A 70069-nucleotide genomic window follows, 5' to 3' on the forward strand; every position below is an offset into this window, starting at 1 on the left:
CCTCTTATCTGGAAGACAACATGGTAGGCCACTGTATTAATCTCACTTGTAAAATGCTCATATTCTGTTAACTCATACCCAATTAATGTTGTTGACTCGTCCTGTACTTTTGTATTTTTAATGACCGGTATACGCTCACACCATTCTGTTGTTGGGGTACGCCCACAACTTTTTATACTGAACAAAAATATAAACGCAACATGTAGAGTGTTGGTCCCATGTTTCATGAGCTGAAATAAAAGATCCCAGAAATGTTCCATACTCACAAAACGCTTATTTCTCTTCTTTTTTTTAACAAATTTGTTTACATCCCTTTTAGTGAGCATTTCTCCTTTGCCAAGATAATCCATCCACCTGACAGGTGTGCCATCTCAAGAAGCTGATTAAAAGGCATGATCATTACACAGGTGCACCTTGTGCTGGGGACAATAAAAGGCCACTCACGTGCAGTTTTGTCACACAACACAATGCCACAGATGTCTCAAGTTGAGGGAGCATGCAATTAGCATGCTGACTGCAGGAATGTCCACCAGAGCTGTTGCCAGATAATTTAATGTTCATTTCTCTACCATAAGCCGCCTCCAACGTCGTTTTAGAGAATTTGGCAGTACGTCCAACCGGTCTCACAACCGCAGACCACGTGTAACCACGCCAGCCCAGGACCTCCACATCCGGCTTCTTCATCTGCCGGATCGTCTAAGACCAGCCACCCGGACAGCTGATGAAACTGAGGAGTATTTCTGCCTGTAATGAAGCCCTTTTGTGGGGAAAAACTCATTCTGATTGTCTGGGCCTTGCTCCCCAGTGGGTGGGCCAGTCTCCCAAGAGGGTGGGCCTATGCCCTCCCAGGCCCACCCATGGTTGTGCCCCTGCCCAGTCATGTGAAATCCATAGATTAGGGCCTAATGAATTTATTTCAACTGACTGATTTCCTTATATGAACTCTAACTCAGTAAAATCTTTGAAATTGTTGCATGTTGCGTTTATATTTTTGTTCAGTATAACATACTTGATTACCATTTATTGGAAGGAAAACTGTTTCACTCATATTGTCATTAATTATAGGTCATATTTCATAGAAAATCAGGAAACAATGGACAGTGTAGACCCACTGGACAGTACTAATAAACAGCAGACACATTTACATTTGAGTCATTTAGCAGACGATCTTATCTAGAGTGACTTACAGTCAGTGCATTCAGCACAGTATATTTGTAGTACTAGTATTACAGTGCCGGGATTTTCTCTATTTTTGCATATATTTGACTCTAAATGTTATCAGATCTTCAACCAAAACCTAATATTAGATAAAGGGAACCTGAGTTTATAAATAACAAAAACTATTGCTACTTACACTACATGGCTAAAAGTATAAGAACTACCCTTTAAATTAGTGGATTCGGCTGTTTCAGCTACACCCGTTGCTGACAGGTGTATAAAATCGAGCACACAGCCATGCAATCTCCATAAACAAACATTGGCAGTAGAATAGCCCGTACTGAAGAGCTCAGTGACTTTCAACGTGGCACCATCTTAGGATGCCACCTTTCCCACAAGTCAGTTCGTCAAATTTTTGCCCTGCTAGAGCTGCCCCGGTCAACTGTAAGGGCTGTTATTGTGAAGTGGAAATGTCTAGGAGCAACAACGGCTCAGCCGCGAAGTGGTAGGTCACACAAGCTCACAAAACGGGACTGCCGAGTGCTGAAGCACGTAGCGTGTAAAAATCGTCTGTCTTCGGTTGCAACACTCACTACAGAGTTCCAAACTGCCTCCGGAAGCAATGTCAGCACAATAACTATTAGTCGGGAGCTTCATGAAAAGGGTTTCAATGGCCGAGCAGCTGCACACAAGCCTAAGATCACAATGCGCAATGCCAAGCGTTGGCTGGAGTGGTGTAAAGCTCGCCACCATTGGACTCTGGAGCAGTGGAAACGCATTCTCTGGAGTGATGAATCTTGCTTCAAATCAAATTTTATTGGTCACATGCGCCGAATACAACAGGTGCAGACATTACAGTGAAATGCTTACTTACAGCCCTTAACCAACAGTGCATTTATTTTTTACAAAAAAAGTAAAAATAAAACAACAACAAAAAAAGTGTTGAGAAAAAAAGAGCAGAAGTAAAATAAAATAACAGTAGGGAGGCTATATATACACAGGGGGGTACCGGTGCAGAGTCAATGTGCGGGGGCACCGGCTAGTTGAGATAGTTGAAGTAATATGTACATGTGGGTAGAGTTAAAGTGACTATGCATAAATAATTAACAGAGTAGCAGCAGTGTAAAAGGATGGGGTGGGGGGGCAGTGCAAATAGTCCGGGTAGCCATGATTAGCTGTTCAGGAGTCTTATTGCTTGGGGGTAGAAGCTGTTGAGAAGTCTTTTGGACCTAGACTTGGCACTCCGGTACCGCTTGCCGTGCGGTAGCAGAGAGAACAGTCTATGACTAGGGTGGCTGGAGTCTTTGACAATTTTGAGGGCCTTCCTCTGACACCGCCTGGAATAGAGGTCCTGGATGGCAGGAAGCTTGGCCCCAGTGATGTACTGGGCCGTACGCACTACCCTCTGTAGTGCCTTGCGGTCGGCGGCCAAGCAGTTGCCATACCAGGCAGTGATGCAACCAGTCAGGATGCTCTCGATGGTGCAGCTGTAGAAATTTTTGAGGATCTGAGGACCCATGCCAAATCTTTTCAGTCTCCTGAGGGGGAATAGGCTTTGTCGTGCCCTCTTCACAACTGTCTTGGTGTGTTTGGACCATGATAGTTCGTTGGTGATGTGGACACCAAGGAACTTGAAGCTCTCAACCTGTTCCACTACAGCCCCGTCGATGAGAATGGGGGCGTGCTCAGTCCTATTTTTTTTCCCTGTAGTCCACAATCATCTCCTTTGTCTTGGTCACGTTGAGGGAGAGGTGGTTGTCCTGGCACCACACGGCCAGGTCTCTGACCTCCTCCCTATAGGCTGTCTCATCGTTGTCGGTGATCAGGCCTACCACTGTTGTGTCGTCGGCAAACTTAATGATGGTGTTGGAGTCGTGCCTGGCCATGCAGTTATGGGTGAACAGAGAGTACAGGAGGGGACTGAGCACGCACCCCTGAGGGGCCCCCGTGTTGAGGATCAGTGTGGCAGATGTGTTGTTACCTACCCTTACCACCTGGGGGCGGCCCGTCAGGAAGTCCAGGATCCAGTTGCAGAGGGAGGTGTTTAGTCCCATGATCCTTAGCTTAGTGATGAGCTTAGAGGGCACTATGGTGTTGAATGCTGAGCTGTAGTCAATGAATAGCATTCTCACGTAGGTGTTCCTCTTGTCCAGGTGGGAAAGGGCAATGTGGAGTGCAATAGAGATTGCATCATCTGTGGATCTGTTGGGGCGGTATGCAAATTGGAGTGGGTCTAGGGTTTCTGGGATAATGGTGTTGATGTGAGCCATGACCAGCCTTTCAAAGCACTTCATGGCTACAGACGTCAGTGCTACGGGTCGATAGTCATTTAGGCAGGTTATCTTAGAGTCCTTGGGCACGGGGACTATGATGGTCTGCTTGAAACATGTTGGTATTACAGACTCAGTCAGGGACATGTTGAAAATGTCAGTGAAGACACTTGCCAGTTGGTCAGCACATGCTCGGAGTACACGTCCTGGTAATCCGTCTGGCCCTGCGGCCTTGTGAATGTTGACCTGCTTAAAAGTCTTACTCACGTCGGCTACGGAAAGCGTGATCACATAGTCATCCGGAACAGCTGGTGCTCTCATGCATGCTTCAGTGTTGCTTGCCTCGAAGCGAGCATAGAAGTGGTTTAGCTCGTCTGGTAGGCTTGTGTCACTGGGCAGCTCGCGGCTGTGCTTCCCTTTGTAGTCTGTAATAGTTTTCAAGCCCTGCCACATCCGACGAGCGTCAGAGCCAGTGTAGTACGATTCAATCTTAGTCCTGTATTGACTCTTTGCCTGTTTGATGGTTCGTCGGAGGGCATAGCGGGATTTCTTATAAGCGTCCGGGTTAGAGTCCCGTTCCTTGAAAGCGGCAGCTCTACCCTTTAGCTCAGTGCGGATGTTTCCTGTAATCCATGGCTTCTGGTTGGGGTATGTACGTACGGTCACTGTGGGGATGACATCATCGATGCACTTATTGATGAAGCCAGTGACTGATGTGGTGTACTCCTCAATGCTGTCTGAAGAATCCCGGAACATGTTCCAGTCTGTGCTAGCAAAACAGTCCTGTAGCTTAGCATCTGCGTCATCTGACCACTTTTTTATTAACCGAGTCACTTGTGCTTCCTGCGTTTGTTTTTGCTTATAAGCAGGAATCAAAAGGATAGAGTTATGGTCAGATTTGCCAAATGGAGGGCGAGGGAGAGCTTTGTATGCGTCTCTGTGTGTGGAGTAAAGGTGGTCTAGAGTTTTTTTTCCTCTGGTTGCACATTTAACATGCTGGTAGAAATTAGGTAGAATGGATTTAAGTTTCCCTGCATTAAAGTCCCCGGCCACTAGGAGCGCTGCATCTGGATGAGCGTTTTCCTGTTGATTTATGGCCTTGTACAACTCATTCAGTGCAATCTTAATGCCAGCATTGGTTTGTGGTGGTAAATAGACAGCTATGAAAAATATAGATGAAAACTCTCTTGGTAAATAGTGTGGTCTACAGCTTATCATAAGATACTCTACCTCAGGCGAGCAAAACCTCGAGACTTCCTTAGTATTTGATTTTGTGCACCAGCTGTTGTTTACAAATATACACAGACCGCCACCCCTTGTCTTACCGGAGTCAGCCGTTCTATCCTGCCGATGTAGCGTATAGCCCGCTAGCTGTATGTTATCCATGTCGTCGTTCAGCCACGACTCGGTGAAACATAAGATTTAACAGTTTTTAATGTCCCGTTGGTAGGATAACCGTAATCTTAGGTCATCCAATTTGTTATCCAATGATTGAAGATTGGCTAATAGGATTGATGGAAGAGGCAGTTTACTCGCTCGCCATCGGATCCTTACAAGGCACCCCGATCTACGTCCACGATATCTCCGTCTCTTCCTCACGCGAATGACGGGGATTTGGGCCTTGTCGGGTGTCTGTATGATATCCTTCGCGGCCTCCTCGTTGAAGAAAAAATCTTCGTCCAATACGAGGTGAGTAATCGCTGTCCTGATATCCAGAAGCTCTTTTTGGTTATAAGAGACGATGGCAGAAACATTATGTACAAAATAAATTACAAATAACGCGGAAAAACACACATAATAGTACAAATGGTTAGAGGGCTATAAAACGGCAGCCATCTTCTCCGGCGCTGTTCTTCTTGATCTTCACCATCTGACAGTCCGATGGACAAATCAGGGTTTGGCAGATGCCAGGAGAACGCTACCTGCCCGAATGCATAGTGCCAACTGTAAAGTTTGGTAAAGGAGGAATAATGGTCCGGGCTGTTTTTCATGGTTCAAGCTATGCCCCTTATTTCCAGTGAAGTGAAATCATAACACTACAGCATACAATGACCTTCTAGACGATTCTGCACTTCCAACTTTGTGGTAACAGTTTGGGGAAGGCCCTTTCCTGTTTCAGCATGACAATGCCCCCGTGCACAAAGCGAGGTCCATACAGAAATGATTTGTCGAGATTGGTGTGGAAGAACTTGACTGGCCTGCACAGAGCACTGACCTCAACCCCATCGAACATCTTTGGGATGAATTGGAACACCGACTGTGAGCTAGGCCTAATCGCCCAACATCAGTGCCCGACCTCACTAATGCTTGTGGCTGAATGGACGCAAGTCCCCGCAGCAATGGTCCAACATCTAGTGGAAAGCCTTCCCAGAAGAGTGGAGGCTGTTTAAGCAGAAAAGGGGGGACATTTACATTTTAGTCATTTAGCAGACGCTCTTATACAGAGCGACTTACAGTTAGTGAGTGCATACATTTTCATACTGGCCCCCCGTGGGAAACGAACCCACAACCCTGGCGTTGCAAGCGCCATGCTCTACCAACTGAGCTACAGGGGACCAACTCCATATTAATGGCCATGATTTTGGAATGAGATGTTTGACGAGCAGATGTCCACATACTTTTGTCCATGTAGTGTATTTTTAAATTTTAATTAACAAATGTTATGCAACACCCAATTCCCCTGCGTAAAAAAGTAATTGCCCCCTTTCAATCTATAACTGGTTATGCTACTTTTAGCTGCAATGACTGCAACCAAACGCTTCCTGTAGTTGTTGATCAGTCTCACATCGCTGTGGAGGAATTTTGGCCCACTCTTGCATGCAGAACACCTTTAACCTCTATGGGATCGGTGTCCTGTATACAGGACGGTTGAGCTAACGTGCGCTAATATAATTAGCATGACTGTTGTAAGTAACAGCAAACTTTCCAGGACATAGACATGTCTTATATGGGCAGAAAGCTTAAATTCTTGTTAATCTAACTGCACTGTCCAATTTACAGTAGCTATTACAGTGAAAAAATACCATGCTATTGTTTGAGGAGAGTGCACAACAACAAAAAACGTATCATGGCAACTGGTTTGATACATTCACCTCTGAAGGTAAATAATGTACTTACATTCAGTAATCTTGCTCTGATTTGTCATCCTAAGGGTCCCAGAGCTAAAATGTAGCATAGTTTTGTTTGATAAAATCAATTTTTATATTCAAATGTAGGAACTGGGTTCTACAGTTTGAACCCCTGCTGTCTCTGGCTCCACACCCATCCCGCCCGGCTATCTAGATGTGTGAAAGTTAGTGTATAAGCTAATGATCCATCATATATGACATTCCTGGGAGTGTGTAAACTTACATTTTGTATTACCATATAATTTTTGTATGTTCTCATTTTGACATTTGTAAAAAAAAAAAAAATTGTCATTTAGCAGACGCTCTTATCCAGAGCGACTTACAGTTAGAGTGCATCATTTTTTTCATACTGGTCCCCCGTGGGAAACGAACCCACAACCCTGGTGTTGCAAGCGCCATGCTCTACCAACTGAGCTACACGGGACTACTCTATAGTTATGTACTTAAATGTATGAATTGACCAATTCGGCACATTTGGGCAGACTTGATACAAAATAGTCCAGCATTGTAATGCTTCACTGGATCAATCTGAACCTTTGCACACCCACTACTGCCATCTAGTGGGCAACATCTAAATTGTGCCTACACTGCAATATTATATTGTGGCCTTTCTTTTGCATTTCAAAGATTTCCACAAACTTCAAAGTGTTTCCTTTCAAATGGTATCAAGAATATGCATATCCTTGCTTCAGGTCCTGAGCTACAGGCAGTTACATTTGGGTATGTCATTTTAGGCAAAAATTTGAAAAAAAAAGGGTCAGATCCTTAAGAGGTTAACTCAGCGACATTTGTGCGTTTCCAAGCACGAACTGATCATTTCAAGTCCTGCCACAACATCTCAATTGGGATTAGGTCTGGACTTCGACTAGACCATTCCAAAACTTATAATTTCTTGCTTTTTAGCCATTTTCATGTATCCTTGATTGTGTGTTTTGGATCATTGTCTTGCTGCACGACCCAGCTGCGCTTCAGCTCACAGACGGATGGCCTGACAGCCTAAAATTCTCCTGTAGAATTCTCTGATACAGAGCAGAATTCATGGTTAATTATATTAAGGCAAGTCATCCAGGTCCTGAGGCAGCAAAGCATCACCAAACCATGACACTATCACCACCATGCTTGACCGTCGGTATGAGGTTCTTACTGTGGAATGCAGTTTTTGGTTTTCACCAGGCATAATGGGACCCATGTCGTCCAAAAAGTTGACTCAAGTTTGCCAAAAATCACCTGAATGGTCATCAATACTCTTGGAAGAATGTTTTATGGACAGATGATTCAAAAGTATAACTTTTTGGACGACATGGGTCCCAATATGCCTGGCGAACCTTACACCAACGGTCAAGCATGGTGGTGGTAGTGTGACGGTTTGGGGATGCTTTGCTGCCTCAGGACCTGGACGACTTGCCTTAATAGAAGGAACCAATTCTACACGAAAATGTCAGGCCATCTGTCTGCGAGCTGAAGCTGAAGCGCAGCTGGGTCATGCAGCAAGACAATGATGCAAAACACACAATCAAGTCTACATGAAAATGGCTAAAAAGCAACACATCTTAAGTTTTGGAATGACCAAGTCAAAGTCCAGACCTAATCCCAATTGAGATGTTGTGGCAGCACTTGAAACAAGCAGTTCATGCTTGAAAACCCACAAATGTCGCTGAGTTACAGCAGTTCTGCATGGAAGAGTGGGCCAAAATTCCTCCACAGTGACGTGAGAGACTGATCAACAACTACAGGAAGCGTTTGGTTGGAGTCATTTCAGGTAAAGTTGGCACAACCAGTTATTGAGCGTAAGGGGGCAATTACTTTTTCACACATGGGCATTGGGTGTTGCATAACTTTGTTTATGAAATAAATATGTAATTGTTGTGTTATTTGTTCACTCAGGTTCCCTTTATCTAATATTAGGTTTTGGTTGAAGTTATGATTACATTCAGTATACAAAATATGCAAAAGTAGAGAAATTTAGAAAGGGGGCAAATACTTTTTCACGGCACTGTATACACTACTGGAGATGGATTGACCGTATATGTATTACATTCTGATATCTGTTGATTGTGTGAGAGAGGCTGATGTTGAATGTCCTACGAGTATCAATTGCAACTAGATAATCCAGTCCTGTGACATTCTGTGTTGTGAGCTGAATCGTAAAAAAGTCTAGTAAGTCTAGTAGGCCCCTATATTGTCAGTGGCCTATTATAAAAACTATACACAAGTTCTGAAATACCTCCATTCTCCAACATCCACTGGTGCAATGACTGAACGTTTTGCCATGCTGAAGCCATTTGACACTGTTGGAACAGAAAGTTAGTAATTGATTAAAGCTAGAATCCTTAATTAAAACAATTACGAAACTACCCACCTCCGTTTCGCTAAAAAGCTAAGGGATGGGGCTGGAGACATTTAACTACTCAAATTCCTAGACAGAGCTATGGATGCAAAGACTGACCATCCATGACATCAAATGCATTGTTTACATTTACGTTGTTTACAAACATTGGAGTAAAACAAGCTTATATTTTGAGTTCTGAACTAATTTCATGAGACATTTATAATTTATATTCTTCAAGAAGTTCAAAAATGGATGTAGCAACATTCACAACAACTGGGAACTTGGAGAAAAAAAAAAATCTCAGACTGGGAAAAATGGGTTTGTACGGTCATCCAACTCAGAAACTCGGGCATCATCCTAGAGCTCCGACTTCTCTGAGCAAAGATCACTGGGGTGTATTCATTATGCCAATTCTGTTGCAAAACGTTTTGCAACAGAAACAGTTTACTCCAAACAAAAACATTTTGCACGAAAATAAGAGTTTATATTGGACAAATTCAGGTAGGTCCCTACCCGTTTCATTCCTTTGTTCTTAAATGGTAAACGGTTTCCGTTGCAATAAGCTATTGAGAAAGGCTGCCATAGCAGGACCTGGCTCTCAAGAGAAGACAGGCTATGTGCACACTGCCCACAAAATGAGGTGGAAACTGAGCTGTACTTCCTGACCTCCTGCCAAATGTATGACCACATTAGATACACATATTTCCCTCAGATTACACAGACCCACAAAGAATTAGAAAACAAATCCAATTTTGATAAACTCCCTTATCTACTGGGTGAAAAACCAGTGTGCCATCACAGCAGCAATATGTGTGACCTGTTGCCACAAGAAAAGGGCAACCAGTGAAGAACAAACACTATTGTAAATAAAACCTATATTTATTTTCCCTTTTGTACTTTCACTATTTTCACATCGTTACACTGTATATAGCCATAATATGACTTCTGAAATGTCTCTATTCCTTTGGAACTTTTGTGAGTGTAATGTTTATTGTTCGTTTTTTATTGTTTATTTAACTTTTGTTTATTATCTATTTCACTTGCTTTGGCAATGTAAACATGTATGTTTCCCATGCCAATAAAGCCCTTTGAATTGAACTGAATTAGTAATGAATACACCCGATGTCACGATTTGTCCCATTCTGAGCTCGTTTTTACCGAGTTCCCAGTTGTCTTGAACGCGCCATAAGGATTCTCACTTTAAATCGCAATTGACGTCAGTCTTCCCATAACCAAGTTGGGAGATATAACACACAACAAGCAAAGCGTAGAATTCACAGTTTGTCATTTTGCATTCAAAAAATATACATCCTGGTCAGTCTGACACAATTCATTGAATCACCAAATAATGTGTGCATGTCTTGCACATTAGAGAGGCGCGGTAAAATCTCAAAGCATCTGACACACATTCAGTGGCCTTTGTTTCGGTCCATGTAAGGACATTACCATAAATATTACACCGTAAATTCATATACAATTACAAGCAAAGTTCAAATAAACTTCCAATATTTGTGCTAATATTTATCTAACGCTTTTCCGCCTGAATAAATACAATACATACAGAGCTGTGTTTAAATGAATGAACTGGACTCACCCGACAAAGCGTGGGACTTCCTTCTGAAAACTGGTGAAAATAGGCCTGCGCGACTTGCTCCACACAGCGTTTTGATTGGACACATTGGGGCAACAGCTACCCAGGCAGGTATTTCAAGTTCTTCAAGTTCGAGCATGTGTTCAGCAAGAGATAACCTAACGTAGCAGGTGCAGGAAGAGTAGCAAGATAAAAAAAAAACACACTGCCATCATATTTATGTAGGCCTACGTTTATTAAAAACCAAATCATAATGCTTCATATCCACAAACTGTTTTATAAATAAAATAATAGTATTTGCTCTCAAGTTAGAGGGATGATGGAAGGCTAAACATTAATTAAATATTAAATATAAAACAATATAAATTCTTCCAGCTTTACAGTAAGTATGCTCAATGCATGTTTATTGTGTATCTGAGGTAAAACGCACCAAAGCATATTTCATGCAACATATAGGAAAACAAACATTTTGTGGGTAGTGCTCAACATTCAACTCAAATAATGACAAACTTTTTGCATCCTAAAAAGTATTTCACTGATGGAATAAATGCCCAGACCAATTTGGAACTTGTGGTAGTTATCCAGAGAGCAACACACAGTAATAGTCATTGTACGGTACTTTATCAGCTTTGTCATTTTTTTTGTTTTTAAACGACCTTGTTACACACTGTGAGTAAGTATACGTTTGTCAAGATTCTTGTTTTGGGCTCTTGAAGTAGAAAGTGAGTGACAGCTGTCTGGGTCCCGCAGTTTGATGAATTGTCTTTGAGCTTTTTAGACTTGTGCTGTCCGTCACTCTTCACGTTAACAGCTTTCTTCCATTTCCCATCCTGACAGAGACAAGGACAGAGTTACCACTGCATCAGTGTCAACACAGAACGGGCCATCTAGTCTATGAGTCAATAGAGAAGGATTCTCAGATATACATTCTGAATGTAGTATATAGCAGACAGTATAATAATAATCACTCTGGTTAAGGGTGTCCTGCTAATGAATGTGATGTAGTGAAATAACACTCACTTTAGTAGTTTGTCCCTCTCGACCCTCCATAGTGTCATACAGTTTCGTAATCTGCAAGGGACAGATGACCTATTGTTGTTCACTGTCACAGTTCTTGTCACAAACAGTCCACGTACGCGCACGCACGCTGGATGCATCCCAGTAGCATTAGACTTCTTCCTAGATAGGTGTAATCCAGAGTACAGAGGAAACTATCTTGTCCTGAGTTTCTATATCCATTCCTGTGCCCATTTTTCTTCCACCTAAGGAAATGTAACTTTTTCCTGTCCAGTTCTTTTACCTGTCAAGTTATTTTACCTGTCCAGTTCTTTCACCTACCCAGATCTTTAACCTGTCCAGTTCTTTCACCTGTCCAATTATTTTACCTGTTCAGTTCTATTACCTGTCCAGTTCTTTTACCTGTTCAGTTATTTTACCTGTCCCGTTATTTTACCTGTCCAGTTATATTACCTGTCCAGTTCTTTTACCTGTTCAGTTATATTACCTGTCCAGTTCTTTTACCTGTTCAGTTCTTACACCTGTCCAGTTGTTTTACCTGTCCAGTTCTTTCACCTTTTCAGTTCTTTTACCTGTCCAGTTATTTTACCTGTTCAGTTCTTTCAACTGTCCAGTTATTTTACCTGTCCAGTTCTTTAACCTGTCCAGTTCTTTTACCTGTTCAGTTATATTACCTGTTCAGTTGTATTACCTGTCCAGTTATATTACCTGTCCAGTTCTTTTACCTGTTCAGTTATATTACCTGTCCAGTTCTTTTACCTGTCCCGTTATATTACCTGTCCAGTTATATTACCTGTCCAGTTCTTTTACCTGTTCAGTTCTTTTACCTGTTCAGTTCTTTTACCTGTCCAGTTCTTTTACCTGTCCCGTTCTTTCAGATCAGTGCAGGTGAAAGAAAGTAGAGAAACATGTCACACGTAGGAAGCGGTTTTGGACTTAGCTGATTTTATTTATTTTTTTTGTCAAAATGACAAAGCTTTATTGGACATATCAGAAAATGTGATAAAATAGTAATTGTCTCTGTTCTGTATTAATCTGTCATAATCAAAATAATACTTTTGATTTGGAAACCAATCTTTACAAATCCCAAGGATACTGAATCACATATCAACTTTCAGAAACTAAAGTTAGCTTAAATCACCAGAGTAGGCCTACATAAAACATGATACTGAATGTTGAGGATTAATTCATAGCGGGCCGAAGTTGTTAGTTAATGGAGGAGTAATGCACACTTGTTAAAAGATGACTGCTGATTGTACAAGTATAATATTGGACAGTAGCCAACTATAGACAAATCAAATACAAGTTTAATGAAAGTAAAACGCAACACAAACTGTTGATTAGTAGTCGTAGCTGTACAAGCATTTACACAAATGTAATCTTTCACCACAAGTTTCTTCTCTTATTAATCCTAATTATCTGTCCTTTAGGATAGATTTCACAGCTTGTGAGTGTGACTTTGCAGTCTGCAGCATATTGTTGTGGCAGAATTGGGGCGAGCTGTTGTAACTTCTCAAGGAATATGTTCTGTGTTGAACTGTGATGTTATGCCTTTCATAGACTCCTGGTATATCTGCACCCTAACACAAGGCCATTGTGTTCTGGAACTGATGCTTGTATAAAGAACTGTTGTGTAACAATATGATTGTATTATCACCTCCCACTCTTCGAGCTCCTTCCCTGACTGCTCGTATGTATTAAAGATTCATGATTATAATTATAAATTATTCTCTTAACATTAACATTGATCAATGGGAGCACAGTGGTGTCTCAAATAGTGGGAATCGGTTTGCCCATATGTAGGGATCGGTTACCTACAATCACGGGCAGCAGGAATAAGATAGCCTACATCTGGGAAAAGTTCTTTATAGCAGGAATCGGGTAGCCTGCAAGCCGGAATCAGATAGCCTGCCAGTAGGAATCGAATAGCCTACATCGGGGAAAAGTACTTATAGCAGGAATTGGGTAGCCTGCAAGTAGGAATCGGATAGCCTGCAAGTAGGAATCGGATAGCCTACATTGGGGAAAAGTACTTCTAGCGGGAATTGGGTAGCCTGCAAGTAAGAATCGGATAGCCTCTCTGCTGCCAATGACTGGAACAAATTGCAAAAATCTCTGAAGCTGGAGACACTTATCTCCCTCACTAACTTTAAGCATCAGTTGTCAGAGCACCTTACCGATCACTGCACCTGTACACAGCCCATCTGAAATTAGCCCGCCCAACTACCTCATCCCTATATTGTTATTTATTTTGCTCATTTGTACCCCAGTATCTCTATTTGCACATCATCTCTTGCACATCTATCATTCCAGTGTTAATACTAATTGTAATTATTTTGCACTATAGCCTATTTTATTGCCTTACCTCCATAACTTGCTAAATTTGCACACACTGTATATATATGTATTTCTGTTTTTTTTTTTTTTTTTACTTTGTTTTGTTTTACCCCATATGTAACTCTGTGTTGTTGTTTTTATCGCACTGCTTTGCTTTATCTTGGCCAGGTCGCAGTTGTAAATGAGAACTTGTTCTCAACTGGTTTACCTGGTTAAATAAAGGTGAAATAAACAAAATAAAAAAAATAAAAAAAGAATCGGATAGCCTACTAGATAATAGTTATAATATACTGTATATATATATACAATCGGTTTGCACAAATGAGAGGGCTAATGAAGTTGGTAAAAGTAAGGGAGAAGTTGAAGGGAATTACAGAAAGACTGTAATAGTTTGGTTGGTAATAGGACGGGTTGAGTATAGCTAGAGAGGAAGGGACAGACCAGTGGTCAGGTAGAACTGTTTCAGTTGAGAGATGTAGTTGGATAAAGAGAGATGAAATTGTATGTGTGTATAATGGGTTACTAAAGATTTGATAAATCAACAATAAAAAACTGAGAAAACTATTTTCAAAAATATATATACAACTTCCGCACCCACACGTAGATGCACGTCAGTGGTGTGGAAAGTACTCAGAGAAATGTTCAGTGGTCACCTTAAGGATCATTTGATAATAACCAGCCACAGTAGGGGCGCCCCTCAGGGGGAACAGCATCTTTAATACAGCAATACCCACAGGTACAAGTAGACCAATCATTATGGTAAAAATACAGGGAAAATAACTTCCTGTGTTGGTAGATACGGGTGCTACTAGATCCACTTTTGGTAAAGGAACTGGATTTGACCTACCCCTAACCAATAAAACTATAAACACTTATGGGATTTCCTCAAACCCTGGTAATCCATTTTGAAACAAACCCATGCCCTGTTCAATAGGACCAATGAATGTTGAACATGATTTTCTGTATTCACCCACTCAACCGTTTAACTTGCTAGGTAGAGACTTGTTAACTAAACGTAATGCTACAATTGATTGTACCCCTGATGGAGTTCTTGTTGACATCCCAAATGATGAGGTATTGAACCAATGTGTAAGTAGGAAAGGTGGGGGTCTGACACTGCCTCCCAGTCTATTCTGTCTCAGGTGCCAGAAACCTTATGGACAGAGCATTCCAATGACAGGGGACTGATATGCAGTGCCAGCCCAGTGGTAAATAATGTTGATCCCAAGAAGAAACTCCACAGGTTACCTCAATATCCTATTAAGACAAAGGCAACAGAAGGGATTATACAGATTATTCAATCACTGTAGGCACAGGGTAAACTGTTTGTAACAAATAACGTTTGCAACACACCCAATTTTCCTGTTACGAAACCTGGGAGAGATGAGCGGCGCCTGGTTCAGGACCTGAGAGCTGTAAATTATGTGGTAGTCCCAGTTTATCCTGTGGTACCCAACCCAGTTGCCATCCGGTCATCAGTTCACCCAGAGGCAGAATGGTTTACTGTAATAGATCTCTGTTGTGCGTTTTTCTCTGTTCCAGTGCACAAGGAGAGTCAGTACCTGTTTGCATTATATGGGGGACATCTTGGTGGCATCTAGGAGCAGAGAAACACACATTAAGGATATTAACACGGTATTACAAACATTAGCACACAAAGGCCACCAAAGGCATCCAAAAATAAATTACAGCTGTGTCAATCTCGGGTTTTGTATTTGAGTCATCACCTGTCCTGTGGTCAGCGCTCCCTCACCGATGCTGGAGTTAAGTCTATTTTAGACTGCCCCGCACCAACTACAACCCGCCAGATGAGAGCATGTTTTGGAATGGCAGGTTATTGTCGTGACTATTCCATCCTTTCCCCTGGTCTCGAGAGCTACCTTAAAAAGGAAGCTTGCTCCAAAGTTTCTCTCCACTGGCTGATGTATTTTATAATTTCGGCGCATTACATATTCATCTCAAAATAGACATTTAATGAGTGTGTAGCAGAAAGTGAATATCCAATGGAAATTGGTTATAAATACACTGCTCAAAAAAATAAAGGGAACACTTAAACAACACAACGTAACTCCAAGTCAATCACACTTCTGTGAAATCAAACTGTCCACTTAGGAAGCAACACTGATTGACAATACATTTCACATGCTGTTGTGCAAATGGAATAGACAACAGGTGGAAATTATAGGCAATTAGCAAGACACCCCCAATAAAGAAGTGATTCTGCAGGTGGTGACCACAGACCAGTTCCTATGCTTCCTGGCTGATGTTTTGGTCACTTTTGAATGCTGGCGGTGCTTTCACTCTAGTGGTAGCATGAGACGGAGTCTACAACCCACACAAGTGGCTCAGGTAGTGCAGCTCATCCAGGATGGCACATCAATGCGAGCTGTGGCAAGAAGGTTTGCTGTGTCTGTCAGCGTAGTGTCCAGAGCATGGAGGCACTCCCAGGAGACAGGCCAGTACATCAGGAGACGTGGAGGAGGCCGTAGGAGGGCAACAACCCAGCAGCAGGACCGCTACCGCCGCCTTTGTGCAAGGAGGAGCAGGAGGAGCACTGCCAGAGCCCTGCAAAATGACCTCCAGCAGGCCACAAATGTGCATGTGTCTGCTCAAACGGTCAGAAACCTACTCCATGAGGGTGGTATGAGGGCCCGACGTCCACAGGTGGGGGTTGTGCTTACAGCCCAACACCGTGCAGGACGTTTGGCATTTGCCAGAGAACACCAAGATTGGCAAATTCGCCACTGGCGCCCTGTGCTCTTCACAGATGAAAGCAGGTTCACACTGAGCACATGTGACAGACGTGACAGAGTCTGGAGACGCTGTGGAGAATGTTCTGCTGCCTGCAACATCCTCCAACATGACCGGTTTGGCGATGGGTCAGTCATGGTGTGGGGTGGCATTTCTTTGGGGGGCCGCACAGCCCTCCATGTGCTCGCCAGAGGTAGCCTGACTGCCATTAGGTACCGAGATGAGATCCTCAGACCCCTTGTGAGACCATATTCTGGTGCGGTTGGCCCTGGGTTCCTCCTAATGCAAGACAATGCTAGACCTCATGTGGCTGGAGTGTGTCAGCAGTTCCTGCAAGAGGAAGGCATTGATGATATGGACTGGCCCCCCCGTTCCCTAGACCTGAATCCAATTGAGCACATCTGGGACATCATGTCTCGCTCCATCCACCAACGCCACGTTGCACCACAGACTGTCCAGGAGTTGGCGGATGCTTTAGTCCAGGTCTGGGAGGAGATCCCTCAGGAGACCATCCGCCACCTCATCAGGAGCATGCCCAGGCGTTGTAGGGATGTCATATAGGTACGTGGAGGCCACACACACTACTGAGCCTCATTTTGACTTGTTTTAAGGACATTACATCAAAGTTGGATCAGCCTGTAGTGTGGTTTTCCACTTTAATTTTGAGGGTGACTCCAAATCCAGACCTCCATGGGTTGATACATTTGATTTCCATTGATAATTTTTGTGTGATTTTGTTGTCTGCACATTCAACTATGTAAAGAAAAAAGTATTTAATAAGATTATTTCATTCATTCAGATCTAGGATGTGTTGTTTAAGTGTTCCCTTTATTTTTTTGAGCAGTGTATATACAGTGCATTCGGAAAGTATTCAGACCCCTTGACTTTTTCCACATTTTGTTACGTTACAGCCTTATTCTAAAATTGATTAAATAAAAAAATTTCACCATCAATCTACACACAATACGCCATAATGACACAAACATCATGTTGAAAACCAACATGAATGGTGCCAAATGAAACGCTTGGAAGGTGTGTTTTAGTGGTAGGTGTGTTTTAGTGCTAGGTGTGTTTTAGTGCTAGGTGTGTTTTAGTGCTAGGTGTGTTTTAGTGCTAGGTGTGTTTTAGTGCTAGGTGTGTTTTAGTGCTAGGTGTGTTTTAGTGCTAGGTGTGTTTTAGTGCTGGACTAGGGGCCTGTCTCTAATGGCATCCTATTCCCTATGGAGTGCCATTAGGGACAGCCTAGATATCAGAGAGCTTACCTTTGCTTGGCCTCTGGGTAGGCAGCTACTCTCTGTCTTGTCCCTCCCCCGGCCGGGCCACCACACACGTGAGTGTGTGCTCCACGCGAGGAGCCTTGGGGAAGTTCAGAACGCCCAGCTATCTGTCTCAGGGGTCCGTGGGGCACAGGTTGCATGTTCTTGAGGTCACTGAGGGGTCAGGAGGACAGAGTCATGGAAGGAGCACATACACATGCACACACCTAGAGTATCTATCTGTTATGAAGACTTGTAGACAAAATAGATGATTCTATCAAATGTGCTTACCAGGTATATGATATGCTATCAGATATCAATATGCTTACCAGGTATATGATACGCTATCAGATATCAATATGCTTACCAGGTATATGATACGCTATCAGATATCAATATGCTTACCAGGTATATGATACGCTATCAGATATCAATATGCTTACCAGGTATATGATACGCTATCAGATATCAATATGCTTACCAGGTATATGATACGCTATCAGATATCAATATGCTTACCAGGTATACAATATGCTATCAGATATCAATATGCTTACCAGGTATATGATACGCTATCAGATATCAATATGCTTACCAGGTATATGATACGCTATCAGATATCAATATGCTTACCAGGTATATGATACGCTATCAGATATCAATATGCTTACCAGGTATATGATACGCTATCAGATATCAATATGCTTACCAGGTATACGATACGCTATCAGATATCAATATGCTTACCAGGTATATGACATGCTATCAGATATCAATATACTTACCAGGTATATGGTATGCTATCAGATATCATTATGCTTACCATGTATATGATATGCTACCAAATATCCAATATGCCTACCAGGTATACGATATGCTATCAGATTTCAAATATGCTTACCAGGTATATGATACGCTATCAGATATCAATACGCTTACCAGGTATATGATACACTCTCAGATTTCAATATGCTTACCAAGTATATGATACGCTATCAGATATCAATATGCTTACCAGGTATACAATATGCTATCAGATATCAATATGCTTACCAGGTATATGATACGCTATCAGATATCAATATACTTACCAGGTATACGATACGCTATCAGATTTTAATATGCTTACCAGGTATATGATACGCTATCTGATATGCTTACCAGGTATATGATATGCTATCAGATATGCTTACCAGGTATACAATATGCTATCAGATATCAATATGCTTACCAGGTATATGATACGCTATCAGATATCAATATGCTTACCAGGTATATGATACGCTATCAGATATCAATATTCTTACCAGGTATATGATATGCTATCAGATATCAATATGCTTACCAGGTATATGGTATGCTATCAGATATCAATATGCTTACCAGGTATATGGTATGCTATCAGATATCATTATGCTTACCATGTATATGATATGCTACCAAATATCCAATATGCCTACCAGGTATACGATATGCTATCAGATTTCAAATATGCTTACCAGGTATATGATACGCTATCAGATATCAATACGCTTACCAGGTATATGATACACTCTCAGATTTCAATATGCTTACCAAGTATATGATACGCTATCAGATATCAATATGCTTACCAGGTATACGATACGCTATCAGATATCAATATTCTTACCAGGTATATGATACGCTCTCAGATTTCAATATGCTTACCAGGTATATGATACGGTATCAGATATCAATATGCTTACCAGGTATATGATACGCTATCAGATATCAATATGCTTACCAGGTATATGATACGCTATCAGATATCAATATGCTTACCAGGTATAAATGACTAAAATGTAAAAAAAATGTAAAATGTTTAATATGCTTACCAGGTATATGATACGCTATCAGATATCAATATGCTTACCAGGTATATTATATGCTATCTGATATGCTTACCAGGTATATGATATGCTATCAGATATGCTTACCAGGTATACAATATGCTATCAGATATCAATATGCTTACCAGGTATATGATACGCTATCAGATATCAATATGCTTACCAGGTATATGATACGCTATCAGATATCAATATTCTTACCAGGTATATGATATGCTATCAGATATCAATATGCTTACCAGGTATATGGTATGCTATCAGATATCAATATGCTTACCAGGTATATGGTATGCTATCAGATATCATTATGCTTACCATGTATATGATATGCTACCAAATATCCAATATGCCTACCAGGTATACGATATGCTATCAGATTTCAAATATGCTTACCAGGTATATGATACGCTATCAGATATCAATACGCTTACCAGGTATATGATACACTCTCAGATTTCAATATGCTTACCAAGTATATGATACGCTATCAGATATCAATATGCTTACCAGGTATATGGTATGCTATCAGATATCAATATGCTTACCATGTATAAGATATGCTACCAAATATCAAATATGCTTACCAGGTATATGATATACTATCAGATATCAATATGCTTACCAGGTATACGATATGCTATCAGATATCAAATATGCTTACCAGGTATATGATACGCTATCAGATATCAATACGCTTACCAGGTATATGATATGCTTTCAGATATCAATATGCTTACCAGGTATATGATACGCCATCAGATTTCAATATTCTTACCAGGTATATGATACGCGATCAGATATCATTATGCTTACCAGGTATATGATACGCTATCAGATATGCTAACCAGGTATATGATATGCTATCAGATATCAAATATGCTTATCAGGTATATAATTCGCTATCAGATATCAATATGCTTACCAGGTATACAATATGCTATCAGATATCAATATGCTTACCAGGTATATGATACGCTATCAGATATCAATATGCTTACCAGGTATATGATACGCTATCAGATATCAATATGCTTACCAGGTATATGATACGCTATCAGATATCAATATGCTTACCAGGTATATGATACGCTATCAGATATCAATATGCTTACCAGGTATACGATACGCTATCAGATATCAATATGCTTACCAGGTATATGACATGCTATCAGATATGCTTACCAGGTATACAATATGCTATCAGATATCAATATGCTTACCAGGTATATGATACGCTATCAGATATCAATATACTTACCAGGTATACGATACGCTATCAGATTTTAATATGCTTACCAGGTATATGATACGCTATCTGATATGCTTACCAGGTATATGATATGCTATCAGATATGCTTACCAGGTATACAATATGCTATCAGATATCAATATGCTTACCAGGTATATGATACGCTATCAGATATCAATATGCTTACCAGGTATATGATACGCTATCAGATATCAATATTCTTACCAGGTATATGATATGCTATCAGATATCAATATGCTTACCAGGTATATGGTATGCTATCAGATATCAATATGCTTACCAGGTATATGGTATGCTATCAGATATCATTATGCTTACCATGTATATGATATGCTACCAAATATCCAATATGCCTACCAGGTATACGATATGCTATCAGATTTCAAATATGCTTACCAGGTATATGATACGCTATCAGATATCAATACGCTTACCAGGTATATGATACACTCTCAGATTTCAATATGCTTACCAAGTATATGATACGCTATCAGATATCAATATGCTTACCAGGTATACGATACGCTATCAGATATCAATATTCTTACCAGGTATATGATACGCTCTCAGATTTCAATATGCTTACCAGGTATATGATACGGTATCAGATATCAATATGCTTACCAGGTATATGATACGCTATCAGATATCAATATGCTTACCAGGTATATGATACGCTATCAGATATCAATATGCTTACCAGGTATACGATACGCTATCAGATATCAATATGCTTACCAGGTATATGACATGCTATCAGATATGCTTACCAGGTATACAATATGCTATCAGATATCAATATGCTTACCAGGTATATGATACGCTATCAGATATCAATATACTTACCAGGTATACGATACGCTATCAGATTTTAATATGCTTACCAGGTATATGATACGCTATCAGATATCAATATGCTTACCAGGTATATTATATGCTATCTGATATGCTTACCAGGTATATGATATGCTATCAGATATGCTTACCAGGTATACAATATGCTATCAGATATCAATATGCTTACCAGGTATATGATACGCTATCAGATATCAATATGCTTACCAGGTATATGATACGCTATCAGATATCAATATTCTTACCAGGTATATGATATGCTATCAGATATCAATATGCTTACCAGGTATATGGTATGCTATCAGATATCAATATGCTTACCAGGTATATGGTATGCTATCAGATATCATTATGCTTACCATGTATATGATATGCTACCAAATATCCAATATGCCTACCAGGTATACGATATGCTATCAGATTTCAAATATGCTTACCAGGTATATGATACGCTATCAGATATCAATACGCTTACCAGGTATATGATACACTCTCAGATTTCAATATGCTTACCAAGTATATGATACGCTATCAGATATCAATATGCTTACCAGGTATATGGTATGCTATCAGATATCAATATGCTTACCATGTATAAGATATGCTACCAAATATCAAATATGCTTACCAGGTATATGATATACTATCAGATATCAATATGCTTACCAGGTATACGATATGCTATCAGATATGCTAACCAGGTATATGATATGCTATCAGATATCAAATATGCTTATCAGGTATATAATTCGCTATCAGATATCAATATGCTTACCAGGTATACGATATGCTATCAGATATCAATATGCTTACCAGGTATATGATACGCTATCAGATATCATTATGCTTTCCAGGTATATGATACGCTATCAGATATGCTTACCAGGTATGTGACATGCTATCAGATATCAATATGCTTACCAGGTATATGATACGGTATCAGATATCAATATGCTTACCAGGTATATGATATGCTATCAGATATCAATATGCTTACCAGGTATATGGTATGCTATCATATATCAAAATGCTTACCATGTATATGATATGCTACCAAATATCAAATATGCTTACCAGGTATACAATATGCTATCAGATATCAAATATGCTTACCAGGTATATGATATGGTATCAGATATCAATATGCTTACCAGGTATTTGATACGCTATCAGATATCAATATTCTTACCAGGTATATGATATGCTATCAGATATGCTTACCAGGTATATGATATGCTATCAGATATGCTTACCAGGTATATGATATGCTATCAGATATCAATATGCTTACCAGGTATATGATATGCTACCAAATATCAAATGTGCTTACCAGGTATACGATATGCTATCAGATATCAAATATGCTTACCAGGTATATCATTCGCTATCAGATATCAATATGCTTACCAGGTATATGATACGCTATCAGATATCAATATGCTTACCAGGTATATGATACGCTATCAGATATCAATATGCTTACCAGGTATATGATATGCTATCAGATATCAAATATGCTTACCAGGTATATCATTCGCTATCAGATATCAATATGCTTACCAGGTATATGATACGCTATCAGATATCAATATGCTTACCAGGTATATGATATGCTATCAGATATCAATATGCTTACCAGGTATATGATATGCTATCAGATATCAATATGCTTACCAGTTATATGACTACCATCAGTACACAAACTTTTTAAACAATAAAATATACATTTGAAACACTTCAAACAATCCTCTATATCTGGCAGAGAAGCAGTTCAATTTACCCAGAAGTTTTGTTGAGTTCTTCTCTTGTTTAATGCTAACCAGCACAGAGTAGCTACTCATTATGCACTGGAGAGTCAACAGTCTGTTATATGTCAATGCTATGAACGTGTCTCGTTACGATTGATGACTTAGGTGTTGTACCTTCCGGTAGGAGTGGCAGTGAGTCTGTATGGGACGCAGGGTACACAGAGGGCCTTTAGGGGTTTCACACCTGAGCATCCAGCTCCATCATGGCCTGGTTAAAATCCCCTGGTCTTTCTGGGGAAACCAGAGTGTTGGCGATGCTCCTAGAATACACACAGAGGAACAATGAATCATTCAAACAATTACCAAGGGAACCATACAGTATGCAGTCAGGTTAGAAAAGAAATTGAGTATCATGAATTAGGTGTTGAATTGGTCAACTATGTCTTCATTGTAACAGTTTGTATTAAAAACAGAAGAGAATGGGCCTCCCGAGTGGCGCAGCGGTCAAAGGCACTGCATCTCAGTGCTTGAGGCGTCACTACAGACCTGGGTTCGATCCCAGACTGTGTGACTGTGAGACCCATGAGGTAGCGCACAATTGGCCCAACGTCGGCCGGGATTTCCTTGTCCCATCGTGCTCTAGTGGTGGGCCGGGCCCCTGCAAGCTGACTTTGGTCGCCAGCTGGACGGTGTTTCCTCCAACACATTGGTACGGCTGGCTTCCGGGTTAAGCGAGCAGTGTGTCAAGAAGCAGTGCGGCTTGGCAGGGTCGTCTTTCGGAGGACGCATGGCTCTCGTCCTCTCCCGACTCCGTAGGGGAGTTGCAGCGATGGGACAAGACTGTAACTACCAATTGGGGAGAAAAAGGGAACAGAAGAGAAGACCCCACTGGACGGATGTTAAATATCCACTGAAGATTCACCATTAGAAGAAAAAAACTCTGAGGAGCTCATCATCACCATAGGGCTTCAGTCACTGCTGGGCTTGTACTGTCTGCCCCTATAGCCCGCACACGACACAGGACCTGGCTCACATTCCCATCAACAGATCCCGTCACCAGGGCAACAGAGGTCACAGGTCATGTCAGTGAACGATGACGTCAAAGAGGGATGGGTAAAAGGACTTGAAAACATAGGTAGGTCTGGAGAAGGTTAAGACAGTCAAAACGGTGAGAGTAAAGGTATGTGTGTGGAGAGGGAGCTCTGACATGCCCCAGTGCGATGGACCCCACAGCTCCAGCGGTGTAGTGGCCTACTGCAGGCAGCTGTTTCAGCAGAGCCTCAACCGTCCTGGGCATCTCTCCTCCCAGCTCTGATACTACAGACAGAAAACAACTAAAGTCTCCAACTAAACAGACAGGTAAGGACCTAACATATATGATAAAGATCCTCTTTCTGTGAGAGGCACAAAGGCAGTTGACAAAATTAACCAAAGAGAGGTCTCCACTTGTCATATTATACAAGTGGCACATTTGTGTTGTGGTAAGCCTTGCTTTATACATTTGTGTTGTGGTAAGACGCAGACCTTCTGAGCTCCTTCAAGAAGTTTCTTCCCGGGAGTAGTAGCTCCATCCTCTGTAGCTCAATTGGTAGAGCATGGCGCTTGTAACGCCAGGGTAGTGGGTTCGATCCCCGGGACCACCCATACGTAAAAATGTATGCACACATGACTGTAAGTCGCTTTGGATGAAAGCGTCTGCTAAATGGCATATTATAGTACCCAAGCCCCGCCCACATCTGATTGACTTCCTGTGCAGATGAAAAGCATGACAAGATGGTCAGAATGCACAGACATTTCTGTTTCACACATCCTTATTTGCATTCATTGTAATCCCCTCCAGTGTAGCGGCTGCAAGATCCTGTACGGTTAGCCACCGTTGGAAAAGAACCAGGCTAAAACACAACAACAAGAGATCAATCCAAAACGTGATTACTAAGTCTGCTCAAATGTAAGTTTTTGTCATTTAGCAGACACTTTTATCCAGTCACTTACAGGAGCAATTAAAGTTAAGTTCCTTGCTCAAGGCCACAGACAGATTTTTCACCTAGTCGGCTCAGGGATTCGAGACAGCAACCTGTCGGTTACTGGCCCAATGTTCTCAACCGCTACACTACCTGCCGCCCCAAATCAAGTTGACTTCATACAAGACAGACAGACTGACAGTGTTGTAATGTACTTAAGTCAAAATACTTTAAAGTATTACTTAAGTAGTTTTTCTTGGTATCTGTACTTTACTTTACTATTTATATTTTTGACAACTTTTACTCCACTACATTCCTAAAGAAAATAATGCACTTTTTACTCCATAAATGTTCCATGACACCCGAAAGTACTCATTACATTTTGAATGCTTAGCAGGACAGGAACGTGGTCCAATTCATGCACTTATCAAGAGAGCATCCCTGGTCATCCCTACTCTGATCTGGGAAACGGGTGTGACATCTTCGGACATTATTTTTAAGATGCATAATTAAAACACCTGTATGCCGAAGTTCCATCGATATCGGGAAAGCGGCCCAGGGCAGTTTAGTTTCACACTTTATCTTTTAAAAAAAACAAGTATATGATGGCAGAAAAAAAGTGTAAGATAGTTTGAACTTGATAGTGTTTAGTTAAAATATACTCATCCGCTATTACAGTGTGTTCAGTAGCCTACCTGACACCACAATTGCCAGCTCTCTCCCCTGTTAGATGCAGTAGTTATGGCTGGATTGCCAGTTCATGGTCTCTTTGGAAAAATAGTAACCTTTGGAGACATGTTTCACCTGGACAGCTCTGGCACACTGCATGAGCCATGGAGGAAAAGAAAAACAATACATAAACTCACTCTGTTAAAACGCTGTTATGACAGTTGCAGTAAAACTGTACATTTTGAAAGAACAAAAAATGAAGAAAGGCATATACAATGGGTGTTTATGGACATATAAAGTTAATAATATCTGAGTTTCCCATATTAAATACAGGAGGCCCTTTACTTAGCCTACCCCTTGAGGTGACCGTTACAATAAAGAGACATCTGGGGGATTTAGGTGAATAGGGAGCTGAAAGCAGTTTGAACTCTTTTCATCTTGTTTGTTTTTGATTGTGAAGAAAAGCCATTGCTCAGGTCCACTAGAAGTTGGTCCCTATGTGTAATCACATTATCAAGGTCTATCTCAAGTGTCCTTCAGATCTTTCACATCTCCTTTTCTTCAGTCACCTTTATTGACTTTAGGCAGAAGATGATCTCTCTCTTTCAGTTGGGTATGTTCTTCCTTTGTCTCATCTTTGTCTTGACATAACTGAAACTGAGGTTTTTTTATTGCATCAAATTCTGTCTGAAGAGTGTATTTTTCGCTTAACGACTTCTCCTTTTCTTTGGTTAAAGGTTCAATATGTTTCTGAAGCTGTTCTATCTCATTGGTCAATACAATACAACGGTCAATTCCAATGAACTGGTTAGGACTTTCTTGAGTTTGCTCATCTCACTGCTTAGCTTCGTCTTGTCTTTTAACCTGGAATCAACTGCAGTCTGGAGTAAGTATTTTTCCTGAATCAGTATAGTTTTTTCTTCCTGAAGTGTGTCCCTTTTCTTTTTCAACTGGTTGTTTTGGTTGATCAGGGTACTAATACTATTCCATAGCTTGGCTAATTGAGCATCGGTAAGCTCTGGTTCACCTATTGCTATAGGTAAAACCATTTAAAAATAAACAAATGACTTTAGAAACACATACATGTAGGCCTATTTGTGAGTGTGAATGTAGTAAGTATAGGTTGCAATATTAAACAAGTACATAGAGCTGGCACCAAAGCCTGCAAGGCCCAACAATAGGAGTCCACACAGCACACCAAGACAGAGCAATATGTCTATTAGGGTCTATTGGGGGATCTACCTTTGAAAGAACCAAAAACATGTACAAATACAAATATAAGCAAGCAGTGGAGATTATGTTTGGATCACATTCATAACATGTGTTTAAATTGGCCTTCTTCCATAGCTATTAGTTTCAGGCCAAACCCCCAAAAACATGGTTTAAAGTTTGATGTTGTGATGATGCCTTCAGAAAGTAATCACACCACTTGACTTTTTCCACATTTTGTTGTTTTACGAAGTGGGATTAAAATGGATTTAATTGTCATTTCTGGTCAATGATCTACACAAAATACTCTGTAATGTCAAAGTGGAAGAAAAATGCTAACATTTTATAAATAATGTATGAAATATAAAACACTAATACAGTGCATTCGAAAAGTATTCTGACCCCTTGACTTTGTCCACATTTTGTTACATTACATCCTTATTCTAAAATTGATTAAATAAAATGTTTTCCTCATCAATCTACACACAATACCCCATAATGACAAAATGAAAACAGGTTTTTATTAACAATGAAAAACAGAAATACCTTATTTACATAAGTGTTCAGACCCTTTGCTATGAGACTCGAAATTGAGTTCAGGTGCATCCTGTTTCCATTGATCATCCTTGAGATGTTTCTACAACTTGATTGGAGTCCACCTGTGGTAATTCAACTGATTGGACATAATTTGGAAAGGCACACACTTGTCTATATAAGGTCCCACAGTTGACAGTGCATGTCAGAGCAAAAACCAAGCCATGATGTCGAAGGAATTGTCCGTAGAGCTCCTTAATGGCGCCGGAGGACATGGCTGCCGTTTTACGGGCTCCTAACCAATTGTGCTATTGTGTGTGTTCTTTCGTTTTATTTGTAACTTATCTTGTACATAATGTTTCTGCCAACGTCTCTTATGACTGAAAAGAGCTTCTTTGGATATCAGGACAGCGATTACTCACCTCGTACTGGACGAAGATTTTTTCTTTAACGAGTCGGACGCGAAGGACTTACTTCAGACACCCGACAAGGCCCAAATCCCTGTCATTCGCATGAAGAATAGACAGCGATACTGGGGTCGTAGGTCAGGGTGCCTTGTAAGGATTCGACGGCGACTGGGTAATCTCACACTACCATCAGTCCTATTAGCCAATGTACAATGATTGGATAATAAAATGGATGAGCTCCGATCAAGAATATCCTACCAATGGAACATTAATAACTGTAATATCTTATGTTTCACAGAGTCGTGGCTGAACGACGGCATGGATAACATACAGCTGGCTGGGTTTTCAGTGCATCGGCAAGATAGAACAGCTAACTCTGGTAAGACAAGGGGTGGCGGTCTGTGTATATTTGTAAATAACAGCTGGTGCACGAAATCTAATATTTAGGAAGTCTCAAGGTTTTACTCTACCTCAGGCGAGCATCTCATGATAAGCTGTAGACCACACGATTTACCAAGAGCATTTTCATCTATATTCTTCGTAGTTGTCTATTTCCCACCACAAACCGATGCTGGCACTAAGACCGCACTCAACGAGCTGTATAGGGCCATAAACAAACAAGAAAATGCTCATCCAGAGGCGGTGCTCCTAGTGGCCGGGGACTTTAATGCAGGGAAACTTAAATCCGTTTGACCTAATTTCTACCAGCATGTTAAATGTGCAACCAGAGGACCACCTTTACTCCACACACAGAGACGCGTACAAAGCTCTCCCTCACCCTCCATTTGGCAAATCTGACCATCATTCTATCATCCCGATTCCTGCTTACAAGCAAAAACTAAAGCAGGAAGTACCAGTGACTCGCTCAATACAGAAGTGGTCATGTGACGCAGATGCTAAGCTACCGGACTGTTTTGCTAGCACAGACTGGAATATGTTCCGGGATTCTTCCGATGGCATTGAGGAGTACACCAAATCAGTCACTGGCTTCATCAATAAGTGCATCGACGACGTCATCCCCAGTGACCGTACGTACATACCCCAACCAGGCATCATCTGCACTGAGCTAAAGGGTAGAGCTGCCGCTTTCAAGGAGCGGGACACTAACCCGGACGCTTATAAGAAATCCCGCTATGCCCTCCGACGAACCATCAAACGGGCAAAGCGTCAATACAGGACTAAGATTGAATCATACTACACCGGCTCCGACGCTCGTCGGATGTGGCAGGGCTTGCAAACTATTTCGGACTACAAAGTGAAGCACAGCCGTGAGCTGCCCAGTGACACAAGCCAACCAGACGTGCTAAATCACTTCTATGCTCGCTTCGAGGCAAGCAACACTGAAGCATGCATGAGAGCATCAGCTGTTCAGGACGACTGTGTGATTACGCTCTCCGTAGCCGATGTGAGTAAGACCTTTAAACAGGTCAACATTCACAAGGCCGCAGGGCCTAATGGATTACCAGGACGTGTACTCTGAGCATTCGCTGCCCAACTGGCAAGTGTCTTCACTGACATTTTCAACCTGTCCCTCACTGAGTCTGTAATACCAACATGTTTCAAGCAGATCACCATGGTCCCTGTGCCAAAGAACACTAAGGTAACCTGCCTAAATGACTACCGACCCATAGCACTCACGTCTGTAGCCATGCAGTAATTTGAAAGGCTGGTCATAGCTCACATCAACACCATTATCGCAGAAACGCTGCACCCACCCCAATTTGCATACCGCCCCAACAGATTCACAGATAATGCAATCTCTATTGCACTCCACACTGCCCTTTCACACCTGGACAAAAGGAACACCTACCTGAGAATGCTATTCATTGACTACAGCTCAGCGTTCAACACCATAGTGCCCTGAAAGCTCATCACTAAGCTAAGGACCCTGGGACTAAACACCTTCTGCAACTCGATCCTGGACTTCCTGATAGGCCGCCCCCAGGTGGTAAGGGTCGGTAACAACACATCTGCCACGCTGATCCTCAACACGGGGGCCCCTCGGGGTGCGTGCTCAGTCCCCTCCTGTACTCCCTGTTCACCCATGACTGCGTGGCCAAGCACGACTCCAACACCAAGCAATTGGGCTGAGTACTTTTTGTTATTTTTATTGATTTATTTTACTGTAACATGAAAATAAAGCATCAAATGTTTGTTGTACAAAATGGCATGCCTGTACTTTGTTTGGTTCAGTCTTCTGAGCTCTGGTGCTCCAGAACTGTAAATAAAAAGATGAGACATTAATTTGGGATTCTATTTTGTAATGGAGAGTTAAAGTAATATACAGTATAAACTAGATAAAGTATTATTAATGATGTGAGGCTTAGGGATCCAAGCTTTACTTACAGAACTATCACAAAACTGAAGAGACTCTCATACCTCCAAGATGGCAATTACTAGCAGACTGTTACCTTCCGAAATGTTGACTTTATTTGATAGCAGGATATCTGCTTGGATTTCATCCATCTTCATGTAGAGAGTCTCAGCTTTGTGCTAAAAAATTGTAGAGAAGCAAACAATTATTATTATTTTTTTTACAAAAGTAAAACAGAATGCATTCTCATCTCAAAGTGAAGACACAGACCCAATTATTTATATTCAGCACCAGTCAAAAGTTGGGACACACCTACTCATTCCAGGGTTTTTCTTTATTTTTGCTGTTTTCTACATTGTAGAATAATAGTGAAAACATCAAAACTATGAAATAACACACAGAATCATGTAGTAACCAAAAATGTGTTAAACAAATCAAAATATATTTGAGATTCTTCAAAGTAGCCACCCTTTGCCTTGATGACAGCTTTGCACACTCGTGGCATTCTCTCAACCAGCTTCATGAGGTAGTCACCTGGAATGCATTTCAATTAACAGGTGTGCCTTCTTAAAAGTTAATTTGTGGAATTTCTTTCCTCCTTAATGTGTTTGAGCCAATCAGTTGAGTTGTGACGACAAGGTAGGGGTGGTATACAGAAGACAGCCCTATTTGGTAAAAGACCAAGTCCATATTATGGCAAGAACAGCTCAAATAAGCAAAGAGAAACGACAGTCCATCATTACTTTATGACATGAAGTTCAGTCAATACGGAACATTTCAAGAAATCTGAAAGTTTTTTCAAGTGCAGTCGCAAAAACCATCAAGCGCTATGATGAAACTGGCTCTCATGAGGACCACCACAGGAAAGGAAGACCCAGAGTTACCTCTATTGCAGAGGATACGTTCATTAGAGTTACCAGCCTCAGATTGCAGCCCAAATAAATAAAAGTAACTGACACATCTCAACATCAACTGTTCAGAGGAGACTGCGTGAATCAGGCCTTCGTGGTCGAATTGCTGCAAAGAAACCACTACTAAAGGACACCAATAAGAAGAGACTTAATTGGGCCAAGAACCACGAGCAATGGGCATTAGACCGGTGGAAATCTGTCCTTTGGTCTGGAGTCCAAATTTGAGGTTTTTTGTTCCAACCGCTGTGTCTTTGTGAGACGCAGAGTAGGTGAATGGATGATCTCTGCATGTGTGGTTCCCACCTTGAAGCATGGAGGAGGAGGTGTGATGGTGTGATGGGGCTTTGCTGGTGACACTGTCTGTGATTTATTTAGAATTCAAGGCACACTTAACCAGCATGGCTACCACAGCATTCTGCAGCGATACGCCATCCCATCTGGTTTGGGCTTAGTGGGACTATCATTTGTTTTTCAACAGGACAATGACCCAAAACACACCTCCAGGCTGTGTAAGGGCTATATTTACCAAGGAGAGTGATGGAGTGCTGCATCAGATGACCTGGCCTCCACAATCACCTGACCTCAAACCAATTGAGATGGTTTGGGATGAGTTGGACTGCAGAGGAAAAGCAGCCAACATGTGCTCAGCATATGTGGGAACTCCTTCAAGACTATTGGAAAAGCATTCCTCATGAAGCTGGTTGAGAGAATGCCAAGAGTGTGGAAAGCTGTCATCAAGGCAAAGGGTGGCTACTTTGAAGAATATAAATATATATTTTGATTTGTTTAACACTTTTTTGGTTATTACATGATTCCATCTGTTATTTCATAGTTTTGATGTCTTCACTATTATTCTACAATGTAGAAAATTGTCCAAATAAAGAAAACCGTTGAATGAGTAGGGAGTGCTGTGTTGAAGCCACCGTGCCTCCATCTTGGCACTCCCCCACCACTGGAAAAAAGTATTTTGGACCTAGACTTGGCACTCCGGTACCGCTTGCCGTGCGGTAGCAGAGAGAACAGTCTATGACTAGGGTGGCTGGAGTCTTTGACAATTTTGAGGGCTTTCCTCTGACACCGCCTGGTATAGAGGTCCTGGCTGGCAGGACCACCAATTGTGCAAGTTCTCCCACTTAAAAAGATGAGAGAGGCCTGTAATTTTCATCATAGGTACACGTCAACTATGACAGACAAATTGAGATTTTTTTCCAGAAAATCACATTGTAGGATTTTTTATGAATTTATTTGCAAATTATTGTGGAAAATAAGTATTTGGTCACCTACAAACAAGCAAGATTTCTGGCTCTCACAGACCTGTAACTTCTTCTTTAAGAGGCTCCTCTGTCCTCCACTCGTTACCTGTATTAATGGCACCTGTTTGAACTTGTTATCAGTATAAAATACACCTGTCCACAACCTCAAACAGTCACACTCCAAACTCCACTATGGCCAAGACCAAAGAGCTGTCAAAGGACACCAGAAACAAAATTGTAGACCTGCACCAGGCTGGGAAGACTGAATCTGCAATAGGTAAGCAGCTTGGTTTGACGAAATCAACTGTGGGAGCAATTATTAGGAATTGGAAGACATACAAGACCACTGATAATCTCCCTCGATCTGGGGCTCCACGCAAGATCTCACCCCGTGGGGTCAAAATGATCACAAGAACGGTGAGCAAAAATCCCAGAACCACACGGGGGGACCTAGTGAATGACCTGCAGAGAGCTGGGACCAAAGTAACAAAGCCTACCATCAGTAACACACTACGCCGCCAGGGACTCAAATCCTGCAGTGCAAGACGTGTCCCCCTGCTTAAGCCAGTACATGTCCAGGCCCATCTGAAGTTTGCTAGAGTGCATTTGGATGATCCAGAAGAGGATTGGGAGAATGTCAGATGAAACCAAAATATAACTTTTTGGTAAACTCAACTCGTCGTGTTTGGAGGACAAAGAATGCTGAGTTGCATCCAAAGAACAACATACCTACTGTGAAGCATGGGGGTGGAAACATCATGCTTTGGGGCTGTTTTTCTGCAAAGGGACCAGGACAACTGATCCGTGTAAAGGAAAGAATGAATGGGGCCATGTATCGTGAGATTTTGAGTGAAAACCTCCTTCCATCAGCAAGGGCATTGAAGATGAAACGTGGCTGGGTCTTTCAGCATGACAATGATCCCAAACACACCGCCAGGGCAACGAAGGAGTGACTTCGTAAGAAGCATTTCAAGGTCCTGGAGTGGCCTAGCCAGTCTCCAGATCTCAACCCCATAGAAAATCTTTGGAGGGAGTTGAAAGTCTGTGTTGCCCAGCGACAGCCCCAAAACATCACTGCTCTAGAGGAGATCTGCATGGAGGAATGGGCCAAAATACCAGCAACAGTGTGTGAAAACCTTGTGAAGACTTACAGAAAATGTTTGACCTGTGTCATTGCCAACAAAGGGTATATAACAAAGTATTGAGAAACTTTTGTTATTGACCAAATACTTATTTTCCACCATAATTTGCAAATAGATTCATTAAAAATCCTACAATGTGATTTTCTGGATAAAAAAAATCTCATTTTGTCTGTCATAGTTGACGTGTACCTATGATGAAAATTACAGGCCTCTCTCATCTTTTTAAGTGGAAGAACTTGCACAATTGGTGGCTGACTAAATACTTTTTTTCCCCACTGTACATCATTGCTAAAACCAGTTGGCCACTGGCCAGTGCCAGTTAGTCTGGCTAACACCTAACCAGAAGTACTCCTGACTTCTGTGTCTAGAAAGGCTATTTTGATGTTGTCGAGACTCTGCACAATGCGTCGGTAATGAATGGGATGTGGTTTTTCCTGATTGGTTCTCCTCTGTGTCTTTCACACTCAAACCAACATGGACAACCACACACAGCCCCCGAGCGCCGCCCCTTTCCAATACAACTGTTGGATTTTCAAATCCAAACAACGTGAAGTCTCATCTCAACCCCCCAGGAAACTCTGCGCACACACTGCATTTACAATGGCCTTCTGTCCAACCAGCGTGTCAGAGCCCTCCTTCTGCTGTGGGTCACGCGAGTCACGTCAGCCAGGCTGCGTGCCAGTATGGAAGCATTCACTTATGGCAGGTCTGTTCGAGACAGAGGCATAACTTTCAACAGAATGGATGTCCCTGAGTCTGCTGTGTGTCAGGTGTGTACCCACTGGGCAAAAACTGGTTGAATCAGCGTTGTTTCCACAGAATTCCAACCCCCCAAAAATCGATCTGATGACATTGAATCAACGTGGGAAACTGATTTGATTTCCAAAAAGTCAGCAACATAAGGGCTGTCTTTATCGACCTGGCCAAGGCTTTCGACTCTGTCAACCACCGCATTCTTATTGGCAGACTAAATAGCCTTGGTTTCTCAAATGACTGCCTTGCCTGGTTCACCAACTACTTCTCAGATAGAGTTCAATGTGTCAAATCGGAGGGCCTGTTGTCTGGACCTATGGCAGTCTCTATGGGGGTGCCACAGGGTTCAATTCTTGGGCCGACTCTTTTCTCTGTGTATATCAATGATGTCGCTCTTGCTGCTGGTGACTCTCAGATCCACCTCTACGCAGATGACACAATTTTGTATACATCTGGCCCTTCATTGGACACTGTGTTAACAAACCTCCAAACGAGCTTCAATGCCATACAACACTCCTTCAGTAGTCTCCAACTGCTCTTAAACACTAGTAAAACTAAATGCATGCTCTTCAATCGAACGCTGCTGGCACCCGCCCACCCGACTAGAATCACTACTCCCGAAGGGTCTGACCTAGTGTATGTGGACAACTACAAATACCTAGGTGTCTGGTTACTGTAAACTCTCCTTCCAGACTCACATTAAGAATCTCCAATCCAAAGTTAAATCTAGAATCGGCTTCCTATTTCGCAACAAAGCTTCCTTCACTCATGCTGCCAAACATGCCCTCGTAAAACTGACTATCCTACCGATCCTTGACTTCGGCGACGTCATTTACAAAATAGCCTCCAACACTCTACTCAGCAAATTGGATGTAGTCTATCACACTGCCATCCGTTTTGTCACCAAAGCCCCATATACTACCCACCATTGTGACCTGTACGTTCTCGTTGGCTGGCCCTCACTATACAGTGGGGAGAACAAGTATTTGATACACTGCTGATTTTGCAGGTTTTCCTACTTACAAAGCATGTAGAGGTCTGTAATTTTTATCATAGGTACACTTCAACTGTGAGAGACGGATTCTAAAACAAAAATCCAGAAAATCACATTGTATGATTTTTAAGTAATTCATTTGCATTTTATTGCATGACATAAGTCTTTGATACATCAGAAAAGCAGAACTTAATATTTGGTACAGAAACCTTTGTTTGCAATTACAGAGATCATACATTTCCTGTAGGTCTTGACCAGGTTTGCACACACTGCAGCAGGGATTTTGGCCCACTCCTCCATACAGACCTTCTCCAGATCCTTCAGGTTTCGGGGCTGTCGCACCTTTCAGTTCCCTCCAAAGATGTTCTATTGGGTTCAGGTCTGGAGACTGGCTAGGCCACTCCAGGACCTTGAGATGCTTCTTACGGAGCCACTCCTTAGTTGCCCTGGCTGTGTGTTTCGGGTCGTTGTCATGCTGGAAGACCCAGCCACGACCCATCTTCAATGCTCTTACTGAGGGAAGGAGGGTGTTGGGCAAGATCTCGCGATACATGGCCCCATCCATCCTCCCCTCAATACGGTGCAGTCGTCCTGTCCCTTTTGCAGAAAAGCATCCCCAAAGAATGATGTTTCCACCTCCATGCTTCACGGTTGGGATGGTGTTCTTGGGGTTGTACTCATCCTTCTTCTTCCTCCAAACACGGCGAGTGGAGTTTAGACCAAAAAGCTCTATTTTTGTCTCATCAGACCACATGACCTTCTCCCATCCCTCCTCTGGATCATCCAGATGGTCATTGGCAAACTTCAGACGGGCCTGGACATGCGCTGGCTTGAGCAGGGGGACCTTGCGTGCGCTGCAGGATTTTTATCCATGACGGCGTAGTGTGTTACTAATGGTTTTCTTTGAGACTGTGGTCCCAGCTCTCTTCAGGTCATTGACCAGGTCCTGCCGTGTAGTTCTGGGCTGATCCCTCACCTTCCTCATGATCATTGATGCCCCACGAGGTGAGATCTTGGATGGAGCCCCAGACTGAGGGTGATTGACCGTCATCTTGAACTTCTTCCATTTTCTAATAATTGGGCCAACAGTTGTTGCCTTCTCACCAAGCTGCTTGCCTATTGTCCTGTAGCCCATCCCAGCCTTGTGCAGGTCTACAATTTTATCCCTGATGTCCTTACACAGCTCTCTGGTCTTGGCCATTGTGGAGAGGTTGGAGTCTGTTTGATTGAGTGGGTGGACAGGTGTCTTTTATACAGGTAACGAGTTCAAACAGGTGCAGTTAATACAGGTAATGAGTGGAGAACAGGAGGGCTTCTTAAACAAAAACTAACAGATCTGTGAGAGCTGGAATTCTTACTGGTTGGTAGGTGATCAAATACTTATGTCATGCAATAAAATGCAAATTAATTACTTAAAAATCATACAATGTGATTTTCTGGATTTTTGTTTTAGATTCCGTCTCTCACAGTTGAAGTGTACCTATGATAAAAATTACAGACCTCTACATGCTTTGTAAGTAGGAAAACCTGCAAAATCGGCAGTGTATCAAATACTTGTTCTCCCCACTGTATATTCGTCGCCAAACCCACTGGCTCCAGGTCGTCTATAAATCTCTGCTAGGCAAATCCCCGCCTTATCTTAGCTCATTGGTCACCATAGCAACCCCCACCCGTAGTATGCGCTCCAGCAGGTATATCTCACTGGTCATCCCCAAAGCCAACACCTCCTTTGGTCGCCATTCCTTCCAGTTCTCTGCTGCTAATGACTGGAACGAACTGCAAAAATCTCTGAAGCTGGAGACTCTTATCTCCCTCACTAACTTTAAGCATCAGTTGTCAGAGCAGCTTACAGATCACTGCACCTGTACGCAGCCCATCTGTAATTCGCCCACCCAACTACCTCATCCCCATATTGTTATTTATTTTGCTCATTTGTACCCCAGTATCTCTATTTGCACATCATCTCTTGCACATCTATCATTCCAGTGTTAATACTAATTGTAATTATTTTGCACTATAGCCTATTTATTGCCTTACCTCCATAACTTGCTACATTTGCACACACTGTATATAATAGATTTTATATTGTATTTTTTACTTTGTTTTGTTCTACCCCATATGTAACTCTGTTGTTTTTATCGCACTGCTTTGCTTTATCTTGGCCAGGTCGCAGTTGTAAATGAGAACTTGTTCTCAACTGGCTTACCTGGTTAAATAAAGGTGAAATATATATTTTTTAAATTAAACCTTAATCTAATGACATTGGGATTTTATTTTATTTTTTTACGTTCAATTCACGTTAGTTGACAACCAAGCAAATGTAAATCCAATCTAGACGTTGAACTGATGTATCGCGCTGCATGAGGCAAATGGTGGTCACACCAGATACCAGATCCACGCCCCTACTTATTTTTTTTAAGGTCATCTGTGACCAACAGATGAATCTGTATTTACAGTCATGTGAAATCCATAGATTAGGGCCTATTGAATTTATTTCAATTGACTGATTTCCTTATATGAACTGTAACTCAGTAAAATCTTTGAAATTCTTGCATGTTGCGTTTATATTTTTGTTCAGTGTAGATGCATACTCTTACATCCAAAATAGATTTCAGCTCACCATGAAGGCTGCAAACAGATTGATGCCCATGGCTCTGCGTACATGCTCCTCCACCACTGGGTATGTACGGACAAAGTGCTAAAGACAGAGACAGAGGCAGAGATAAGACTTTGCTTGAGTGATTACATTCTACTCTGTACTGATATACAGGGCAGTATCTACTCTGTACTGATATACAGGGCAGTATCTACTCTGTACTGATATACAGGGCAGTATCTACTCTGTACTGATATACAGGGCAGTATCTACTCTGTACTGATATACAGGGCAGTATCTACTCTGTACTGATATACAGGGCAGTATCTACTCTGTACTGATATACAGGGCAGTGTCTGCTCTGTACTGATATATAGGGTAGTATTTACTCTGTACTGATATACAGGGTAGTATACAGAATGCCTGTGTGAGAAAGAGAGAGAGACAGGGTCTGTGTGTGATTTTGTTGTCTTTGGAATCTACAAAATCACACAACTATGATAGACGTGTAAATGCATTCTAGATTAATGCCATTCTAGATGTGTAAATGCATTTCTTTTCAACTGTGTGTGTGTGTGTGTGTGTATATATATATATATATATATATATATATATATATGTATATGTGTGTGTGTGTGTGTGTGTGTGTGTGTGTGTGTAGCAGGGTTGGGGTCAATTCAGGAAGTAAACTAATTCCAATTCAATATTGAAAAAAGTACATTTCTTCCCAATGATTTCTTAATAAACTGAAAAGTAGAACATATTTATTTCAAACATTCTTCTTAGTAGTTTTTTTTTACTTCCCGAATTGACTGCCTTCAAACCCCCAACTCTGGTGTGTACCTAAGTACCTAACCCTGGTGTGTACCTATTTGATTTACCTCCAGTGCCAGGCTGGCTTGTCTCTGGGCATCAGCGTGCTCCTGGTTGCCCATAGCGTACATCAGATGGTGCACCACTCTGAGAGGAAGCAGTTCCTGGCACTGCTCCTGACTCACCTGAGCAAGCAGCCTTCAGCACATACAGTCAAAACGGTCAGCATTGGTATATGATGATCATGAACGTTACCGTTACAGGCTAATACTAACTGTACTGATCTGTATGTCATTACATTTAAAGTGCTAAGTATGGGCTGAGTGTCAGTATAAAATAACAAGCAAGTCGCTTCAATGTTAACAAGTGAGTGCCAAATAAATCAGATTAGCTGCTGATACTACTAACATATAGCATTTAACTTTCAGTTTCAGACAGTTTGTTGCGAAATCACAGACCATGTCAGAATGACATTTCTAAGGGATACCCATACATGAGGGTTTTGACTTTACCTTAAAGCTTTGGCTGCCGCAGCTTGTTGGACAAACACTGGCAGGGATTCAGTCATCTTGGTCATTTCTGGGTCTGATGAAATAGACATCAACACATCAATAACAGTTAGTGTTTTATTGAGACAAACATTTTCATAGGAGCTAAATTGCTTGAGGCATGATGACTATGTCAAAAAACGTATGCAATATCACATCTTATGTTAAGAAAAAATTGACTGTTAGAACTGAAGCAAGAAACATCAGATGGGGTTGCTCTTAGTGGGTTGCAATGAGAACTACCCAATCACTTTGCCTCTCATTTACTGAGGAACCAATAAGGAGAAGACGTGAGACCTTCCAGGATCTTGTGTCTCTGCACTCCCCCCATAGCCGGTTTGAGCAGCGCTACGAGACCCCTGAGCAGCGCCGGTCTGACCTCATACTGCCTCAGATCTGTGATCAGCTCGATAGCTGGGAGAGGGGGGAGAGTTTTAAAAGAATACTGCATACTATAGGAATCAGATACTACAGCATAAAGTACAAGTGGATGTTGAAGATGTCAATGGAAGAGATCTGTATTAGATATAGAACAGGCTGTCTGGATAGCTGAGAGTTGACACGCCCACCTAGCTATTAATTACCCTCATATTGCACCTCCAAATGCAAGGACCTCAACAAATTCAACAGAGGTCCTACGATGCTGGGATGGGCAGCTTTCACTATGTCCTGTTAGGGGTCAGAATTATATCCAATCATTTACCTTCATATATACAGTCAAACCACAGTACTCAGTTGTGTATTACAAGGTCACACATAGCTGGATTCTCAGTTATGTCCCATGGTCGTGGAGCCTGTGTGTGTGTGTGTGTGTGAGCAAGTGTGCGTGACTGTGTGTATGTGTGTTGTTATACTTGTACTATGCGGAGGGTCTGCAAGACCAGTTGCTGGGCCTTGGGCGAGGTACAGGTCAGCAGGGCGATCAGACCTCTGTACACCTGGTTCTGGTATTTGGGGTTTCCATGTGCCAGGGACTCCAGCAGGGCCCGTGCAGTCTCTTGGGTCCCCTCTGTCTTGGACTTGGCCAGGCACTCTGCAATGGCTCTCACACCTGCAAGCCACGTGGAGGGAGGACACAGTGATATGTTCTAAGAACCAATCAAACAACAATTAACCAATCAAACAACACGCACCCTTCGCTCCTCCAGGTCCGTCTCCCTTCAGCAGCCCCACAGCAGACTAAAAACTAGGCTGACAGGGCTTTCAGTTGCGCGGCTCCGCAGCTGTGGAACGCACTTCCAGACATTATTAGGGCTGCAGAATATCTGTCACCCTGTAGCCCTTTCCTGCAGTCAAATGACTACTGGCCTCATGGGTGGAATGTTATTAATAATTTTCATAATTTTCATTAATTTAAAAAAAACTTCCGAAAATCTGGTGTTTCTATGTCAAACGGTTTTGTTATATTTCAGTGTTCTGTGATGTATATAAAGTGTAATATTGGGGTGCAAACTCAAAATTGAATACATTTCAACTCTATATCTGACATGGTACAGGTGTCTTCTTTTTTAAGCCCATAACCATGTGTGTGAGGTGTATACTTTGGTTTCAAAGTAGATTTGTTTAAGACTACCCAGATTTATCCCACAGCAGTAAAAGGTTAAGGCACAGCTCAAGACCATGCTGTTCAGAAATGTTTTCAAGGACCTCTGGCTGCTAATTCTGTTCTCATGTCCTCTGGATCTTGTGACACCTGTATATAGCTTTGATTGTTGTCTGTGTTCTATGGTCTGTGTTTTAGATTGTTTTTATTAGTATTTATTTTTTTGTGCCTTGGGTCTGAGAAATGCACTTTGACAAATAATAATAAATCATTTAATTTGTAATCAGTCTTTAATCATAGACTAAAAAACTGAACACATTTTGGAGCAATAACAGCGAATAATTTCTCTCTACATAGATCATTTCAATTTGGGCTGAACTGTAACAATTTAGAAATCCAACTGTATACTAAAAAACGCGGTATGTATCATAGAGATGGGTGAGTAGTTTACCATAGCTTTCGCAGACTAGCTCTTTGTACTTGCGTCCAGCGTCTGAGACTATCTGAAGCAGCCGAAGGGCCTCTGCCTTATCCTCCTCCTTTGTCTGTTTCTGACCCAAGATCTCCATGAGGGTTAGGACCCCTCCAACCTCCAGGAACTCTATGAGATAACGATGACTGTGGAAAGATAAAGGGTATGTGACAAAAACCTATGGTGCAAGGGATTATAATGTGTTGGCTATACAAATTCAGACAATGTTTTTCCACTCACTTGCTCGCTGCAGAGAGGAACACGCCAACTGCTTTCAGTTGAAGACCTAAGCATGTTCCGAACATGTAGCTGAATGAGCTTGAGTAAAGGAAAAGGCCAAAATACACCACATTTGTAAATTGGTTTACATCCCTTTCTCCAAACATTCTTACTTTGTATGTGGATATGAATGACTCCATAAGACTGGACTGCTTGTCTAACAGCATCAAATGCATTATGTAAGGGTACGTCAGCCTCATCCAGGCGGTGAGCCGAGCCAGAAAGAGACTGGCAACCTGTGCGAATTCCAGTTCTAACTCAGGGCAAGTCTTTCCAGTGTTTTGAGTCAGAAAAACGGTCAGCATGCGGATGCGCACCGTCTTGTTGCCATGGTCCCACTCTTGAAGGAAACTCATCACTTTACTGATAGCTGCTTGTTCCTTGCTTGTTGACATTCTTACTAGTTTTGACACCGTCGAACAGAGAAGGCAAAGCAGAGCTTTGATGTGGGAAAAGTAGCTAAATACTTAACTAGCTGGATGACCTAACTAGCCTAGCAACAATACCTAACTATTCTAGCTACTGTACTGTAGCTAGCTAAAAGCCTCCTTTTAGAAGTTTGAATCAACTGCCTAGCTAGCAAGCTATATTATCGAGTGAGTCGCACACAAGTACGCCTACGTTAAAAAGTTAAGTGCTTTGTTGAAAATAATCGATTACCTGCTGTAAGTGTACTACCAAAACGACATGCATTAGCTGGAAATCACAGTCGGCTCACGTTGTACGTTGACACCATGTGTGTACCGTTGCTTAGCAGCGTTGCCTCGGCCCTCCTGGTACAGGGCACAATATAATTAGAACTACTTATGATGGTATAAAAGGTCAGCCTTTTTGGTAAGGGAGTTGGTCAACCATGTTTTGCCAGTACTGTGAGAAGATTTTCCGCAAATCAATGAATTTGAAGATTATCTGCACTGTACGTTTGTTAACTAGCTAGCCAGCCCGTTTTTAGAGGAATGATTCCATAATTTGTTTTAATTAACTGCCAACATTCCATTCCAGCAGTTCAGTCATTCCACAGCCATACACTGAAGTTTCGACTAGATGGTATACCGTTTTTGTCAGATTTGACTTTTCGTAGCAGGTTAGGATAATTTTCGTAGCAGGTTAGGATAATTTACGCAACAGGTTAGAAGAATAATTAACATAGCAGGTTAGGAAAATTAGGTTAGGGTTGGGAAAAGTGTTCGCTAAAATTCTAAATAATTCTACTTTTGGCATTAATTTGACAAAAGCTGTATGCTTTCTAGCCATGACCATACACTGATTGAAATCAGTTGATGATAGGACTAAGATAAGTTGTAAATTAAACAAGTACTGATATTGTATCATAAAACTCACAGCTTTCCAAGAAAACAAATTTTTTAGAGGCTTTTTAAATAGAAACTTTATTTATAATTATATTATAGAAATCTTAAGAAAGTTGAAGCTCATTTACTGCCTTTCTATACAATTAAAAAATTATAAAATGCTATTTGGAGAACAGCAAGAAATACCCCAGCCATTATCACATTGGTTGCTGTAGCTTCATTCACTTCAGTCCATCTACAAACACAGTCTATTAGCTATACAATTATCCGCTACACATTAACTCAGCACAGGGATTAAAAACTATACAGAGGGATCTGTTAGCAGAAAAAGTATTTTATTAACAAAAGGTAAACAAATACGTTTGCTTTACAGAACTGTTTTTTTGTTGCAGTTTTACAGCTAATTTTCTGCAATTCTCCACATGACTGGTGCCATGTTAATATGATATCTGAGTGAGAGTGACTAACAAAATCAATGGGGGCCCCCTGGAGGGTCAGGGCCCCTGGGCACGTGCCCAGTCAGTAATTCGGCCATGAATACTACACATTTTAGATACCTGGCTAGACTAACTACTCTAATTTAACAATCGAAAAAAATTTACCAGCATGGGCTAATTGAGTGACTGTCAGTAGCTAGGTTTCCATCCAATTGAAAAATATGTGCATTTTCATTCCAAAACAGGAAGTACCTTATGGAAATGAGTAAACCATGTCGTGGTCACCCAACATGGGTCAGGGGATGGTCTTTTATAGACCCAGTGATGACAACAAGATGCACCATAAGATACCTAGAGACAGGAGGTACTGCCTCTGGGATTCTTTAAGAGATTGGCATTTCAAATGAGGTTCAATTAATCAAATGCACAGACATCCGTACCACCTGTGTTTACCTGAAAGACATCCCAGATGTACAAGGGAACTACATTTGTTTACAGCCCAACAAATGGGAGTTAGACTGAGAAAGGATTGAACCGCTTAACAACTTTTTTTACATTGGATTTATGAATGTATGAATTAAGGTGTTTCTTAAACTGGCAGCATTATATATAAATGCATTATTATATTGACTGAACTATGGGCCTACTGAAACTATTATCAATTGTGTTGGTATCTAACGGAAATTAGTTACCTCTGGTTCGTTCAGCCCATACCTTTGGGGAAAATGAATGGGGAAAGAATAGGGTTTGGGGATGAATGCCGAAAATAAGGTCTGAGGTTAACACAGGCTTAGGAGATCTTATACGTTTCGTTGTATGAGATAATATCAGTCAGTTAACATGACCTTTATGAATTATGAAGCCTTTATGTGCTTTTTTAAATTACATAAATACTTAACAAATCACAAAAAGTGACGTCAGCTGACGAAGATTATCTCATAGGACAACCATGGCGGAGTTAGTGCATACAAAAAGACACCATTACTATTTCTCGCTATTTGACTGACTGACTACAGAATGGGGCCATGAGGCTGGTGGGTGGTAAGCTGTCCTCTGAGGGCCGTGTGGAGGTCTACTATAATGGACAGTGGGGGACAGTGGGGGACCGTGTGTGACAACTGGGATATTACTGAGGCACAGGTGGTGTGTCGCCATCTCAACTACCCTGGTGCTCTCACTGCCGTGGTGGGTGGAACATACGGACAAGGTAGGTTGGATCTGTATGACTTCTCTTGTATCCACTCATCGCAGTTTCCCAGACACAGATTAAGCCTTGTCCTAGACTAAAACGCTATTTCAATGGAGATTGATTCATTGGAGGCTTGATCTGTGTCCGGGAAACTGGCCCCATATGTATCTTTTCATAGGTACAGAATATCACACATTCATTGTTTGTTTTTATTGACCAATGACCCGTTTGTATTCTGTACACCTATCTGGATGGACGATCTAAGCTCTGAAGGGACAGAGAAAGACCTGTCCCGCTGTCTCTTCAAAGGCTGAGGGGTCACTGACTGCCAACATGCTGAGGATGCTGGTGTGGTCTGTGAGAGAGGTAAGACTGACCAATGACCACAAAGACTCATCCACAAAGACCTAAAGACCAGACACAGTTTCATTGAAAGACGCTTAAAGAAAATTGAAGAAGCAGAAGTTTTTGGTCCATGGCTCACTTTGGGATGCTCATAGAGACGACAGTCCATGCTCAAGGAGGTGCTCCGTTTACAACGTTGGAGGCTGCTGAGGGGAGGACGGCTCATAATAATGGCTGGAATGGAGTATTAATGGAGTGAATGGAATGGTATCAAACACATGAAAACATGTTTGATACCATTCCATTCACTCCATTCCGGCCATTATTATGAGCCGTCCTCCCTCAGCAGCCTCCATCGGTTTACAATGAATGGCTCTGTTAGATTGGAAGATAATGTATGATACATTTCTGATATTTTGTTTATATACTGTTTGTGCTATCCAAAATATGATTTGCTTGATCAATATATGATGTGGTTGATCAATATTTTTTTATTTAATCAGAATAGGCTCAGAATAACAGCCATGTCTACGCCCTGGACCACAACGCAGGACTCGCTAACCACATAGGGGCGCTGTTTGACAGTGGACGCGACTGTGACTTTGACATCATGGTGCGGGTCGCAAACAACAAAACACTCTCGATCCAGAGGCCTCCATCTTAAACGTCTCAAAGGAGGAGAACCCCAGTAACTTCAACCTAGACGTCAGCCTCAACTGCCACCCTCATTTCACCAATGTCCTTAGGTAAGGTGACACCAACCTGCTCTACTTTACAAACCTTAGCCTAGTTGCTATTACATCAACCCGTTCTTCACCATATTGTGGCAGAGAATCCATGTATGAGAATCCATGTATCTTGTATCTCTTTCTTCCCCAGGTATCACTGTACACAAAGCAGATCAACATCACTGTGTCCTCTGCCCAGTGCATCCACAAGATGGCGTCCGACTGGAGTCTGAGGCAGCTCCAGGAGGCGGCAGGGAGGCTCTTCACCTGGCTGCTCCCAGAGGATGCCTCCTTCCAGACCCAGATCTCTCTGTACGAGCACTCCATCTGTACAGGCGACCCAGTTCTGCATGAAACCTGTCTGCACTACCTTGCCTGGAACTGTGAGTCGCTGAGCCGTTCCCCAACCTGGACTGGTCTTGGTCTGGGCACATTAAAGGCCCTTCTGGCCCGTTCAGAAGTGGTAGTGCCAGATGATGCCTTCTTGCTAAACGGTTTGGAGGACTGGGTGTTGGATCAGGGTAACTCATCCACCCACGAAGACCAGGTCGCCCTTTTGGACTACATCCCTTTTGCCATGATCGCTGCTGAAGATTTATTCAACCTCAAAGCTAAGTCTAAACTGTACATGGACCAACTAGAGCGGTATAATGCCGGCATGTTGCCGGGCTTTCAGTTCAATGCGCTGCCCTTCCGGATGCTGTTTGGGAACCTCCTCCATAAATAGATGGAATACACACCCAGGATCTACACTGGCAAGCCATGACTCAGTGCCTCCTTCAACACCCCTGCACACAACAGTGCTTATTTTGCCCTGTTCAAAAAGCTACCATTAATGCTCAAACAACGGTTTCCGCTGTGCAACGCTGCAAATGGTCTCGCTAACTGCCCAGAATAACAGGGAGATGCCCGAAGAGTATCAGGACGGCATCCGTTACCTCAACAAGGTTGTCCTGATGTGTGAAGGGGAGTATGTATTCCATGTCCAGGATTTCACTGTTGGCTGAGCCAAAATCCCAGTCAACAGTAGTGCGGGCCAGGCCTACCCGTGCCACTCAGACCAGTTCTCCTAGCGCATGGTGGTTCAGTTTGAGTACACCACTGAGATCAAGTGGAATTAACAGGAAGTAGAGGACAAGGAAGATGAGAAAATAGAGTGGACAGGTTGCAGGAAATTGGTTCTTTTTCATTTTTGCTATTGAATTCCTCTGTATTCAAGTATTTCAAATCAATTTGTTTAAAAATGCTCATTTTATGTAATCCTTGTTGTTAACACATCCAATCATTTTCTGAATGTTTCTTCAAGGTGACACAGTATCATTCCAATGTCAATGTACTTTGGAAAATGTGGGGCATGTTCAGAACAATAATAACCTTGTTTTTAATAAAGATTTTAATTAAACAGTTAACATGTTGCTTCTCTACGTGTATTCATGTATTATATATGACAACATATGGCACAAGTTGTGTCACACATAACTACATCTTTCATTTTATCTATGCGGTAAAATAATTTAGTTCCAAGTTCACCCCCTCCACATCAGTAAGTGGCGACAAACTTACTACAGAAGTGGCTTTACTGGCGAAGAAGGATTACTTCCGGTTTCCACTGAACGCAAGCTTGTTGTTAGCCGGTCAGCTAGCTAGCCAATTCTTCTACTTTCACAGATTATTTGCTCAAAAAAGACAAAAACAGACGCGTGGATTCACCAAAAAGGTAAACCGTTACGTTGAAAATGAAGTATTCAATAAATAGATATGTCCCTGCTGGGCTTTAGCGCTGCAACATTTGCTAACGCCGGCTAGGTAGCTAGCTTAACCTATTTGCTGGAAAGCGCTAGCTAGTCAACGTGAGCGACGCATTAACTAGCTAAATTATATACACAAAATACAGCTATCTTCTTTAAATACACATGTTAACTAGCTAATTAATCCATAAATTATAGACCGCTAAAGTTGGCTTTCTGCAAAGACCGAGTACTAGCCTCTGAAAAGAGATTAGCTAGCTAGCTAGCTACATTGCTTACTTGCTTGCCATGTCTAGCCAAGAAAGTACGGTAAGTAACTTGCTAGTTATGTGAGCTATTAGGTGATGACATATACCTTTGACACAATTACAGAGTAACTCTTCTTTACAGTACACGTCATCATGGCAGCTGGTGCCGATGTGAGAGATATTCTGGAGTTGGCCGGAGGGGACAATGATGGGCCGATCAGTAAGAAGGATTTCATCAACTCAGAGAAGGTAAGAATGATGCCCTCTGCTCACAACCTGCTGAGGACCTGTCTGTTGATGGTTTGTGAGAGTGGCTTGTGTGGAACAACTTTGTGTCCAACTGTCCATTGTTGAGTTTCATTAGCACAAGCCTATCAACTGACAGTCTATAGTTTACATCTAAATTGCACAGGTGATGATCTGCATGCACACTCACCTTTAATCCCCCCATTACAGAAAAAGGCCAAGAAAACGACCGAAACGTTGACCTTCAAGAGACCAGAGGGGATGCACAGAGAGGTGTATGCCCTGCTCTACTCAGACAAAAAGTAGGAACCCTGTTTGACCCAAACTCCCTCTGTCTGGCTGCCCTGCCTCTTGGGCTGAGTATTAACTATAGCCTCCATAATACTCCATTCTTTTACTTTTAGATGTGTGTGTGTGTGTGTGTATGGTTGTGAATTGCACTGTTGGAGCTAGGAAGACAAGCATTTTGCTACACCCGCAGTAACATCTGCTAAATACACTACCATTCAAAAGTTTGGACACACTCTCAAGCGGATACACTCTAGTAAACCCATTACCCTTTTCTACCACTTCTCCTTTGTGATAGCACATGGGTGCACCATGTTCACCATTGAATTGTTTGATATTCTGTACATTTTACATTTTAGTCATTTAGCAGACGCTCTTATCCAGAGCGACTTACAGTTAGTGAGTGCATACATTTTCATACTGGCCCCCCTGTGGGAAACGAACCCACAACCCTGGCGTTGCAAGCGCCATGCTCTACCAACTGAGCTACAGGGGACTATTGTCTCTGCACCAAGCAGGGGAATCACAAACACATAGCAAACTATACACACGCACAGTACCAGTCAAAAGTTTGGACACACCTACTCATTCAAGGGTTTTTCTTTATTTTTACTATTTTCTACATTGTAGAATAATATTGAAGACATCAAAACTATGAAAAAAAACATATGGAATCATGTAGTAACCAAAAAAGTGTTAAACAAATCAAAATATATTTTATATTTGAGATTCTTCAAATAGCCACCATTTGCCTTGATGACGGCTTTGCACACGCTTGGCATTCTCTCAACCAGCTTCATGAGGAAGTCACCTGGAATGCATTTCAATTAACAGGTGTGCCTTGTTAAAAGTTAATTTGTGGAATTTATTTCCTTCTTAATGCATTTGAGCCAATCAGTTGTGTTGTGACAAGGTATACAGAAGATAACCCTATTTGGTAAAAGACCCAAGTCCATATTATGGCAAGAACAGCTCAAATAAGCAAAGAGAAATGACAGGCCATCATTACTTTAAGACATGAAGGTCAGTCAATACGGAACATTTCAAGAACTTTGAAAGTTTCTTCAAGTGCAGTCGCAAAAACCATCAAGTGCTATGATGAAACTGGCTCTCATGAGGACCACCGCAGGAATGGAAGACCCAGAGTTACCTCTGCTGCAGAGGATAAGTTCATTAGAGTTACCAGCTTCAGACATTGCAGCCCAAATAAATGGTTCACGGAGTTCAAGTCACAGACACATCTCAACATAAACTGTTCAGAGGGGACTGTGTGAATCAGGCCTTCATGGTAGAATTGCAGCAAAGAAACCACTACTAAAGGACACCAATAAGAAGAAGAGACCTGCTTGGGCCAAGAAACACGAGCAATGGACATTAGACCGGTGGAAATCTGTCCTTGGGTCTGGAGTCCAAATTGGCGATTTTTGGTTCCAACCGCCGTGAGACGTGGTGAGGGTGAACGGATGATCTCCACATGTGTAGTTCCCACCGTAAAGTATGGAGGAGGAGGTGTTATGGTGTGGGGGTGCTTTGCTGGTGACACTGTCTGTGATTAATTTAGAATTCAAGGCACACTTAACCAGCATGGCTCTCACAGCATTCTGCAGCGATACGCCATCCCATCTGGTTTGGGCTTAGTGGGACGATCTAACACACCTCCAGGCTGTTTAAGGGCTATTTTACCAAGAAGGAGAGTGATGGAGTGTTGCATCAGATGACCTGGCCTCCACAATTACCCGACCTCGACCCATTTGAGATGGTTTGGTATGAGTCGGACAGCAGAGTGAAGGAAAAGCAGCCAACAAGTGCTAAGCGTATATGGGAACTCCTTCAAGACTGTTGGAAAAGCATTCCAGGTGAAGCTGGTTGAGAGAATGCCAAGAGTGTGCAAAGCTGCCATCAAGGCAAAGGGTGGCTATTTGAAGAATCTCAAATTTAAAATAACATTTGATTTGTTTAACACTTTTTTGGTTACTACGTGATTCCATATGTGTAATTTCATAGTTTTGATGTCTTCACTATTATTCTACAGTGTAGAAAATAGTAAAAAGAAAAACCCTTGAATGAGTAGGTGTGTCCAAACCTTTGACTGTATGTGTGTGACCAATAAGATTTGATTTACTTGAACACTGATCTCACATAAAATTGTATTTACTTGTAATTTAATTTCTTTATCGCTGCGTTAATAGGGCGTGTCATTGAATTAGTATTCTGACCACCACCTGTCTCTCAGCAGAGATGCTCCCCCCCTGCTGCCCAGTGACACCACTCAGGGCTACCGGACAGTTAAAGCCAAGTTGGGCTGTAAGCGGGTTCGACCCTGGAAATGGATGCCCTTCACCAACCCAGCCCGCCGAGACGGAGCCGTCTTCCACCACTGGAGACGCATGGCAGAGGAAGGCAAGGACTACCCCTTTGCCCGCTTCAACAAGGTAATGAGATAATGGTTTCTCTCTCCGTTGTCAGTCATTGTTTTTATCTCTTCATTGTTCTCTATATCACTGTTGGTCTCTCTCTCTCTGTGACCACCCGTCTCGCTCTCTTTCAATTCAAAGGGGCTTCATTGCCAATGCAATTGCAAAAATCTTTCTCCGTCTCCCCCACTCTAGGCAGTGCAGGTGCCAGTGTACTCGGAGCAGGAGTACCAGATGTATCTCCATGACGACGGCTGGACCAAGGCGGAGACGGACCACCTGTTTGACCTGTGCAAGCGCTTTGACCTGCGCTTCATCGTCGTCCACGACCGCTACGACCATCAGCAATACAGAGTGAGGAGGCTATCTATGTCTGACATTACACACACATCCTACATACAGTGCCTTTGGAAAGGATTCACACCCCTTGACTTTTTCCACATTTCATTTGGTTACAGCCTTATTCTAAAATTGATTAAATTGTTTTTTCCCCCTCTCAATCTACACACAATACCCCATAATGACAAAGCAAAAAACAGGTTTTTATAAATGGTTGCTAATTTTAAAAAATGGAAAAATAACATTTATATAAGTATTCAGACCCTTTAATTGTTGAAGCACCTTTGGCACCGATTACAGCCTCAAGTCTTCTTGGGTATGACGCTACAAGCTTTGCACACCTGTATTTGGGGAGTTTCTCCCATTCTTTGCAGATCCTCTCAAGCTCTGTCAGGTTGGATGGGGAGCGTTGCTGCACAGCTATTTTCAGGTCTCTCCAGAGATGGTAGATCGGATTCAAGTCCGGGCTCTGGCTGGGCTACTCAAGGACATTCAGAGACTTGTCCCGAAGCCACTCCTGCGTTGTCTTGGCTGTGTGCTTAGGGTTGTTGTCCTGTTGGAAGGTAAACCTTCGCCCCAGTCTGAGGTCCTGAGCTCTCTGGAGCAGGTTTGCGTCAAGGATCTCTCTGTACTTTGCTCCGTTCATCTTTGCCTCGATCCTGACTAGTCTCTCAGTCCCAGCCGCTGAAAAACATCCCCACAGCATGATGCTGCCACCACCATGCTTCACCGTAGGGATGGTGCCAGGTTTCCTCCAGACGTGACACTTGAAATTCATGCCAAAGAGTTAAATCTTGGTTTCATCAGACCAGAGAATCTTGTTTCTCATGGTCTGAGAGTCTTACATTTACATTTTAGTCATTTAGCAGACGCTCTTATCCAGAGCGACTTACAGTTAGCGAGTGCATACATTATTATTATTTTATTTTTTAATTTTTTTATGCTGGCCCCCCGTGGGAATCGAACCCACAACCCTGGCGTTGCAAACGCCATGCTCTACCAACTGAGCTACATCCCTGCCGGCCATTCCCTCCCCTACCCTGGACGACGCTGGGCCAATTGTGCGCCGCCCCATGGGTCTCCTGGTCGCGGCCGGCCATGACAGAGCCTGGTCTTTAGGTGCCTTTTACTGAGGAGTGGCTTCCGTCTGGCCACTCTACCATAAAGGCCTGATTGGTGGAGTGGTGCAGAGATGGTTGTCCTTCTGGAAGGTTCTCCCATCTCAACAGAGGAACTGTAGAGCTCTGTCAGAATGACCATCGGGTTCTTGGTCACCTCCCTGACCAAGGCCCTTCTCCCCCGATTGCTCAGTTTGGCCGGGCGGCCAGCTCTAGGAAGAGTCTTGGTGGTTCCAAACTTCTTCCATTTAAGAATGATGGAGGCCACTGTGTTCTTGGGGACCTTCAATGCTGCAGAAATATTTTGGTACCCTTCCCCAGATCTGTGCCTTGACACAATCCTACCTCGGAGCTCTACGGACAATTCCTTCGACCTCATGGCTTGGTTTTTGCTCTGACATGCACTGTCAACTGTGGGACCTTATCAATTGAATTTACCGCAGGTGGACTCCAAGGAGAATCAATGGAAACAGGATGCACCTGAGATCAATTTCGAGTCTCATAGCAAAGGGTCTGAATACTTATGTAAATAAGGTATTTCTGTTTTTTATTTTTAATAAATGTGCAAACATTTCTAAAACCTGTTTTCGCTTTGTCATTACGGGGTATTGTGTGTAGATTGATGAGGATTACAATTTTTTTCCCATCCATTTTAGAATAAGGCTGTAACGTAACAACATTTGGAAAAAGTCAAGGGGTCTGAATACTTTCCGAATACACTGTACATCATTTGAATCCACAAATCAGAATCCAGAAAAGGAATCAAATATTTCAAAACATTTAGATTGGAATATTGGATTTTTTTAGAGGCAAATATTTGATTGTGATACTTCATCGTGAAATATGTCTTCCCATGATAATTGTACGTGCTGGAAACATTTCTCTATGTGTGCTTTCAGAAACGGTCAACAGAGGACCTGAAGGAACGTTACTACAACATTTGCGGTAAGCTGACCAAGGTCCGCGCTGCAACGGGGACAGAGCCCAAGATGTACGTATTTGACGCGGGTCACGAGAGGCGCAGGAAAGAGCAGCTGGAGAGATTATTCAACCGCACGCCTGATCAGGTTAGCAGCACCGCCCCAAAGACAATTCCACTGTTAGTGTGGGATAGTGCAAGATAATTGTTTTCTACTTACCCAGAGTCAGAAGAAATCATGGTTCCCATTTTATGTCTCTGCGTGCAGTTTGAAGGAAGTTGAAAGTAGATTTGCGAGCCATTGCTAACTAGCGTTAGCGCAAATACTGGAAGTCTAAGGGTACAGCTACTGCGCGAACGCTACTTAGCAATTTCATGGTTAGCATGAGGTCGTCTGACTCTGGGTTAAAGTAGAAAAAGGGCTTAATTGCCAAAATCTCACACTATCCCTTTAAGGTGCAATTACTTTCAGCCTTCGATTCCTATGATGTATCTGGTGTCTAACTCCTGGACGGAGTTCGGCAGGGTCGTGGGTTCGATTCTCACTGGGATCGCATAACCTAAGACAGTATACACTCACTATTGTAAGTCGATTTGGACAGAAGGACGGCTATATGGCATAGGCCTACATTATTTAATTTTAATTTAAAAAATGTTGGGGGGGTTGTTTTTATCAGTGCCAATCAAACGAGATAGCAGTCACATGATTACCACAGCAACAAAACATGAGCAAGAAGTGGGGGTTGAAACAGGAGTTAAAGATGCTACAGTACCTAACCCAGGTGTTTGATGGTGGACATGTCATTTGACCAGCCCACTAGTTTTTGTAGCTGCGCCATGCAGCTTAGCCAGAAAAATAACGTCCAGAAAGTATGTTCTTCAATACATTTTTATAGAAGTATTTGGATCAAACCACTTTTTTAATTGCCTTTTTGGTGGCAGTTAGGGCACACATGAACAATTTCATTCGAATACAATACAATGTTAGAAGTATTTCCTAGTAGAAACAGACCAGGTGATATAGGTAGATTTGCATCTATCAAGCTGTGAAGGTATTTAATGTATGTCCAGAGGTCAGAGACCATTATATAATTGGGAATGCATTCTGCTGTTTTAATCCGGCGCTCACATTGCACTTCCCCGTTTTGCCCTGAAGGTGGCAGAAGAGGAGTATCTGATGCAGGAGCTGCGGAAGATGGAGAGCAGGAAAAAGGATCGTGAGAAGAAGGCCCAGGACCTGCAGAAGCTCATCACAGCAGCAGACACCAACACAGAGATGAGACGCGCCGAGCGCAAGGCCACCAAGAAGAAGCTCCCGCTGAAACGAGAGATGGAGAAACCGGTATACACACACAAAAACACTCTCCCTTTCGCCCAATCTCTTAATAAGGAACCTGATGCCACCCTGCTTGTTAGTTTGTCTTGTCTCTGTGCTCACCTCTGCTGTCTCCCTGTCTGTCCACAACCAGACTGTTCCTGAGACGGCAGGCATCAAATTCCCTGACTTCAAATCAGCTGGAGTCACGCTACGCAGCCAGAGAGTAAGCATGGCCATACACTACAACTATCAGTCACACATTATCTGTATAGGAATTGTATATGGGTTTGCTTAGATGGTTCCCCCTTCATTTTAAAAGGATCACTTACTGGTCTAGTATGGTCTCATACTGTAGCATGTGATGTATGCTCATGGTTTGACCTGGCTCTGTCCCTCAAATGGCACCCTATTCCCAATGTAGTGCACTACTAAAAAGTAGTGCACTACATAGTAAATAGTAGTGATGGGGTAAAAAAATCGACACCGTTATATATCGCAATTTTATTTTTGGACAATATAAATACGTTTGAGATTTTTTGCTAGATAGCGTTAGCTAGCGCTAGTCGGCTGTACCTGCGCCAAAACTCCGGTATTTTTCATCCTATAGTTTGTTCTCCATCTTCTTTTTAAATAGTGAGCCAACATGTTTTCAGAACTTTTTTTTTCCATGACTGATCAAAACTTGTTTTCTCATGCGCTCTCTTGTCTCGCTGCAGCAGACATATAGTGAACAATGTGTTTGGGGACATCGAATCGCAATAAAATCGCAGTATCGAATCGCAATACATATAGAATCGCAATACATATCGTATCAGCACCTAAGTATGGTGATAATATCATATTGTGAGGTCCCTGGCAATTCCCAGCCCTAGTGAATAGGGGGACATTTGGGACACAGCCCTTGCTCTCATTAGCAAAACCATGATTTATGCCATTTAGCGGCACGCTAATATCTATAAGACGTACCAGAGGGTGCCTATAAGACGTACCAGAGGGTGCCTATAAGACGTACCAGAGGGTGCCTATAAGACGTACCAGAGGGTGCCTATAAGACGTACCAGAGGGTGCCTATAAGACGTACCAGAGGGTGCCTATAAGACGTACCAGAGGGTGCCTATAAGACGTACCAGAGGGTGCCTATAAGACGTACCAGAGGGTGCCTATAAGACGTACCAGAGGGTGCTTATTCATCTCCATGGCTGATGGGGAGCTGTTGCTCTCTATGGAAAATGAATTGGGGGTAAAGGAGTGGAGTGCTCCACAGATAATCTGTCAGACTCGGGCAGATGAAGACATTTTGATTGGCCCCGCTGAAGTGCATTTCAAACGAATGAACCGTCAGAGGTGAGGACGTTTATCGCCATTCACCCTGACGTATTATTTTCTGTGCGTGTGTGTTACAGATGAAGCTGCCGAGCTCGGTAGGCCAGAAGAAGATCAAGGCCATTGACCAGATCCTGACAGAGAGGGAAGTGGGTGAGTTCAGTTAGTCATAATACCTACCAGCATAAATGTTACAAAAAGCAAACCAAGGCACTCTCTGACTCACACAAACACTATAGTAACAACCAGACCTGGGTTCAAATATATGTGTATTATTTGTTATTGAAATACTTTCTGTGTATTAGAGTATTTTCAAATAATGTGGCCCAATTCAACTACTTCTGTTAGAAGTATTTGAAAGTATTTTCAAATAGTTATTTCCAAATACATTATTTCAAATACCAAACCGGCCTGGGTTAAAAGCATGGGAGTGTGTTTGAGTCAGTGTATTTGAGTATTTTCAAATACATGCAAATACTTTCTAAGTGTATTTCCAAAAACAGTGTATTTTCTTCAAATAAATAATATTGAAATACTTACTTCCAAATGACTTTCAAAGTAATTGAAATACCTAAATACACTAAACAAAAATATAAACGCAATATGCAACAATTTCAATGATTTTACTGAGTTATTGTTCAGATAAGGAAATCAGTCAATTGAAATAAATTCATTAGGCCCTAATCTATGGATTTCACATGACTAGGAATACAGATATGCATCTGTTTGTCACAGATACCTTTAAAAAAAGGTAGGGGCGTTGATCAGAAAACCAGTCAGAATCTGGTATGACAACCATTTGCTTCATGGAGCACGACACATCTCCTTTGCATAGAGTTGATCAAGTTGTTGATTGTGGCCTTTGGAATGTTGTCCCACTCTTCTTCAATGGCTGTGCGAAGTTGCTGGATATTGGCGCGAACTGGAACACGCTGTCGTACACGTCGATCCAGAGCATGTCTGGTGAGTATGCAGGACATGGAAGAACTGGGACATTTTCAGCTTCCAGGAATTGTGTACAGATTCTTGCAACATGGGGCCGTGCATCATGCTGAAACATAAGGTGATGGCGGCGGATGAATGGCACGACAATGGGCCTCAGGATCTCGTCACGGTATCTCTGTGCATTCAAATGGCCATCGATAAAATCAAATTGTGTTCGTTGTCCATAGCTTATGCCTGCCCATACCATAACCCCACCGCCACCATGGGGCACTCTGTTCACAACGTTGACATCAGCAAACTGCTCGCCCGGTACAATTGAAACCAGGATTAATCCGTGAAGAGCAGACTTTTCCAGCATGCCAGTGGCCATCAAAGGTGAGCATTTTCCCACTGAAGTCGGTTACGACGATGACGAACTGCAGTCAGGTCAAGACCCTGGTGAGGATGACGAGCACGTAGATGAGCTTCCCTGAGACGGTTTCTGACAGTTTGTGCAGAAATTCTTTGGTTGTGCAAACCCACAGTTTCATCAGCTGTCCGGGTGGCTGGTCTCAGATGATCCCACTGGTGAAGAAGCTGGATGTGGAGGTCCTGGGCTGGCGTGGTCTGCGATTGAGGCCAGTTGGACGTACTGCCAAATTCAAAAATGACGTTGGAGTCGGCTTATGGTAGAGAAATTAACATTTCAATTATCTGGCAACAGCTCTGGTGGACATTCCTGCAGTCAGCACGATCCTTCAAGTGGCCTTTTCTTATCCCCAGCTCAAGGTGCACCTGTGTAATGATCATACTGTTTAATCCGCTTCTTGATATGCCACACCTGTCAGGTGGATGGATTATATTGGTAAAGGAGAAATGCTCACTAACAGGGATGTAAACAAATTTGTTACCAACATTTGAGAGAAATAAGCTTTTTGTGCGTATGAAAACTGTATGCAATCTTTTATTTCTTATTTATTTTATATATTTTATGAAATGTGGGACCAACACTTTACATTTGTCATTTAGCAGATGTTCTTATCCAGAGTGACTTACAGTTAGTGAGTGCATACATTTTTCATACTGGCCCCCCGTGGGAATCGAACCCACAACCCTGGCGTTGCAAGCGCCATGCTCTACCAACTGAGCTACATGTTGAGGCCTGAGCTACATGTTGCGTTTTAATATTTTTGTTCAGTATTTAAACCCAGGTCTGGTAATAACATCTACCATTCCAATCTGAATAGAGCAAACACAGACCAAGGCACTCTGTCTAGGTAGTTGGATTTAAAAAGCCTTTAAGTTGATTTGTCCATGTAGGTTAAGTAAAACAAGGCAAACCATTTAGTTACTGCCAATGCATTGTGGTTCCACACAACCTTCACCAGGGCCTCATAAAGTGGTGTGTGTAAATCCTCTTTCCCTACCCTGCTCTCTCTGTGTAGACCTGAACCCTATGCCCACGGAGGAGATAGTCCAGATGTTCAATGAGCTGCGCAGTGACCTGGTGCTGGTCTATGAGCTGAAGCAGGCCCACGGTAACTGTGAGTACGAACAACAGATGCTACGCCACCGTTACGAGGCCCTGCTGAAGGCTGGAGGAGGAGGAGGGGGGGTCCCCGTCGGGCCCCCAGGAGGAGGAGGACTAGAAGCCCCTGGGGGCCCCGAGGTGCCCGCCTGGCCCGGCCCAGACGACATCAAGGGCGAGGCCAAGGAGCAGATCATCGACGTGGTGGGAGCTCCGCTCACCCCCAACTCAGTAAGTATCTCAGTCCACCCCACTCACACAAACCATTAGGTACCAAACGGAATTAAACAGACTGACACGGGAGGGACTACCTGAACTTGTCCAATAAGAAATGCCTGTTTTTGTTGTCCGTTGCAATACGTTTTGATAGTGTATCCTAATGAATAAGACCCTGCTGTCTAACAGGAGTTAGCTGAATAAAACTTGTCAAAGAGAATACATTTAGGAAATGTTGCAATGGGCACAGTCCTTAGTATTCTCTCATAGTTGCATGTGAAATTAGGCAGGCTTATATATGTTCTGGACCAATGGCTGACAGCCTTTGGTGCATTTCTTTGTGTCTTTCCAGCGTAAACGCAGAGAATCCGCATCCAGCTCCTCGTCCATCAAGAAGGTGAAGAAGCCGTAACGTGGACGTCAAGCCTTGGTGTTTTATGGGACTGTGTAGGAGAGGAGAGTGGATGAGGTCACAGCCACCCTGGCCTCGGTCGAGTGGCCCACGGAACAGAAGGCTGGAGAGAGGAGAGGGGGGGGGGGGAGTCATCCATCACATAAACCCCTCTGACAAATAACAAACAACCAAGCCTTGTCCCCCCCCCCCCCCCCACCCCTAAATACGACTGATACACAGGAATAATACCCCCCCGCCAACACCCCTACATCCCCTTTACAGCCGATGGACCTCACCCTCCCAGCCTATCATGAGACAACGACTGACATTCCATTTCATTACTCCCCTCCCTCCCCTCCTTCGCCCAGGCCGAGATGAGGCCAGATAAATTGTAAATAGCCAGAGTGAGCTAATTGAGCCATGGGGAGAGCAACGTCTTTGAGATTGGGGTAGGCCCATCAAAAGGGGGAGGGGGGGACTGGCCACAGTTTTTTTTTGTTTCTCATCATGCTGTTTTGTTACCTGGGCTGTGTAGTTTTGTGTTACTTCTTAGTGGCGGCTCGCCCTGTCATTGCTGTCAAAGTGACACTTCCTTACTCAGATGAGTCAACAGATTTAGTTTATGGGAGAGTTTGATCAGGCTAAGATGGACTGCTGTCCTCACTGTCTGAAAAGAGAGGAAAGCAATCTGCTCCATTACCCATTCAATAAACATCTTTGTTTTTTCAAATGGTCTTGTGTGCTAATATCTCATGGCTAGCATAGTACCTGTATTTAACTCATGCTATAATCATTCTAACCCCTCCAAAATCCCCAGGGAAACTCTGCCCTGAACGATAGGGCTGTAGTGGGCAGTAATATTTAACATGTATATACAGTATATAAACCTCACATGCAACTTGTAATGAGATGAAGCAATTAGCCTATTCAAATGTTTATCTGACTCCATAAAGATAATTAAAATATACAAGCAAGCATTAGGCAATGAGTTGACTCGCAATAATTGGTCTGAGAATTGTCTATATCAAAGGCAGATATTTAATTAACATTGTACAATGAATGGATTCACATAAGGCATAAATCTTAAGTTATAAAGCATTAACAAGGCATCATTCTAGGCATATAGATCCTGAGGTTAACTTACAGGACAAAGCATTAACAAGGAGATGCTTACCAGGCCAGAGGCCTTGAAGCCTAGGAAATTAGAATTACTCATACAACCTTCCTCCATGGGCAGGATACAGGTTAAGAGAGAGAACAAAAGGTATTTAATTACATTTATAACATCTGAAGGTGTAACCTTTCAACCCAAAACCAACCACCTTTGACCAATGATACCAAGTTTACAGAGTAACCTGACCACCAAGGTCCAGTCTCCACAGGGTGTCACAGCATCTAAGAGCTTGTGTGGGGGATGACACCAATGTAAATAAGACAGAATTCCTGAAAGGCAATAAAACCTATTTTAATAATAGAGTAATTCAGAGTTCACCCTGTACATATACAAGTAACCACAGAGATCATACATCCATATAGATAGCATCAGAGTTATCCTCAGTGAACAAGATTCACATAGATACCAAACATGGATACTATAGCATTATTCGATTACAATAGTCAGTCCTCTGAATACCATAACAGAGAGATACATTTTAGCTCCTTGGTGGGGGAAGGGCTGACTAGTCCTTGGGCATTGTCCTTTGTTCCTGGACCATTTTCCATGAAGCTCCACGTGACAGAGAACACATCAATTAGGGCCGAGCCTACAGGGCTAACACCTCAAATCACCCGGCAAACTGTCCTAAAAAATAGGGATGAACGAGATTGAGAAGACGGCCCACAACGGAGTGTGATGAAGAGGAGTCTTCGATGGCCAATGCTCCTTGGGGAGCGACAGGTCTAACACCGGAAATAGACCTAGCACGTTGGGGGCGATGAAACAACGGATCCCCATTCAACAACATTTAGCAAAATTGCTAAAGCTTAGTTCTGGATGAGTAAACTGATATATTTTTCTGGTCTCTGACACCCAAAGTCAGTGATCGACAAGCTAGTTATCAATACAATATGGTAAGTTTGTAATTTTAGTGAAATACCCCTTCCATCGAGGTTTTCGTATTGATATAGTGTCTCCCAAGTGGCGCAGTGGTCTAAGGCACTGCACCGCAGTGCTAGCTGTGCCACTAGAGATCCTGGTTCGAATCCAGGCTCTGTCGTAGCCGGCGCGACCGGGAGACCCATGGGGCGGCGCGCAATTGTCCCAGCGTCGTCCAGGGTAGGGGAGGGAATGGCCGGCAGGGATGTAGCTCAGTTGATAGAGCATGGCGTTTGTAACGCCAGGGTTGTGGGTTCGATTCCCACAGGTGGTAGGAAAAAAATAAATAAATAATGTATGCATTCACTAACTGTAAGTCGCTCTTCTGCTAAATGACTAAAATGTAAATGATATAGAACAAGACAGAAACAGCAATGCCTATCCACTGGGCCTTAAGCAAGCTCTAAATGGCCGTCCACACCAAGGACTATAACGGTAACTATAACGATACAAAAGATTGTGTTCTAATTCAAATGAACAGGAGCGTGGAGAACAATAACGAGCGCTATTGTTTGGATTACTTTCAGAGTGATTTCCCACCCCCTCCTTCTGACGATAAAACATTGACAACCAATCAAAGAGGCGTTCTTAAATGTAGGTGCGCGAGGCAGGTCGGAGAGCAGGCATGTGTGAGCATATTGGTGGCCACTGTACACATTAATTATAGGACGATTTGGGAGAATGATGATCCACGACAAACAGCGCATGAGAAGGCCATATTTTCCAATAGTAGGCCAATCTGTTAACGGCGATACATCCTGACAAAATACACACTATGACTGTCCTGCTAATATATCTTGTAAACTGTAGAGAAAATATCCATTACTGATCCAAATGGTTGCCTAATCAGGCCTAGGCAAGATTATTATTATTATTATTATTATTATTATTATTATTTCGGAATTAAACATGCATTCACAGTAGGGGTGTGTGGGTAAAAATAACAGTGGAAGCCAGAAAAAAAAAGCCATATTACAACCTATGTGTTGTGATAATTGCATTGTTTACTCTATAACCTGTTAGTTAATTTGCTTTATGACTGTGATATTTAGGCCTAAGGCCGAGACAATAAGAAGTGAATAAATTCAACCACACCTTTGTTTCATCACAAATCCGGAGAGCAACCTCTGTTCGGTTAAGTCCACAAAGCATATTGCATGTAACAAACAGTTACAGTGGGGAGAACAAGTATTTGATACACTGCCGATTTTGCAGGTTTTCCTACTTACAAAGCATGTAGAGGTCTGTAATTTTGATCATAGGTACACTTCAACTGTGAGAGACGGAATCTAAAACAAAAATCCAGAAAATCACATTGTATGATTTTTAAGTAATTAATTTGCATTTTATTGCATGACATAAGTATTTGATACATCAGAAAAGCAGAACTTAATATTTGTTACAGAAACCTTTGTTTGCAATTACAGAGATCATACGTTTCCTGTAGGTCTTGACCAGGTTTGCACACACTGCAGCAGGGATTTTGGCCCACTCCTCCATACAGACCTTCTCCAGATCCTTCAGGTTTCGGGGCTGTCGCTGGGCAATACGGACTTTCAGCTCCCTCCAAAGATTTTCTATTGGATTCAGGTCTGGAGACTGGCTAGGCAACTCCAGGACCTTGAGGTGCTTCTTATGGAGCCACTCCTTAGTTGCCCTGGCTGTGTGTTTCGGGTCATTGTCATGCTGGAAGACCCAGCCACGACCCATCTTCAATGCTCTTACTGAGGGAAGGAGGTTGTTGGCCAAGATCTCGCGATACATGGCCCCATCCATCCTCCCCTCAATATGGTGCAGTCGTCCTGTCCCCTTTGCAGAAAAGCATCCCCAAAGAAAGATGTTTCCACCTCCATGCTTCATGGTTGGGATGGTGTTCTTGAGGTTGTACTCATCCTTCTTCTTCCTCCAAACACGGCAAGTGGAGTTTAGACCAAAAAGCTATATTTTTGTCTCATCAGACCACATGACCTTCTCCCATTCCCCCTCTGGATCACCCAGATGGTCATTGGCAAACTTCAGCCGGGCCTGGACATGCGCTGGCTTGAGCAGGGGGACCTTGCGTACGCTGCAGGATTTTAATCCATGACGGCGTAGTGTGTTACTAATGGTTTTCTTTGAGACTGTGGTCCCAGCTCTCTTCAGGTCATTGACCAGGTCCTGCCGTGTAGTTCTGGGCTGATCCCTCACCTTCCTCATGATCATTGATGCCCCACGAGGTGAGATCTTGCATGGAGCCCCAGACCGAGGGTGATTGACCGTCATCTTGAACTTCTTCCATTTTCTAATAATTGCGCCAACAGTTGTTGCCTTCTCACCAAGCTGCTTGCCTATTGTCCTGTAGCCCATCCCAGCCTTGTGCAGGTCTACAATTTTATCCCTGATGTCCTTACACAGCTCTCTGGTCTAGGCCATTGTGGAGAGGTTGGAGTCTGTTTGATTGAGTGGGTGGACAGGTGTCTTTTATACAGGTAACGAGTTCAAACAGGTGCAGTTAATACAGGTAATGAGTGGAGAACAGGAGGGCTTCTTAAAGAAAAACTAACAGGTCTGTGAGAGCCGGAATTCTTACTGGTTGGTAGGTGATCAAATACTTATGTCATGCAATAAAATGCAAATGAATTACTTAAAAATCATACAATGTGATTTTCTGGATTTTTGTTTTAGATTATGTCTCTCACAGTTGAAGTGTACTTCTGATAAAAATTACAGACCTCTACATGCTTTGTAAGTAGGAAAACCTGCAAAATCGGCAGTGTATCAAATACTTGTTCTCCCCACTGTACATGACCTAGCATGGTCAAGCAAGTTAATGTTTCCGACATTTCCGGACTACTAAACCACTATTGATTTAGAACCACAGACAGTTAACGCAAGTCGCAAAGAAAACAGGCGCTGCCTCCACTATTCCAGCACCAGTTCAACATATCATCTAATCACCAATGCTTAGTCTAATACAGTGACACCTAAAAGATACCAAAAACAATGTAGTCCAATCAACGTAAGCTAAATATGATTTGGCTGTCCATGGTTCTGATTTCTGTGTGTGTGTTCAAGTAGAAAAAACATGTTGACTCACCCTACTTGTAGAGAAACGCCAATGACATCCTCCTCTCTTCCATGTTGACGAAAAGGTCTATGACTCCCTCATTCAATATGCTTTTAGTTTTTGTTGTCCTAGGCTACCTGGCTAAAGTGCTTGCTCGCTAGACTAACTTCCTACTACATCTAGCTACATATTGAACTTCCATCCTCTCAGGCCAGGGGCACAATGTATGAATTTATGGTTGGATCAGAATCGCTGTTATCATTGGCCAGTATGGAGAATTAAGTAAAACCACAAGTCCAAATCCCTATCTCCATCCACGGCTCATTTAGGAAAGGGAATTTATTTAGCTAGCTAGCTAGCCACCGGAGGACAACAACACAACAAGATGCAACAATTCAGGTTTTTTCTGTCAATGACGTTGTGCACTCGATGTGATATCATTGGTGAGAAGCCAAATCCAAATTGGCTTCCCTTGACACTTTTTTTTGGTGCGCCAGGACCATTCACAGTTGAGCTCACTCAGTTTAGCTCAACGCTGATTGGCTATTATTTTATACTTTTTTTAATCAAGGGAGGCCAAATGCTTGCTGGCTTCCCTTGCATTCAATGCTACGGGCGGCAACAATATCATACTCTTTATGACCAGACAGCATCAGATAGATGGCTTACACATACAGAGACAGAGGGGCGCTGTTTCGCTTACTCAGATGCGTTCTCCAGTGAGATACAGTGCCTTCGGAAAGTATTCAGACCTTTTTCCACATTTTGTTTTGTTCAGCCTTAATCTAAAATTGATAAAATATTTTTTTTTTAAACTCAGCAATCTACACACAATACCCCATAATGAAAAAGCAAAAACTGTTTTTTTGAAATTTTAGCAAATTTATAAAACATAAAATAAAAACATAAATACCTTATTTATATAAGTATTCAGACCTTTTGCTATGAGACTCAAAATTGAGCTCAGGTGCATCCTGTTTCCATTGATCATCCTTGAGATGTTTCTACAACTTGATTGGAGTCCACCTGTGGACCTGATTTATAAGGTCCCTTAGTTGACAGTGCATGTCAGAGCAAAAACCAAGCCATGAGGTTGAAGGAATTGTCTGTAGAGCTCCAAGACAGTATTCAGTCAAGGGGTCTGAATACTTTCCGAAGGCGCTGTATATTCAGCCTCTTGTGAATTGAAGGAAAATTATGAAACACAGAGAGACAAAAGAGACATTATTTTATATGTTTTTGTATTTTTTTAGTGATACATTTTTGGGGGAAACCTAGCTTCCCTTGGCATCCATGAATACTGTGCATTCAAAACACAGGGCTTTATAGCGGTTATTGAATAGGCATATTCACTTCAGTTTACAGCCTATATAGAAACCCTTACTCACTACAAAAAAAAAGTAAAATGTATTATTGCATTGTATTGTTATAGCTTATGTACGATAATTTTCTTGTCCCTAGAAAGCTTAATCAGTTGTGGGAGATTTTCTAGCTGTGTGTCTGTGGGGACTGGGAGCGCAGCCTGGGGAGCACACAATAGCAGTGGTTCCCAACCTTATTTGGTTACTCTACCACCAACAGAATTTTGCTCTGCCCGGACTACCCCTGAAGTACCCCCTCATGTGCATTTTACCATGAGTCTTCTGAAGTACCCCCTGTGGATAGGCCAAGTACCCCCAGGTGTCCTAGTACCCCTGGTTGGGAACCACTGCCCTATAGGCTACCTGTCATTTCATAATCTGATAAAAAATATAAGGCACCTGTATATATTTGATTTGACCATAAAGAGCTTAAGTTATGGCCATTCTTCTGAAAAAGTGGATTTAAAAAATCAAAGTAATTGCAAAAGAGGAGCAGAATCTATGAAATGAATAATCAAGGACTTGGGACTATGAGGTTCTATCTGCAAATATGTGTGCATTTTTCAAGTCCCAGATCTCAGAACTGTTTTGTGCCCTGTATATAGCCTCTTTATCCCTGTATATAGCCTCTTTATCCCTGTATATAGCCTCGTTATTGTTATTTTATGGTGTAACTATTATTTTATTTTTATCTTAGTTTATTTAGTAAATCTTTTCTTAACTCTTTCTTGAACTGCATTGTTGGTTAAGAGCTTGTAAGTAAGCATTTCACAGTAAGGTTGTATTTGGCGCATGTGACAAATACAATTTGATTTGATTTGATGTCTTCCTCTTTCATGACTCAATAAGTACATCACCTTACATACAATTATTTGTTTATTGACAACCCAGCATTGTGTGATTGGATTGCAGATAGAACCTTATAGCACCAAGTTCAAAGGTGTTTGCGCAGAAATAACTTTCAGATTACATTTTTTTTTTGTGAAGGACCTCAGATTACATTTTTTTTGTGAAGGACCACCTAAAGAGCAACTATGTCAATAACACATTTTTTACCAAATTGTCAGTTAGAACCTTATAGTCCCAAGGTCTCTATTTGTTAATTTAATGACCTGATTAGAATGTAATAGATTTGGATTACCCTTGAAGGCTACCAACAAGGTAGTCTGTTTCCATACCGTAGTGTGTAATGATAGAATAGTGGGCTACAGCACATTCAGTATGGAACCAGGCCAGGAACAAGGTGTTATGTCATACTGGACAAAACATTAGGAACACCTTTCTTATATATTGAGTTGCACCCCGTTTTGTCCTCAGAACAACCTCAATTTGTCGGGGAGTGGACTACAAGGTGTCAAGCGTTTCACAGGGATGCTGGCCCATGTTGACTCTAATGCTTCCAACAGTTGTGTCAAGTTGGCTGGATGTCCTTTGGGTGGTGGACCATTCTTGATACACACGGGCAACTGTTGAGCATGACAAACCCAGCAGCGTTGCAGTTCTTGACACACTCAAACCGGTGCGCCTGGCACCTACTACCATACCCCATTCAAAGGCGCTTAAATCTTTGTCTTGACCATTTACCCTCTGAATGGCACACATACACAATCCATGTCTCAAGGCTTAAAAATCCTTATTTAACCTGTCTCCTCCCCTTCATCTACACAGATTGAAGTGGATTTAACAGGTGACATCAATAAGGGATCATAGCTTTCACCTGGATTCACCTGGTCAGTCTATGTCATGGAAAGAGCAGGTGTTCCTAATGTTTTATACTCAGTGTATATCCTATAGTACTTCTGAACCCTGTCTGGAGGTCATGAACAACCTGACAAGCCTTGGGGCAGCACTGGTCAGCGCCGGCCTCAGCCGTCATCATCAGCCAATCACCTCAGCCCCACCCTTGCCCAGTACCTGGACTCCACCCTCACATCGAAGACCTCTGATCTCCACAGACTGGGCCTGACCTCTGACCTAATGGACTTCATGAAAGTGCTTGAGGAAAGGCTGTTTATGGAGCTATGGGACCTCGGTGAGGGTGGAGCCAAGTGGCAATTCTCTGGAGAGCACATGGTGCTGGTCGAGGGCACCTGGCTCCAGAACTGGTGATTGGAGACTTCAGCTCGCCCAAACGAAATGTAGCCCGCTCAGCCAGAAAGAGGGAGCTTAGCTGCTGATATTCACTCAATTCCATTTCAATTCAGTCAATTGAGGAAGTAAAGGGGAATTTTAATTCCAGTTCAATTTTTTCTCGAAGGAGGCATTGAGGAAACTGGATGCAAAAAATAAAAGTGGCATGCTGAATATGTCTATATAGGACTAGTAAAGGCCCAGTGCACTACTTTTTTGAAGGAAATTAAACTAAATGTATTTACATTTTAGATTTTTAGATTTTAGTCATTTAGCAGACACTCTTATCCAGAGCGACTTACAGTTAGTGAGTGCATACATTTTTTTTTTTTTTTTTGAGTGTTTACCAGCATTTGTAACTTGAGTCTGATAATTATCTGTACACAACAGTTAATCTGATAATACTTGTGGAATATAAAAATAGTTGCTTGATACAGTATATGTTTTCCAGTTTCTTGAAATACTTAGCAAATGCAACTTATCTCTATATGAAAACTGAAATGATTTATTCCCTTCAAACTCAACTCTAGACCTCGAAGCAAGTTCCACTGTATTTTTTCATTGTTGCCCTCTAATCAGGGACTGATTTAGACCTGGGACACCAGGTGTGTGCAATTAATTATCAGGTATAACAGAAAACCAGCAGGCTCCGGACCTCGTAGGGTAAGAGTTGAATACCCCTGGTCTATTAATTCCTTTAACATTTTAGTAGACGCTCTTATCCAGAGCAACTTACAGTAGTGACTGCATACATTTTCATACTGGTCCCCCGTTAGAATTTAACCCACAACCCTAGCATTGCAAGCGCCATGCTCTACCAACTGAGCCACATCCTCGCATCACATCATCACAAACTTGTGCATTGTTTTTCTTCATGGTGATGGAAAGTCTATAGGTACAAACCTAGATGACCAGCCTATGTACAATACAGTAATGTACATTTACATTAAGTGGTTTGTAAGGATGGTGAATTAATACTGCACAAAAGTGGATGTTTTCCATGTTATTTGATCAAGAAAAATATTTTATTTGATGTGGATGTTGTTGTTTTTTCGTTACCCATAACTTTGCACTTTTTAATGTAAATGTTTGAGGACAGGGTTTTGTTTTTTCTGGATTCCATTAGAATGACAATAGCAGAGAAAGGGACAGGGCAACAACTCTTACAATTCTAACTATTGAATCCTGCAAGATACTGTTCTTAATAATACAACTACATTTTTGCCAAAGCAGAGATGCTGAAACATATTTTTTGCGCGCGCTACAGACGTCTATATCGGCCCGCTAATACTAGTAAAGGCCAAGTGCACTACTTTTTGAAAAAAAAAAAAAGAAATATATTGTCACGAGTGTAAGTGTAATGCGGTGGATCGAAGTCAGGCGCAGGACACAGAACTCAATGAAAAGGTACTTTACTGATAAGTAAAGAAACCAATACAAAATACTTCCACACAGGGAGGAACAAACCCGCTCACCAAACGACACACGAAACGGAAAACAAACATGCACAAAACACAATGGGAGCCACCGGGTTAAATAGGCAAGGAGTAATCACGTAATGGGAAACAGGTGTGTGACAATCAGACAACAACAGGTAGAACATAGAAACATAGATCGGCAGTAGCTAGTATTCCGGTGACGACGAACGCCGAAGCCTGCCCGAGCAAGGAGGAGGGGCAGCCTCGGCAGAATCCGTGACATATATACAGTATATAATAAAACAAAAGATTTGTCCTACTTCCTGTGTCTATGTGTAGGCCTACTCTATCTGTGCATTTGAACTGGTGGTGGAACAGGTGGGATCTGAACCCTGGTCTGATGCGTGAGAAACCAAATGTTGTTTGTTTCAGTGTCCATTTACTCTATTTTTACTCATCCATCTATAATGTTTTATTTTGAATGAGAGAGAGAGAGTGAGAGAGAGAGAGAGAGAGAGAGAGAGAGAGAGAGAGAGAGAGAGAGAGAGAGAGAGAGAGAGAGAGAGAGAGAGAGAGAGAGAGAGAGAGAGAGAGAGGAGAGAGAGAGAGAGAGAGAGAGAGAGAGAGAGAGAGAGAGAGAGAGAGAGAGAAGAGAGAGAGAGCAGAACCATAACTTACGTGGATGTGTTTGTAATCATGCTATGTGCTTTTCATTTCAAGGTACCTGCTATAGTTGGACAGGGAGCATATATGAGGGACTCACAAGCTGTTTTCAGTGGGAGGAGGTGTAAATAGCCCGTAATCTGGGGTCAGTTTTGTATTTCCCCCACTAATGGTTAAGGTTAGGATTGGGAGAGGAAAACTGATCCTAGTACTGTACCTATGGGAAACTTCACCCTAAAGCGTGGAAGGCGGTGAGAGGCTGGTAAACACGGTTAAAAGGATTCTTGGTGTCTATATTTCATGTTGGAAATTGGCTCGTAAATCCAGTGGATTTGATCTATGGAA

At 42.2% G+C, this 70069-nt stretch overlaps 3 protein-coding genes and 1 pseudogene across 5 annotated transcripts in view; 2 read left to right on the plus strand and 2 right to left on the minus strand.

The window, feature by feature from the left end:
• Window positions 1-10520, minus strand: part of elovl8b (ELOVL fatty acid elongase 8b) — an 18930-nt gene extending 8410 nt beyond the window's left edge. Inside the window, exons 1-3 of the mRNA XM_084171660.1 lie at window positions 10480-10520; window positions 8781-8844; window positions 1-8 (exon numbers count right to left, since the gene is read on the minus strand). The exon at window positions 1-8 is cut by the window's left edge and continues 180 nt beyond it. Of these exons, the coding sequence (XP_084027786.1) occupies window positions 1-8; window positions 8781-8838 (66 nt within the window). The 5' untranslated portion in view covers window positions 8839-8844; window positions 10480-10520. The remainder of the gene's footprint in view (window positions 9-8780; window positions 8845-10479) is intronic.
• A 20030-nt stretch (window positions 10521-30550) lies between these two features.
• Window positions 30551-42374, minus strand: armh1 (armadillo like helical domain containing 1; the record flags this gene model as incomplete). Its single annotated transcript, XM_084171566.1, has 11 exons — window positions 30551-30579; window positions 30773-30854; window positions 38349-38426; window positions 39206-39335; window positions 39650-39722; window positions 39983-40099; window positions 40270-40354; window positions 40540-40736; window positions 41680-41846; window positions 41941-42009; window positions 42169-42374. The coding sequence occupies 11 exons, from the start codon at window positions 42372-42374 to the stop codon at window positions 30551-30553; spliced, it is 1233 nt and encodes a 410-aa protein (XP_084027692.1).
• Window positions 42375-43998: 1624 nt separating this feature from the next.
• On the plus strand, window positions 43999-47109 carry LOC311137587 (galectin-3-binding protein B-like; annotated as a pseudogene). Its single transcript has 5 exons — window positions 43999-44031; window positions 44743-44946; window positions 45157-45281; window positions 45764-46006; window positions 46140-47109. The product of its transcript is annotated as a galectin-3-binding protein B-like (transcript).
• Window positions 47110-47596: 487 nt separating this feature from the next.
• Window positions 47597-59990, plus strand: dmap1 (DNA methyltransferase 1 associated protein 1). Of its 2 annotated transcripts, none has more exons than XM_084171143.1 (11): window positions 47597-47705; window positions 48127-48233; window positions 48441-48532; window positions 50755-50950; window positions 51128-51286; window positions 53289-53456; window positions 54465-54650; window positions 54778-54849; window positions 56030-56102; window positions 58319-58632; window positions 58970-59990. In XM_084171143.1, exons 2-11 carry the CDS (start codon window positions 48138-48140, stop codon window positions 59027-59029), a joined length of 1416 nt encoding a protein of 471 aa, XP_084027269.1. In that variant the 5' UTR covers window positions 47597-47705; window positions 48127-48137; the 3' UTR covers window positions 59030-59990. The 2 variants fall into 2 exon arrangements, with proteins under 2 accessions (XP_084027269.1, XP_084027268.1); XM_084171142.1 differs by having other exon boundaries at window positions 47616-47705; window positions 50752-50950.
• Window positions 59991-70069: the final 10079 nt, after the last annotated feature.

Source organism: Coregonus lavaretus (assembly GCF_964263955.1).
Source record: "Coregonus lavaretus genome assembly, chromosome: 11".
In the NCBI taxonomy this organism is placed as follows: domain Eukaryota; kingdom Metazoa; phylum Chordata; class Actinopteri; order Salmoniformes; family Salmonidae; genus Coregonus; species Coregonus lavaretus.

What these genes read in the sequence shown, in the direction of transcription:
- dmap1 (XM_084171142.1), top strand. Translation starts at nt 48,138, where the DNA reads ATGGCAGCTGGTGCCGATGTGAGAGATATTCTGGAGTTGGCCGGAGGG. An exon ending in ATTTCATCAACTCAGAGAAG is followed by an intron (nt 48,234 to 48,440) that starts GTAAGAATGATG and finishes CCCCCATTACAG; the next exon opens with AAAAAGGCCAAGAAAACGAC. An exon ending in AACGAGAGATGGAGAAACCG is followed by an intron (nt 54,651 to 54,777) that starts GTATACACACAC and finishes GTCCACAACCAG; the next exon opens with ACTGTTCCTGAGACGGCAGG.